The sequence below is a fragment of the Solanum dulcamara genome, chromosome 9 (assembly GCF_947179165.1).
Source record: "Solanum dulcamara chromosome 9, daSolDulc1.2, whole genome shotgun sequence".
NCBI classification, from domain to species: Eukaryota; Viridiplantae; Streptophyta; class Magnoliopsida; order Solanales; family Solanaceae; genus Solanum; species Solanum dulcamara.
Window position 1 is genome coordinate 9,414,257 of NC_077245.1, and position 72,089 is coordinate 9,486,345.

The 72,089-nt window shown below is 37.5% G+C and overlaps 5 protein-coding genes and 1 long non-coding RNA gene across 6 annotated transcripts in view; 1 reads left to right on the top strand and 5 right to left on the bottom strand.

Moving 5' to 3' along the window:
• Positions 1-2,131, bottom strand: part of LOC129904519 (MDIS1-interacting receptor like kinase 2-like) — a 2,344-nt gene extending 213 nt beyond the window's left edge. Inside the window, exons 1-2 of the mRNA XM_055980083.1 lie at positions 334-2,131; positions 1-229 (exon numbers count right to left, since the gene is read on the bottom strand). The exon at positions 1-229 is cut by the window's left edge and continues 213 nt beyond it. Coding sequence (XP_055836058.1) covers positions 1-229; positions 334-1,990 — 1,886 coding nt within the window. The 5' untranslated portion in view covers positions 1,991-2,131. The remainder of the gene's footprint in view (positions 230-333) is intronic.
• LOC129903507 (probable leucine-rich repeat receptor-like protein kinase At1g35710) lies at positions 2,073-3,835 on the bottom strand. The gene is made up of 2 exons (XM_055979069.1): positions 2,211-3,835; positions 2,073-2,091 (listed from the first exon to the last, which is right to left on the bottom strand). Exons 1-2 carry the CDS (start codon positions 3,593-3,595, stop codon positions 2,073-2,075), a joined length of 1,404 nt encoding a protein of 467 aa, XP_055835044.1. The 5' UTR covers positions 3,596-3,835.
• Positions 3,836-26,725: 22,890 nt separating this feature from the next.
• On the bottom strand, positions 26,726-27,103 carry LOC129903508 (uncharacterized). Its single transcript, XM_055979070.1, has one exon. It carries the CDS (start codon positions 27,101-27,103, stop codon positions 26,726-26,728), a length of 378 nt encoding a protein of 125 aa, XP_055835045.1.
• A 4,212-nt stretch (positions 27,104-31,315) lies between these two features.
• Positions 31,316-34,059, bottom strand: LOC129903358 (MDIS1-interacting receptor like kinase 2-like). Its single transcript, XM_055978895.1, has 2 exons — positions 31,887-34,059; positions 31,316-31,782 (listed from the first exon to the last, which is right to left on the bottom strand). The coding sequence occupies exons 1-2, from the start codon at positions 33,979-33,981 to the stop codon at positions 31,436-31,438; spliced, it is 2,442 nt and encodes an 813-aa protein (XP_055834870.1). The 5' UTR covers positions 33,982-34,059; the 3' UTR covers positions 31,316-31,435.
• Positions 34,060-34,121: 62 nt separating this feature from the next.
• Positions 34,122-35,168, bottom strand: LOC129903359 (probable leucine-rich repeat receptor-like protein kinase At1g35710). Its single transcript, XM_055978897.1, has one exon. The coding sequence runs from the start codon at positions 35,136-35,138 to the stop codon at positions 34,140-34,142; it is 999 nt and encodes a 332-aa protein (XP_055834872.1). The 5' UTR covers positions 35,139-35,168; the 3' UTR covers positions 34,122-34,139.
• Positions 35,169-66,759: 31,591 nt separating this feature from the next.
• Positions 66,760-68,853, top strand: LOC129904386 (uncharacterized). The gene is made up of 3 exons (XR_008770419.1): positions 66,760-66,932; positions 67,829-67,870; positions 68,709-68,853. It is a non-coding gene; the product is annotated as an uncharacterized LOC129904386 (long non-coding RNA).
• The last annotated feature ends 3,236 nt before the right edge of the window (positions 68,854-72,089 follow it).

Genomic DNA, 72,089 nt, shown 5'->3' on the forward strand with positions numbered 1-72,089 from the left:
CAAGAGCATGCTAGCTTGATGATAAAAACCAAAACCTCTTTTACTCTATCTTCAGGATATGGAAGACGTTCATCCAGCAAATCGCTAAGCTGCTCATGATCTATAATCGATGAATTTGCTAGCACAGTAATGTATTCCCCAAGATGCTTTCCTCTGATTATCTCCAATGATAATACTCCAAAGCTATACACATCACACATTTGCGTAACCTTCATAGTATATGCAAGCTCTGAACAATACAATTTCCAAAACAATATTAACAATTTAAATGTGTTAATGAGATAAACACAATGGAGTGTTTGGCTATAGTTCATGAAATATTTAAAAACTTACCAGGTGCAACATAGCCATATGTGCCTGCTAGCGTAGTGCAGTTGGATGAGTCTGGCTTGAGAAGCTTAGCTATGCCAAAATCTGAAACACGAGCTTCATACTCGGAGTCAAGCAAAACATTACTGCTTGATATGTCTCGATGAACAATTGGTGGTGAACAATCCTGGTGCATGTAAGATAAAGCAAAAGCAACACCTTTGATGATATTCACCCTTTTAAGCCAATCCAATTTCTTGGACTCAACTTCATTGCTCAAAATACTAGACAAACTCCCCCTCTCCACATACTCATAAACCAAGAATGAGTGATGTGCATTCGAACAATAGCCGTAGAGGTTCACAATGTTCCGGTGCTTGATCCCAGTCAATGCCCTTACTTCATTCATGAAGCTTTTGGGATGTGTATTCTCAAATGAAGAATGAAGTCTCTTCACAGCTATATTCCCTAATGATGGAAGGTTTACCTTGTAAGCGCTTCCGTGTCCTCCCTGCCCGATGCAAAATTTTGCATCAAACTCTTCTGTGGCGTTTAAGATGTCCCTGTACAATGCCTTTCCATCTAACATGGATATTGAAAGCCAACCATCATCCCTTCTTTCAACATCTCCAATTTTCCTTCTTTTATCACACATAAACGGAACACCAATGAAAACACAGAGTAGAACTAGTGCTCCCATAACAGGAAGTACAGTGATGAGGATGAGTTTACTTCCCTTCGCCAATGAGTGCTTCTTCACCACAGAAGATGGTCTTTTGCAGGGCTGAAATCCAGTTACATTGCCGCAAAGACCTTTATTACCTTCTAATGAAGCATTAATAAAAGCTTTATTATTAGGGATTGAACCCTCCAACTCATTGTATGACAATACGACATCCTGCAAACCAGTCAAACTTTCGAGTTCTTCCGGAATGCACCCAGATAGGCCATTGTGGGAAAGATTTAAGTTTACCAACACCTTCAAATTGGCTAACTGAGGGGGCATATCTCCAACCAGAAGATTATGGCTCAAATCAAGTACATTAAGCTGAGTTATCCTCCCTATCTCCATTGGAATATTTTGGCCAAATTTGTTATTGCTCAGGTTCAACTGAAACAAGTGCATGAAATCTCCTATAAACGTTGGGATCGACCCATTCAATCTGTTGTCTGACAGATCGAGGGACTCTAACTTTATCAGTGACCCAAGTTCCCGAGGCATATTGCCTGAAATATAGTTGTTTTGCACAAAAAGATTAACCAGAGAGGTTAATTTTCCAAATTCCTTTGGAATCTGCCCAATCAAATGATTAGATGAAAGATCTAGTCCTAGAAGCCCTTTGATGTTTCCAATTTCTTGTGGTATGCTGCCACCAATGTTATTTCTGGCTATCCGCAGATCAGTCAATTTTTTGCATTTCCCCCAGTTGCTGCTGAGTTCACCATGAAAATCATTGTCACTCAAATCAATGAACAGAAGCCCTGGATGGATGCCAAATGCATCAGATAAATTCCCACTAAAACTGTTGTTATCGAAGCGAACCCTTTTCAAACTCCAGCACTTGCTCAAGCTTCTTGGGATTGGCCCTGTAAGATTGTTACTATTGACTGTTAAGTTCTCAAGTTTCCCACCTTGGCAAAGCCGCTCGGGCAACTGGCCTGATAAGTCATTGCGAGACATTGACAGGGAAACCAAGTTATCCAAATATGCAAGTTCGTTTGGAATGGGACCAGAAAGTTGGTTAGAATAAAGGCGCAGAGTTTCAAGCTCCGTTAAATCGCCTAAAGTGGTTGGAATTGAACCACTAAGCTGATTATCGGATAGCTCCATCTCATTGAGGTTTTTCAAATTCCCCAACTCACTAGGAATGGGACCAAAAATTTGGTTAGAATGAAGGTACAGAATTTTGAGGCCAATTAAATCGCCTAAAGTGGTTGGAATTGAACCACTGAGCTGATTATGGGATAGCTCCATATCATTGAGGTTTTTCAAATTCCCCAACTCACTAGGAATGGGACCAGAAAGTTGGTTAGAATAAAGGTACATAGTTTTGAGCTCCGTTAAATCGCCTAAAGTGGTTGGAATTGAACCACTAAGCTGATTATCGGAAAGCATCATATCATTAAGGTTTTTCAAATTCCCCAACTCACTAGGAATGGGACCAGAAAGTTGGTTAGAATCAAGGTACAGAATTTTGAGGCCAGTTAAATCGCCTAAAGTGGTTGGAATTGAACCACTAAGCTGATTATCGGATAGCTCCATCTCATTGAGATTTTTCAAATTCCCCAACTCACTAGGAATGGGACCAGAAAGTTGGTTAGAATAAAGGTACATAGTTTTGAGGCCAATTAAATCGCCTAAAGTGGTTGGAATTGAACCACTAAGCTGATTATTGTTTAGCTCCATAACATTGAGGTTTTTCAAATTCCCCAACTCACTAGGAATGGGACCAGAAAGTTGGTTAGAATGAAGGTACAGAATTTTGAGGCCAGTTAAATCGCCTAAAGTGGTTGGAATTGAACCACTAAGCTGATTAAAGGATAGCTCCATATCATTGAGGTTTTTCAAATTCCCCAACTCACTAGGAATGGGACCAGAAAGTTGGTTAGAATAAAGGTAGAGAGTTTCAAGCTCCATTAAATCGCCTAAAGTGGTTGGAATTGAACCACTAAGCTGATTATCGGATAGCGCCATATCATTGAGGTTTTTCAAATTTCCCAACTCATTAGGAATGGGACCAGAAAGTTGGTTAGAATAAAGGTAGAGAATTTTGAGGCCAGGCAAACCAGAAAGATTATTACTCTGTAAAAATAAATTCTCAAGTGACTTCATTTTCCCTATTTCTGCAGGAATTGAACCAGAAAGTTTACTATGGGATAGTGAGCCGATTTGAGGTGGGATTTTGCCTGAAAACTTATTAGACGACAAGTCAAGATAGACAAGATTAGTGAGGTTTCCTATTGCAGGGGGGATGATACCAGAAAACTGGTTCATGCTAAGATCAACATATTGAAGAAACGGGAGAGATGAAAATGGAAAATCATAGAGTGTACCAACAACACTAGAATTCGTAATATTCAGCCTGTTTATCCGACCATTAAAGCACATAACTCCATACCAATCCCTGCATGAATCAGTACTTAGTGTCCATGAAGCCAATAAGGAATTATTTTGGTTTAGGAAAGTTGCTTTCCATTTGAGGAGAGCAGTTGCTTCCTCAGTGGAAGCAAAAGTAACAGTGAAGAGAGTGAAAAACTGAAGGAAATAAAATATTCTGGGAATCATCTTGAAGGATAAAAGATTTCAGTTGTTTGTTTTTGTTATTGATTACTTGTGCAGTTATAGTTTTATATTGCAGTGAATCACTACAAGTCTTGCTGAGTTTCACTACAAGTCTTGCTGAGTTTAATTCTCAGCTTGTAAAACACGGGTAGAATTAGAACGACTTGGAAGTCAATGAGTCACTGTTCGTGTAAGTATATACCAACGAATTAAAAGTCATTTCGTAATTGACGGGCTACAAGTCATTGCACAATTTACATTTCAAATAGTCTGGTCTTTAATTTTTATCTTTTAAGAATCGAACTTATGCTTAGTGGGCATAAATTCATGCAGTGAAAGTTCCACGAGAGTAATATTTGTTACGAGGATAAAAATTAAATACCAACACAAAATTTTAAGAACATAAGTGCCAATGACCCTGTCAATAGTGCTTGTAGCGTTTTAGCCAGTCATGTAGTACAGAATGTTGTAAATATGTTTAGAGGAATTTTCATAAATAGCTTTAGTTTGAACCATAATTATGAATAATAGCTATAGTTTGTATAATTACAATTTATAGCAATAGTTTTAAAGAGGAGGGAGACGAGCAAGAGCGAGAGAGATAGAGGAGAAAGCCAAATAGTCTGTATCTCAAATGCAACTTGTATCTCAAAATTAAAATTGAAATACACAGATACGCAATTTCCTCTCTCTCTCTTCCAAACTCGCACACAGATACACAAATACATATAATAGCTTTAAAACTAAATCATAGATACACATATACACATTACATCACCTCTAAAACAAATACATACACACAGTTTTGTATCAATTTTTTGTGATAAAAATTAAAGACCAATACAAAAATTTAAGAACATAAGTGCAAATGACCCTGTCAATAGTTGTATCATTTTTGCGGGCCATGTTGCACGGGATGTCGCAATTTTTGTTGAAATTTTCAAAAAATAGCTATAATTTGAACCATAATTATGAATAATAGTTATAATTTGCGTAATTACAATTCATAATAAAGTAGGTAGTAGCTTAAATAACACACGACTTGTGAGTCAATGGATGTAATTCTCAGCTTGTAAAATACGGGGTAGACTCGGAACGACTTGGAAGTCAATGAGTTACTGTTCATGTAAGTGTGGTACTTAGCCTTAAATTAAGATGAGGAAATATATCGGGAGATCTCCAAAAATATAATCAAAAGTCATTTTGTAATTGACGAGCTAATGGACATGCAATAGAAAGAAATTAAACAACTTGCCTTTCAAAAAAGCTTATTTTTAATTTGTCTTTTAATAATAAAACTTATGCTCAGTGGGCATAAGTTCTCAAGTCATGCAGTGGGATATTATGACGTAAAAAAATAAACTTATGCCTGCAAAAGTTGTTTGTCATGAAGAAAAAAATTGAAGTCCAACACAAACTTTTAAGAACATAAGTGTCAATGACCCTATCAATAGTTGTATCATTTTTCGGACCATGACTGCGGAATGTTGCAATTTTTGTTGGGATGGCCCAAGAAGAAGAAATGTCTCACAGTTTTTGTTCGGATGGCTGAAATTTGTAGCGCTTGGAAGTGAGAAGAAAAAGAGCAGCACAAAATGTGGCAAGTCTCGAGTATTACAAACTTCCAGCTATTATAGATATAAACTTACCAATGTTTACATCAAACCATAATTTGTATTATTAGATACAAATCATTAAACATAGATTAAGTGATAAAAGTATATGTGCAAACAAGTCATGCACCTATTGGTTTATTGTAAACACCAAATGTGAAAATATTTCACCAATAAGATTTATATGGGGAATTCTTCAATTGGCTAAGGCAGACAGTAAAAAGACAGAAGAAATTATAAATGTCCCCACTCCACGCGCAGCAAACCTGACATCTCTTGGCAGGAATATACATTAGTTAGCCCATACATAAGAAAATTGAAGCATGAAACTTTAGCAATAGCAACAGGTCCATCACACACTACCTTCGACTTCTCGTTACAGCCTCATTAACCAACCATAATGAGCAAACCCTACGAAAAACCAAATGCTTCTGAAGGAATATCTAGTCACCTTTCCCAACTTCCTCACCAAACCCACAGCCATTTAGCAAAAAGTACTTGTCCAATATGGTAATTAAGCACATACTATTGAAACCCCTATGAGAGGGCACAAATTCTTAGAGAGAGAGCACCTTAACATAGTAATTTATCCCCTACTTGCATCAATCACCAGAGTTCTAATACACAAGCACATTGGAACCCTAATAGACAAAGGGCATCATGCCCGCCTATAGTAATGAAAATACCGTAGCCGCTATCCCATAACCTCAACTAAAAGGTTGTGGCACTAAAACCACTAGGACCTCAAGAGATCAGGAGTTCCAATTCCCCCTCTAAATGCCATTGGAAAGTTCTACTGTGACTTCTATAAACTAATTGCAAATATGAAGATAATACGGAAGGTGGGAATACATGCATCCAACTACTAGAAGATGGAGTCGAAGAAGGTTAAGTTTGATAAATTAACATCTCACAGGAATCGATCAGATCTCCAAATCGATAATGTGCACACATTTCGCTGAAAAAATAACCACTGAAACATCGGATGGTGCATATCAGAGGAGACTGATAACAATATAAACACACAACTTGCTGGATCTTACTATGATAATATGGGAGTACTGTAACACCCCTCAAAAAATTTTCCTAAGGTTCGGACCTTTCTTATATTCGGGTAGGGTCGAACTCGAGTATTGTGGAGCATTTGCATGAGTAAGATGAGTCTTTGAGAAATTGAGCAGCGTTAGAGGTGATGTGGGTCATGAAGGACCCCTAGGACCAAATCAAATCCAAAAGATTCGTCGTGGCTAAGTTTGAGGAGGAGTTCGCATAAGGGGTTGACTTCTAACAATCCTATCTTTTGAAAGACGACAATCTCGGTAGCCCACGACCCATCAAACTAAAGATCATCGAGTCTTATTTCCAACGCCATCAAGAATGTAATTTTTAGAGTTCGGAGTCGAAAGATATGACGATCCTAAGATGAACTAGCACGACAGGGATTTTCAGGCCTGGGTTGCAATTGCTGGAAAACTAGGCTTCGCGCCACAGTGGCGCGATGTGCCACTATCGCGCCAGGAACACGCCTCAGTAGTTTGGCCCCTGGCGCGATGCGCCACTATCGCGCCAGGAACACGCCTCAGTAGTTTGGCCCCTGGCGCGGCGCGCCACTACGAGGTGTGCAGGGTTTTTCAAGCCAATTTCCAGAACCCAGAAAATATGTCCTTGGCGCTGTAAGGGCGCGACGCGCCACTATCTCGCCAAGAATGTGCCTCAGTAGTTTGGTCCTTGGCGCGGCGCGCCACTACGAGATGTGCAGGTTTTAGGCGTAATCAGCCTGGCGCTGCAATGGCGCGATGCGCCACTATCGCACCCAGGGCATTTTTAGCCTATTTTCAGAATTTTTAAGAAGGGGCAATTTGGGAATTCAACCAAATTATATATGTATCATCTTTGGGCATTTTGGGATCACAATTTGCAGCCCCACTCTCTCTCTAGAAAAGCCCTAGAAAACTCTTTCTTCTTCATCTTCTTCTTCTTCTCCATTTCCAACAAGAGATTGTTTCAAGAGCTTCAAGACTTCAAGCTTTCCATTCAAGACCCAACAACAAGGTTTCTTCAAGAGTATATTCTAAGGTATGTAAGGCTATGCAAAACATGGGTTGAGTCCAACCATGTGCCCTACTCTTGCTTTGAGGTTAGATGTCCATGAAAAATGGTGTTTCTAGGTATGGCTTATGTTTGAATGAGTTTTGTTCCTTATTTATTTGATGCTATATGTATTGATGTTGTTGAGCTAAGAATTTCCTAAAACCTTCATGTTAGTATGAGTTGATGAAGAGGACTTGTTAATATGTTTTTGTTGATCTCTTTAACCATGTGATTATGTTGCATAAGTCAATTTCCTTAAATGTGTTATTCTACTTGAATTGTTGAGCTAAAGTCATAGAGTTGTGATGAGTATTGAGGAGATGTCATAAATGCTTATCTAAATGAGGCTTGATCGAGTTGATTGGAGGATAGAATTGACGAGTGGACAAGGTCCTAAATAAGACTTGCCATTATGACTTAATTGAGTTGAGAATGAGGATAGAGTTGATGAGTGGGAAATGTTCCACATGAAACTAGCCGTGAGGGCTTGTTTGAGATGATTAGAGGGAGTCTTATGAGCATAGAGTCATGGGAGGAGTATCGAGCACCGAAGCGGGTAAGAGTATAGTCCATACTCGAACCCCAAAAACTACGACGTCAACGTAGGTAAGGATGGAACCGTTAAAGTCAGATGCTTCCCATGGGATCAAACCATTAAAGTCGGATGTTTCCCATTTATTTATCCTGACATGATAGGACTTGACTAATCGATGATATCCATGATTAGGGAGGCGTTCATGCCCTGGCAAGGTATGGACGGACGTGGCAACAACGTCTGATTGTTGTACTATCACTGGCTCATAGGTGATGGTTGTCGGATAAGAGAAACTCCCATTTAGGTCTTGATAGTGCTCCGAGTCAGTTGAGTTGAGTAGCTTATGAGTTAGTTCCGTCTAAACTATTCTTGTTAGACTTAGGACACTTGAGTGAGTTGTCATGTATGTAGGAGTTGAGATCCTGAGTTGATGTTGATGTTTTCTGATGTTTGTTTCATCCGGCTATTTTACATACTCGTACATTCCATGTACTGATGCCATTTGGCCTGCATTATTTAATGATGCAGAGACAGGTACTAGAGATCATCAATCGGTGCTCCGTTGAAGATCCACATACACTTCCATCCAGTTGGTGAGTCCTCCTAGTTTCCGGAGGATGTTGAGCTTTCGTGTATAGTTTTATTATCATTTCTTTTATTTTGATTGTCGGTAGCCATGGGCTTATCATTGGCACCTTCTAGATTTTGATAGAGGCTTCATAGACTAGAGTGTGGGAAGGTTGGACTGTTATTTTTTTGAGAAGCCTTATTATAACTATTTTGATGAGTTGATAGTAATTGGCCCTCGGCCACCATATTATGAATGAATGATTGTGTGACTGAATCAGGTGGTTCGCTTGAAGGCCAGAAGTAGATTTCGAGTGCCGGTCGCACCTAGGGTACCCCCGGGGCGTGACAAACATGGTATCAGAGCCCAGAGTTCAAGATTCTTAGGGAGTCTATGAAGCCGTGTCTAGTAAAGTCTTGCTTATGGGTGTGTTGTGCACCACACTTATAATCAGGAGGCTATAAGACATTAGAAATTATTTCACTTCTTTTATACTTTGGAATTCGTGCGATAGAGTTAAACTCTATAAAACTCCTTTTTAATTCGTGCGTTTGTACGTTACAGATGATGCCTCTTAAACGTACGGCTAGCCAGAGAAATGTTGACAACGCCGAGATGCCTCAATCAGAGATACGCCCAGTAAGGGCTAAAGGCCGACCTGCGAGATATGCGGAGGCACCTCAAGTGTCTGCTACTCCGCCTGCACCCACATCAGAGGCAGAATTTCGTGGGGCGATTGTAATGCTCATGCAATTAATGGCTGCTCGGAATGGTAACCAGAGTTCGCCCACTCTTAGCTCTAGTTCCCAAGAGCCATCTGCTGCCACTAGAATTAGAGACTTTCTGAGAATGAATCCGCCGGCATTCACGGATTCTAAGGTTGATGAAGATCCCCAAAATTTTATTGATGAGATGTGCAAAATTCTGAAAGCTATGCATGCTACGGAGATTGAGGGGGTTGAGTTGGTGTCTTATCAACTCAAGGATATGGCAAACATTTGGTATAATCAATGGAAACAAGGTAGAGGTGAGGATGTTGAACCTGCTATGTGGGATGAATTTGAAGGAGCTTTTCTTGACCACTTCTTTCCCCGAGAATTAAGGGAAGCAAAGGTGGAGGAGTTTGTAAATCTAAAACAAGAAGGCATGACTGTTAAGGAGTATGGCCTGAAGTTCATCCAGTTGTCCAGGTATGCTCCAAAAATGATCCCAGATATGAGGTCAAAAATGAGGAAGTTCGTCTCCGGGTTAGGGAGGCATGTGAAGAAGGAGTGCAAAGCGGCATTATTAATCTCCGATATGGATATTTCCAGATTAATAGCGTATGTTTAACAGGTGGAGGATGACAAGAGAAAGGACAGAGAGGAGCATATGAGCAAGAAGGCAAGATCAGCGGGCCATGAGGATGAACAAAGGCAAACCAAGGGCAACAAGTCCTTCTTCCAGAAGAGGCCTTCCAACTATGCCTCATCCACCGCCAGTGCACATATGCCGCAGAACAGGTATGATCGGCAGGGACAGAGTCGCCAGAATTTCAGACCCCAGGGTTTTCAATCCCAGGCCAGCATAAGTGATGGCTCGAGAGGGAAGCCACCCTGCAACAAGTGTGGTAGGATCCACTTGGGAGAATGCAGAGTGGGAAGGGTTGGTTGTTATAAATACAGCCAAATGGACCATTTTCAAAGGGAGTGTCCAACAGGAGGAAACAGAGCCCAGCATTCTACCACCGTACCACCGGCTAGAGGTAATCATAGGGGCACTACTTCTGGCACCATCGGAGGTACAAACCGTTTATATGCCATGGGTAGTCGCCAAGATCAAGAGAACTCTCCAAACGTCGTGACGGGTATGATTCGAGTCTCTTCTCTTGATTGTTACGTGTTGATGGATCCAGGTGCCACGCTATCTTTTGTGACTCCTTATGTGGCTAGTAAATTCAATAAAATTCCTGAATGTCTTCTTTAGCCTTTCAGTGTAGCTACTCCTGTCGGTGATTCTGTCCTAGCTGAAAGAGTCTATAGAGATAGCACTGTGTCAATTCATCACAGAGATACCTTGGCTGACTTGGTTGAGTTGGACATGGTTGATTTCTATGTGATCCTTGGCATGGACTGGCTTCATGTCTGTTATGCCTCTATTGATTGTAGAACTCGGATTGTTAAGTTCAAGTTCCCGAATGAGGCAGTCATAGAGTGGAAGGTGAGTCTTGTCGTGCCTAAGGGTAAGTTTATTTCTTATCTTAGGGCCAGAAAGCTAATCTTAAAAGGGTGTGTTTATCACATTGTCCGAGTGAAAGATGACAATATTGAGTCCCCACCCTTTGAGTCAGTTCCTATTGTCAACGAGTTTCTTGACATTTTTCCTGAAGATCTGCCTGTAGTCCCTCCGGATAGGGAGATCGACTTTGGGATTGATGTTTTTCCTGATACCCAGCCTATCTCAATCTCTCCATATAGAATGGCTCCAGCCGAGTTGAAGGAGTTGAAAGAACAGTTGAAAGACTTGTTGGATAAGGGATTCATTAGGCTGAGTGTCTCACCATGGGGTGCTTCGGTCCTATTTGTGCGAAAGAAAGATGGGTCCCTTAGAATGTGTATTAACTACAGGCATCTAAACAAGGTCACCGTAAAGAACAAGTACCCTCTCCCCAGAATAGATGACTTATTTGATCAACTTCAGGGTGCCACGTGTTTCTCAAAGATAGACCTGAGATATGGCTACCATCAGTTGAAGGTGAGGGAGTGTGATATTCTGAAGACCATTTTTCGGACTCATTATGGCCACTTTGAATTTTTGGTCATGTCCTTTGGGTTGAATTTAAACTATATCTGGATATGTTCGTGATTGTATTCATAGATGATATCTTGGTTTACTCTAAGAATGAGGAGGAGCACGCCCATCATCTTAGTGTCGTCTTGGAAACCTTGAAGGACCAGGTATTATATGCAAAGTTCTCCAAATGTGAATTTTGTCTTGCATCAGTGGCTTTCCTAGGCCATATTGTATCTGGAGATGGTATTCGAGTTGATGCTCAGAAAATCGAGGCAGTGCAGAATTGGCCTAGACCTACATCCTCGACAGAGATAAGAAGCTTCTTGGGTTTGGCCTGCTACTATCGAAGGTTTGTAGAGGGATTCTCATCCATATCATCACTATTGACTAAGCTAACCCAAAAGAAGGCTAAGTTCCAATGGTCCAATGCTTGTGAGGAGAGTTTCAAGAAACTAAAGGCCAAGCTAACCATTGCTCCTATCTTGACTTTGCCCGATGGAACAGGGGGCTTTGTGACCTACTGTGATGCATCCAGAATTGGTTTGGGTTGTGTGTTGATACAAAAGGAAAAGGTGATAGTCTATGCTTCAAGACAGCTTAAGATTCATGAGCGGAACTACCCAACTCATGACCTCGAGCTGGCAGCTGTGGTGTTTGCGATTAAAATTTAGCGCCACTATTTGTATGGAGTGCATGTTGATGTATTCACCGATCACAAGAGCTTACAATATGTATTCAGTCAGAAGGAACTCAACCTGAGGCAAATGAGATGGCTCGAGATACTCAAGGACTATGACATGAGCATCCTCTGCCATCTAGGTAAAGCTAATGTGGTTGCTGATGCTCTTAGCAGGTTGTCTATGGGTAGCACTACCCATGTAGAGGAGGGAAAGAGGGAATTAGCGAAGGAGGTACATGATTAGCCCAATTGGGAGTTCGTCTGGAAGAGAACAATGAAGGTGGAGTTACCGTTCAGGATGGGTCTACATCCTCACTTGTGGCAGAGGTAAAGGAGAATCAAGACCGAGATCCCGTCCTTCTCCAATTGAAGGGAGTTGTTCACAAACAAGAGGTAATGGTTTTTACCAAAGGGGGGGATGGTGTGTTGAGGTACCAAAATAGATTATGTGTACTTGATATCGATGATGTTCGAGAGAGGATTATGGCCGAAGCGCATAGTTCCAGGTACTCTATTCATCCAGGCTCCACAAAAATGTATCACGACTTGAGGGAAATCTATTGGTGGAGTGGGATGAAGAGGGATATTGCAGAATTTGTTTCTAAGTGCTCGAATTGCCAACAGGTGAAGGTTGAACATCAAAGGTCATGTGGTTTAACCCAAAACATAGAAATTTCGGAATGGAAGTGGGAGATGATCAACACGGACTTTATCACGAGTTTGCCAAAGTTCCAAAAGCAACACGATTCAATTTGGGTAATTGTGGATAGGATGACGAAATGAGCTCACTTCTTGGCGGTTAAGACTACTGACACCGCAGAGGATTATGCAAAGTTGTACATTCGAGAGATCGTCAGACTGCATGGGGTTCCCTTGTCTATCATCTCAGACAGAGGAGCTCAATTCACTTCCCAATTTTGGAAATCCTTTTAGAAGGGACTGGGTTCGAAGGTGAACTTGAGCACAGCCTTCCATCCCCAAACAGAGGGCCAGGCAGAGCGCACCATCCAGATATTGAAAGATATGTTGAGGGCATGTGTGCTTGACTTCAAGGGAAATTGGGATGATCACTTACCTCTCATAGAGTTTGCATATAAAAATAGCTATCATGCAAGCATCTAAATGGCTCCTTATGAAACTTTGTATGGGAGGAGGTGTAGATCGCCTATTGGGTGGTTTGAAGTTCGTGAAGTTGAGTTGATTGGGCCTGACTTTGTTCACCAAGCCATGAAGAAGGTGAGAGTTATTCAAGAGAGGCTAAAGACAGCCCAAAGCCACCAAAAATCTTACACTGATGTGAGGAGGAGAGACTTGGAGTTTGAGATGGGTGATTGGGTATACTTGAAAGTGTCACCCATGAAGGGCGTCATGAGGTTTGGAAAGAAGGGAAAGCTTAGTCCTAGATATATTGGTCCTTACCAGATTTTGAGGTGGATTGGAAGTGTTGCTTATGAGTTGGAGTTACCTTTAGAGCTATACTCTATTTATCCGGTGTTTCACGTTTCGATGTTGAAAAAGTGATTGGGCGATCCCTCGTTGGTAGTCCCCATTGATAGTATTGGAGTAAAGGATAGCTTATCCTATAAAGAGGTTCCGGTCCAAATCCTTGATCGTTAAATTCGCAAGTTGAGGAATAAAGAGATCGCCTCAGTTAAAGTCTTGTGGAGGAATCAATTTGTTGAGGAAGCCACGTGGGAAGCGAAGGAATCTATGAAATCTAAATTTCCACATCTATTCGTGCCTACCGACGAGAATGTTGAAGGTAATGTCAATTTCCTTGATTTGAATTTGTATGCGCATTATGAGTTTGATTGGTAATTGTTTGAGAAAATTGATTGGTTGAATGACTGAAATTTTGATTGTGATTTGCACCCCGAGTCCATTCTTGGTTGCTCGTCATTCGAGGACGAATGATCCCAATGGAGAGATAATGTAACACCCCTCAAAAATTTTCCCTAAGGTTCGGACCTTTCTTATATTCGGGTAGGGTCGAACTCGAGTATTGTGGAGCATTTGCATGAGTAAGATGAGTCTTTGAGAAATTGAGCAGCATTAGAGGTGATATGGGGTCATGAAGGACCCCTAGGACCAAATCAAATCCAAAAGATTCATCGTGGCTAAGTTTGAGGAGGAGTTCGCATAAGGGGTTGACTTCTAATAACCCTATCTTTTGAAAGACGACAATCTGGGTAGCCCACGACCCATCAAACTAAAGGTCGTCGAGTCTTCTTTCCAACACCACCAAGAATGTAATTTTTGGAGTTCGAAGTCGAAAGATATGACGATCCTAAGATGAACTAGCATGGCAGGGATTTTCAGGCCTGGGTTGCAATTGCTGGAAAACTGGGCTTGGCGCCGCAGTGGCGCGACGCGCCACTATCGCGCCAGGAACATGCCTCACTAGTTTGGCCCCTGGCGCAGCGCGCTACTACGAGGTGTGCAGGGTTTTTCAAGCCAATTTCCAGAACCCAGAAAATATGGCCTTGGCGTTGTAAGGGCGCGACGCGCCACTATCGCGCCAAGAATGTGCCTCAGTAGTTTGGTCCTTGGCGCGGCGCGCCACTACGAGATGTGCAGGTTTTAGGCGTAATCAGCCTGGCGCTGCAATGGCGCGATGCGCCACTATCGCGCCCAGGGCATTTTTAGCCTATTTTCAGAACTTTTAAGAAAGGGCAATTTGGGAATTCAACCAAATTATATATGTATCATCTTCTGGCATTTTGGGATCATAATTTGCAGCCCCACTCTCTCTCTAGAAAAGCCCTAGAAAACTCTTTCTTCTTCATCTTCTTCTTCTACTCCATCTCCAACAAGAGATTGTTTCAAGAGCTTCAAGACTTCAAGCTTTCCATTCAAGACCCAACAACAAGGTTTCTTCAAAAGTATATTCTAAGGTATGTAAGGTTATGCAAAATATGGGTTGAGTCCAACCATGTGCCCTACTCTTGCTTTGAGGTTAGATGTCCATGAAAAATGGAGTTTCTAGGTATGGTTTATGTTTGAATGAGTTTTGTTCCCCATTTATTTGATGCTATATGTGTTGATGTTGTTGAGCTAAGAAGTTCCTAAAACCTTCATGTTAGTATGAGTTGATGAAGAGGACTTGTTAATATGTTTTTGTTGATCTCTTTAACCATGTGATTATGTTGCATAAGTCAATTTCCTTAAATGTGTTATTCTACTTGAATTGTTGAGCTAAAGCCATAGAGTTGTGATGAGTATTGAGGAGATGTCATAAATGCTTATCTAAATAAGGCTTGATCAAGTTGATTGGAGGATAGAATTGACGAGTCGATAAGGTCCTAAATGAGACTTGCCATTATGACTTAATTGAGTTGAGAATGAGGATAGAGTTGATGAGTGGGAAATGTTCCACATGAAACTAGCCTTGAGGGATTGTTTGAGATGATTGGAGGGAGTCTTATGAGCATAGAGTCATGGGAGGAGTATCGAGCACCAAAGCGGGTAAGAGTATAGTCCATACTCGAACCCCAGAAACTATGACGTCAACGTAGGTAGGGATAGAACCATTAAAGTCAGATGCTTCCCATGGGATCAAACCGTTAAAGTCATATGTTTCCCATTTATTTGTCCTGACATGATAGGACTTGACAAATCGATGGTATCCATAATTAGGGAGGCGTTCATGCCCTGGCAAGCTATGGATGGACGTGGCAACAACGTCTGATTGTTGTACTATCACTGGCTCATAGGTGATGGTTGTCGGATAAGAGAAACTCCCATTTAGGTCTTGATAGTGCTCCGAGTCAGTTGAGTTGAGTGGCTTATGAGTTAGTCCCGTCTAAACTATTCTTGTTAGACTTAGGACACTTGAGTGAGTTGTCATGTATGTAGGAGTTGAGATCCTGAGTTGATGTTGATGTTTTCTGATGTTTGTTTCATCCGGCTATTTTACATACTCGTACATTCTATGTACTAATGCCATTTGGCCTGCATCGTTTCATGATGCAGAGATAGGTACTAGAGATCATCAACCGGTGCTCCGTTGAAGATGCACATACACTTCCAGCCAGTTGGTGAGTCCTCCTAATTTTCGGAGGATGTTGAGCTTTCGTATATAGTTTTATTGTCGTTTCCTTTATTTTGATTGTCGGTAGTCATGGGCTTGTCATTGCCACCTTCTAGATTTTTATAGAGGCTTCATAGACTAGAGTGTGGGAAGGTTGGACTGCTATTTTTTTGAGAAGCCTTGTTATAACTATTTTGATGAGTTGATAGTAATTGGCCCTCGGCCCTCATATTATGAATGAATGATTGTGTGACTGAATCAGGTGGTTCGCTTGGAGGCCAAAAGTGGATTTCGAGTGCCGATCGCGCCTAGGGTAACCCCCCCCCCGAGGTGTGACAAGTACACTACTCTCAAATACAAGGAGAAAACAACAATTAACACTTCTCTCTTGTAAAAGGAACAACTACTAAAGAGGACACTCAAAACTATAATATTTATATTGGTGTATAACTCTCTTTGTATTTTTTACTCTATTTTTCTGAATGAACAAATGAGGGAATGACACCGTCTATTTATAGAGGAAGGAAAAATGCGTAAAAGGGGAAATACGCATAAAAGGGCTGCTGGCTGGCAATAGCTTTTCAACAATTACTATTGGTTGCCTTTTCCTTTTCCTCCCTTTTTTGACTTTTCTTTGCTGACTTTTCTTTGCATTCTCCCACTTGAAGATTTAATTGGGAATCAATTAAGTCTTCACATAATCCTTTCTACCCAATTACTGCAATGTTACATTTCTGCTAGGCCAATAGAAGATCGACACCATTTAAACTTGTTACTGTTGATCGTCTTCGTAAATATATCTGTTAGGTTGTCATTAGTGTGAATTTTATGAATATCCGCACTGCCTTCTTCCACCTTCTCACGAACAAAGTGATACTGAACTCGTATGTGCTTTGTCCTTGAATGAAATGCCGGATTCTTTGCAAGATGCAAAGCGCTCTGATTGTCACAAAATAGAGCAACCTTCTCTTGTTTGTGCCCAAGCTCCTCCAATAATATCTGCATCCATATTGCCTCTTTGCTAACTTGTGTAGTTGTTATATATTCTGCTTCCGTCGTAGATATAGCCATGATAGATTGCTGTTTTGAAACTCAGCTTACAACTCTTCCAGTAATAGTAAAAACATAACTTGTGGTGAACTTGCTTTTATCAAGATCACCTGCATAATCTGAATCAACATAACCTTTAACAGTAAAGTTTGATCCTCCATAACACATTGCGACATCTGAGGTACACTTTATATATCTTAGGATCCTCTTAACAGTATTCCAATGCTCTCTACCAGGATTAGCCATGTATCAACTAACCATTCCCACTGCTTGTGCAATGTCAGGTCTTGTACATACCATGACGAATATTAAACTTCTCACTGCTAATGCATACCGTACTCGAGACATCTTCATCATCTTTGCTTCATTGCTAGGACTCATTCTTGAGGAAAACTTGAAATTAATAAGGAGTGGGGTAGAAATGACTTATAGTCTTGCATCTTGAAGCGTCACAAGATTTTCTTCAAGTAGTTCATTTGAGAAAGCCAAATCTTCCTATTATTTCTGTCTCGATGAATTTGCATCCCTAGAATCTTGTTTGCTGGTCCCAAGCCCTTCATTTGAAACTCCCTAGCCAACTGTGCCTTTAAATTTGTGAGACGATCTTTGTTGGGGCCTGCTACCAATATGTCATCAACATACAACAGAAAAATAATAAAATCGTCGTCACCAAATCTCTTATACTAAACATAAGAATCTGAACTATGTCTGTTGTATCCAAAACTTATAATGAAGGAATCAAATCTCTTATACTAACACCTCGGCGCCTGTTTGAGACCATATAGAGATTTGTTCAACCTGCAAACCAAGTTTTCTTTACCCTGTTCTTCAAAACCTTTTGGTTGGAGCATGTAAATTTCTTCTTCAAGTTCTCCATGAAGAAATGCAGTTTTGACATTTAACTGCTTCAAGTACAAGTCAAATGTAACACACATCGCTAGGACCACTCGAATTGTTGTGAGTCGAACCACCGGAGAAAATATCTTATTGAAGTCTATACCTTCTTTCTAAGCGAATTCTTTTACCACTTATCTTGCACGATACTTCTCCACTTGATCATTACCATTGCGTTTAATTTTGTAGACCCATTTGTTTCCAATGGCCTTCCTTCCTTGTGGTAATTGAACAAGATCCCATGTTTTATTTTTATGAAGAGCTTCAATTTCTTCTTGCATTGATGCCATCTATAGAGATGATTCTTGGCCTTTCTAGCCTCGTGAAAAGTTGAAGGCTCTCTATCTTTTGTTAATAGACAGTATGAATCATTGCTCTCCATAGAATAATTTGAGTGTCAAGCTGGTTCTCTTCTCTTCCTGGTTGACCGTCAAACTTGTGGATTTTCGATCTCAGCTTGCTCTTGTTCTTCGTGCTCTAGTGCTGCTTCAGAAGAAACTGGAACTTCATTTATTTCTTCAACTTCAACTGTAGTAGTCTCTGATTTTTCTTTTGAAGTGCTACCATCTTTTGCTTGTATCTTGTTTTTAATAAATACAACATCCTTGCTGATTACTACCTTGCGGGCATTGGGATCCCACAAGCGATATCTCTTGACTCTATCAGCATACCCTAAGAAAATGCATTCCCTGGATTTTGGATCCAACTTCGATTTTTCTTGGGTGTTGTACATAACATAAGCAGGACTTCCGAATATATGTAACCGAGAATAATCAGTTGATTTTCATGTCCACATCTCCATTGGCATTTTCAGATTAATCGCGGTTGATGGTGACCGATTGATCACATAAAAGGGGCTTCTGGCTGCTGGCTGGCAATAGCTTTTCAACAATTGCTGCCGGCTGCCTTTTCCTTTTCCTCCCTTTTTGACTTTTCTTTGCTGATTTTTCTTTGCACAACTTAGGTCCTGCATGCATCCAATTGAACAATTCAAGCAAACGATCAACACCAAAAAGCAGGATCAGTTTGATAGGCTATCAGCTAACAACAAGAAAAGATATACAGAGATCAGCGAGAACTTCACGAGTATAAGTCATGTGCTGTAACATAGTGCATCTATCATTAGCTTAATTATAGGTGCGCTATGTACTTGAAGAACACTTTCGAGACCATAAAGCAAATAAAGACACTGGAACAAAGTATTTACAGATAGGGAAATTCAATAATTATTTATCCTTTTTAAGATAAATAAAAAATTAAGTCAGCAAGATGTTTATGATGAAACAACTACTACCCATGAACTCATTGATTTGGTCTGATATTGAAATCTCTACTCGGTATAACAAATCTCGACCTGGAATCAACTTCAACTGCTACACTTAGACATGTGGATTCCTTTCATCTTTAAGATGATCACAGTTAACACCTCCTCAGAGCAGATTATGAAGTTAAGACAGAAAAACGAAATGACTGTCAGGCCAAAGGCATAAACCTAGTGTTAATTCAGTAATTCAGAAGTTTCTTATCCTTACCGATCATGACCATCCTGAACATTTGTATAGAAAATGTAATTTGTCACCAGCAACAAAAATACAACAGCAAAGCTAAAACAGCACCAACAGCTGCTGCATCTGCTTGCATTCAACCAACAAACAGTAGTATGTCACCAGCAACAAATTATAAGCAGCCAAGTTAAAACAGCATCTACAACTGCTGCATCTCCTTGCCATTCAGCGAAGAAATACTATTTTGTGAACGGCAACAATATTACAACCAACAGCAAATATAACAGCATCAACAGCTGCTGCATCGTCTAGTGATTCAGCCACATTGACTTTTCATGGACCCAACTATAGAAGGCCAAAAATTCCCATCATAAGTAAATTACAACAAGGAAAACCATCACAATATTCCATGCAAGTATACTTTGAATCAGAAAAACAATAAGAAACCAAATAAAGCCAGAAAGAAAATCCAATAAGCGTAATTATAAAACAACAGTAGAAATCTTAATATCACAACACCATTCCATAATACCAGAATGCAGAGGTAACATCAAAAGAAGTTCTGGTATGGATTAAGTACAACAAAAAGAAGCTAAACCTTATAAATAAGTCTGGCCAACCAGTTCTAGCAAGCAGAATACAGATGGAAGGATCAGTCACTTGGGAATGTCCTGATACGCAGCATCGACCAGAGCCAGATTACAACCGTGGCCTCCTCCCTTGCTCCTTAATCCTGCAAAATAAAACAATGCTTTTTCATCAAGTTAACACTACAACAAAACAACATATGACAGCCACAACTTACATCAGCATCAGAACGTGGCAAGGGGCTGCGAGAGCCAGCACATCTACCCCGCGGGGAGATACTCTTTGGAGTTGGAGACCGGTCATTGTGATTACGTCCATCCGGACTAGCATCCCTAGAAGGGGTTGTTCTACGTGGAGAAGGGCTCCTTCGAGGACTGAGGCTACGGCGAGCAGGGGAGGCACTTATATATAAAATGAATCATTAGACAAAGCTTATAAAAATAGTTCTCCATGGGGGAAGAGAGAGATGAGAAGTAAAATATTAATAAGAAAAGTTCTACCTTCCATGAGACCAACTGCGTCTATCCTCATCATATTTACCTCTACCACGACCTTTGTGGTAATCAGGGCTGCGGCGTCATACCTTCCCCTACTTCTACTTCTACTTCGGCTTCTCCTTCTAGAATCCCTGTCCCTATAATGATCTCGATGCCTAAGATAAAGAAACAAAAAAGGGTGAAGATAAGATTGTATGTACAACTCTTTAACCTCTCTTAGCTAAAAGCAAAATGTCAATCATTCAACTCAAGTACCACACAAAAGGGGAAACAAGACTATGTGGCTTCCACCTTGTTTTGGAGAGGAAATGGTTATAGCAGAAGAATATCAACGAAGGGAGGACAAGGGTTAAGAGAAAAGTCATTTAACACCAGTATCCATTCTAACACCAAAATATGCTTATCCACAAAAGCTCAAATATTTATGCCTTGATGAGATCACCATATTCCACACGCAGAAAATGCTTTGATGTTATAGCTTGTTCTGTACACAATTGCAAGCCAGAAAACTGATATTAGTATCCAGTCAGGCAGTGGGTGATGATGTTGGACATATAAAGGCACCTCCATCTAATCAAAATGAAACATGTTTGTGAACCTACTCGGTTATTTTGAAATGTCGGCAATCAAGATTGTTTTAATTAATTAAAAACAAATGGTTTCTTCCATTTAATCACTAATGGCAGGAAGCAAGTAAAATCACATCATTATTGATTATCATAAACATTAATGGCTCAAGTGAGGTAACAATGTTACTGATTTCCTGCTTCCCCTCTCTCAGCTTACCATATTGAGATGTTTGCTACATATTCCAGAGGAATTGAAAGCATGAAGACCAAATAACGTCATTATCAACTCAATCAATCAATTCAATAAGAGGAAAAAAAATTGGCCAAAAAAAGAAAGATTAACAAATCTGCCGATACATTAAGGGCAAGTTCCATTACAACAGCTGATGAAGAAAATTTACTTAGTAGGTTATTGGCCATAAAAACAAAATATTATTCACTTTATCTGAAATTTTTAAATTTGGAATTGTGTTTGGCCATACCTTTTACAAAGAATATTCGAATTTGAATGTACTTTTTCTTAATATGATTTATACCCCCAATTTCTAAAAACCTAGCAAAATCACTCAACTTGACTAATTAACCTAAAACAGACTTTGTCCTATCTGCTTCTTCCTCTTCCCAGGAATGAAGAATTTTCTAAAAAAAAAAATCAAATCTGGTCTAAAAGAGAAATATCCCACAATAGATAGTCAGATCCTATACACAAGCTACTACATACTATTACAAATATTTTCCCTTTATTAAGAATTTCTAATTGTGTTTGGTCATAGTTTTTGTAAATAATATTTGGATGTTCGAATGTACTTTTCGTAAAAAATCATGAAACGTGATTTTTACCCTCTATTTCCTAAAACCATCCAACTTGACTAATTTACCCAAATTTGTCATCCTTATTATTTTCTTCCTCTACCCAAACCACATTTGTTTACTCTAATCATTATTATTTTATGCAATATATAAAAGCCACATTCCTTAACTCTAAAGATTGTTATTTTTTCCCCAAACTAATCAACTCCCAAAGAGTGTCGAAGTTTTGTCCATGAAGTTGAGAATATTGGGTAATTGGGTAGCAGAGAGCATGCAACAGCTTGTCGAAGGGAAAAAATAAATGCTGTCGAAAGGGCTGATATAAATGAGTCGTTTCTTGTAAAAATAAAAATAAACTAAGTTAAAATTCGAAAAAGAAAAATATAGTGAAAGTGAAAACGGGATTTTGGATATTTTTCAAATACAATTTCAAGTTATATTTGGAATTTTCATGGCCAAACGCTAATTCTCAAATAAAGTGAAAATTTTCCAGGAAAAAAATGAATAATTCTCATGCCCAAACCGGTCCATAGAATTCAGAACAGAGTATCTGAAAATTCAAAAAAATATAAAAATTCAACTAGTAAGGCTTGTAAACTGAAAAACTCTGGAAACATAAGCTAAGCATCACCATTTCCCTCCCATTCCTTACTCCAGATCATCCACATTTCATTGAGGATGGAAACGACAGGGAATTTCAACAAAACCAGATCATCAGCATTTCTTACATGTTTTCTTTTATGAAAAGCACTTTGACATGTTTTGATTGCAAAGGGTCATGAGATCCAAAATAGCATCTCTAAAGCAGGTAGCACAATTTTCTACCAGTAAATACTGCAGCGTGATTTTAAGGATCGATCTAAGACCAATGTTATTAAAGTGCAAAAAAGCTCTAAGGTTCGTTGGGATTTTAAGTGCAAAGCGCAAATAAAGCGTGGACTTTAATGAAAAGGGCACAAATAATTATAAGCATGAATGACAAATATATAAACAAAGAAATTGGAAAAAAAATATATGATAAAGTGAAATTTCAATTGTTTAGTGAAGCGTACATTAAATGAGACAAAGCACTCAACATGTTTTGTGCCTTGATTCAACACTTAAGCGCACTTTAAGTGTGCTTTTGACAACACTGTGTAAGCCTCCATACTCTAGTTACAGAAGAAAAATTCTGATAACTCTTTTAGAGCCTGTTTGGATTGACTTATTTTTAGGTGTTTTTAAGCTAAAATTGTTTTTAAGTACTTTTGAAGTGTTTGGATAAAATTAAAAAGAGTTTTAAGCACTTTTTTTAAGGCCAAAATAATAAAAATAAGTCATAAGTTAAAAATCTTAACTTCTGATATAAGCCAAAAGCAACAAGTCAATCCAAACAGGCCCTTAATATCAAAATTTGTTAGAAATCAAAATTTCTAATCCTGAGCATAGGAAACGTTTGCCAACAGTATAATGTTATGAGAAATTGGGGGGAAACCCTAAATCTCCAAATGACAAACTATGTTTGATTCCATAAAGAGGGAAGGCTCACGAATGAGGAACTTGTATGTTCACTTCCATAAATGAGCCTTGTATGTTCACTTCCATAAGGTTGGAGTATTTTGACATTCTACTCCTAGTTGATTAGTACTTTCAGAAATTAAGTAAACCATAGATAAACCTTTCTTTACTTCAGTCCAATTTTGAAAAGTTTTGCGAAAAGGAAAAAAAAAGGCAGGCTATCCAACCATCTAGTTTAACTTCCAATAGTCTTATACTTAACAGATACAAAAAAAGGCTCTACTCTTTTTTTCCCTACCCCACAACCTCTCTGTCCACCCCAACTAAAGACGGTGTTAACTTGTTTTTTAAGAACCTTTTAAGATTGTTTCTATTCACCATTGTTATTAATCATGAAGCAAAGTAAAGGGTTATCACTTCAAGGAAGTCACGTGCTTCAAGAAAGTGTGCACTTCAAATAATGATGTGCAAAGTGATCAAAAGAAAAGTGATGTTTTTGAATCTTTTTTACAAGATAAGTACGTTTTTTTAAAAAACTTGGAGCTGGATTAATATTGGTGTATATTGGATGTTTCAATTAGCCTCTGGCAGAAATGCAAGGTAAGGCTGCGTACAACAGACCCTTGTGGTCGGGCCCTTCCCCGGACCCTGCGCATAGCGGGAGCTTAAGTGCACCGGGCTGCCCTTTTATTGGATGTTTCAATTAGTTATGGCCGCACAATATTTAATGATTTTTCAGAGGAATTTATAGCATCCATCTGCTAATGTGTAATGTGTTATCCCGTGACAAATCATCATTTTACTATTTGATCATTAGTATAATACAAAAGTCTCTCTCTATATATATACACACACGTTTTGTGCCTTGCTTCAACACTTAAGCGCACTTTAAGTGTGCTTCTGACAACACTGTCTAAGCCTCCATACTCTAGTTACAGAAGAAAAATTCTGATAACTCTTTTAGAGCCTGTTTGGATTGGCTTATTTTAGGTGTTTTTAAGCTAAAATTATTTTTTAAGTATTTTTGAAGTGTTTGGATAAAATTAAAAAGAGTTTTTAAGCACTTTTTTTAAGGCCAAAATAATAAAAATAAGTCATAAGTTAGAAATCTTAACTTATGATATAAGCCAAAAGCAACAAGTCAATCCAAACAGGCCTTAATATCAAAATTTCTAATCCTGAGCATAGAAAACGTTTGCCAACAGTATAATGTTATGAGAAATTGGGGGGAAACCCTAAATCTCCAAATGACAAACTACGTTTGATTCCATAAAGAGGGAAGGCTCACGAATGAGGAACTTGTATGTTCACTTCCATAAATGAGCCTTGTATGTTCACTTCCATAAGGTTGGAGTATTTTGACATTCTACTCCTAGTTGATTAGTACTTTCAGAAATTAAGTAAACCATAGATAAACCTTTCTTTATTTCAGTCCAATTTTGAAAAGTTTTGCGAAAAGGGTAAAAAAAAAAGGCAGGCTATCCAACCATCTAGTTTAACTTCCAATAGTCTTATACTTACCAGATACAAAAAAAGGGCTCGACTCTTTTGTTCCCCTACCCCACAACCTCTCCGTCCACCCCAACTAAACACACTGTTAATTTGTTTTTTGAGAACCTTTTAAGATTGTTTCTATTCACCATTGTTATTAATCGTGAAGCAAAGTAAAGGGTTATCACTTCAAGGAAGTCACGTGCTTCAAGAAAGTGTGCACTTCAAATAATGATGTGCAAAGTGATCAAAAGAAAAGCGATGTTTTTGAATTTTTTTTACAAGATAAGTACATTTTTTAAAAAAATTTGGAGCTGGATTAATATTGGTGTATATTGGATGTTTCAATTAGTTATGGCCGCACAATATTTAATGATTTTTCAGAGGAATTTATAGCATCCATCTGCTAATGTGTAATGTGTTGTCCCGTGACAAATCACCATTTTACTATTTGATCATTAGTATAATACAAAAGTCTCTATATATATATATACACACACGTATATATGTATTTTAATTATTTTATATAAACTTACATCTTACTTTTTGATCTCATTAGGAATATATTATTTAAATTTATTATTTGAAATATGTAAATAGTGATTATTTTGTAGCAAATATTGATAACATGAAGATAGTATTTGATAAATATGTAAGTATTTTAACTATTTTATAAAAAATTAAGTCATACTCTTTGATCTCTCACATAAGAATATTGATTTTATTATCCAAATTATGGAAACGATAATTACTCACAACTCTAAAAGTAGCCATTTTCTGTAATAATATTGCTTACAAACTACTACTAACAACATTTTTTTTTTATAAATGTACCTCGTGTGAATCATAAATAAAATATAGACACACTTTTTTATTTTTAGGAAAATAAACACGTAGAAAAGTATAAAAGCTAAAAAGATTTTGAGTCTTTTCCTTTACATTTTTTTTTAAAAAAAAATGTTTGACTTCTTTTAAATGTTTTACAAAAATAAAATTATGAGAGTTCCCAAATTCTACTCTAACAAAGCAAAAAAAAAGAGAGTTGAAATCCATTGCTTCCTTTACATTCTTATTGAGGAATTTTATTTGTAGCTTCACCTTTATTAATTATGCAAGACTCAAAATTAATGAAAAACATACAACTAAGTGTTAATCTAATTCATTTGTAGTTGAAGAACAAAAACATATTTTAAATATTTAAATTTATATATAATAATAAAGTTAGGAATAGAAAAAATGAGGTGACATCTCTACTTATTTATTTATTTATTTTCCTTAATTTGGGGATTTTTCTCTATTTCTCTCTCATTTATGTGTTATGCTAAAAAACCAAAAAAATCACTTCTTTAACATTATTACTTATATTAAATATGTAATGCTTAAGAGTCATTTTTAAAATGTAAATCTTAATGGTCTATATTTTTATTACTCTAAAAACCTTTTATTATAATAATCCCTAAAATAATTCATAATTATATTACAGTATTTGATATTTCATATTTTAATCCTATAAATAGAGATATTGTAAAAAGAAATGAATGATTGGCTTTTTAAATTATTATGCTTCCAAATATGCTTATTATATTCATGTTTTAGTTTGATTTGAAGAATAAGATGAAGGCTATTGAATTGTGATCAGTTTATGGAAATAGATATCGTGAACAACTCGAAAGATTATGCATTGGATTCGTATTTTCTTCTTCTATTTTCTAAAGATTTATAAAGTCGTAACAATAATATTGTAAACACATCTTCTATCTTATAATATTTTAAAAAATTATTTGTCAATGTATCAACAGTATTATTATAGTTTGCTTAAAGTTGTGGAAATATATTCAAAAGTCATTTCTTAATTGACGCTCTACTGGACATGCAATAGGAAGAAATAACATAATTTGTCCTTCAAATTAACAAACAGACTGGTCTTTAATTTTTACCGTTTAGCTATGTTACCTTGCAATATCTCTTGTTATGACCTTGCTGTTTACACATGGAACAAGTTTGTTTCACCCCTTGTTTAGAAATTTTTCCATACTTCTTTCTTGGTTCATCTTTGCCCTTTCTTCTATTTCTTGCAAGTCTGCCAAGCATTGGTTTAGGTTCCGGAGGTTCAATCCTTGGATTGTTAGTTTCAGGCCACATCTTCATATTTGAAATTGGTTGGATGAAATGACTATAAGCCTTTAAGAAGGTATCCTTCTTATACCAATGTTCCACAAGAGGTTCAGTCTCCTGTTCTATGTGGCACAAAGCAGCAATAGCATGTTGGCATGGAATGACTCTCAGTTGCCAAGTTCTACAACTACAAACTCTATCAGCCATGTTAACTGTATGCCTATACTCCCCTTCTCCAATCTCAAACCCAACATCAGCATTCTAAAGCACCTTGCATGTCCTAGACTTGTCCTTATTCTCCTCTAAGATAAGTCTAGCCATAGGTGCAATATCAGATATCCAGATGTTGGTAAACTTAATCATGTTCACAGATCTTGCCATTATCTTTCTTCTAATTTCCTCCAACATAGTTATTATAGATTTGTGTCTACATAATATGATCTATGAGTTAAAGGTCTCACACATGTTATTTTCAACTACATCACATTTGGAATGCTCTTGAAAGAATGCCCTAATCCATGACACCTTTGGATAATGCAATAAGTCAGCACAAATATCCTTACCAAGTTTGCTCATTTTATGAAGCTCATCCTTGAACTTCACTTCAAAACTTGACTTTGAACATCTCCAAAATTGTTTTCTCCTTTCCTCTCCTTTCCAGGTTTGATTCCAATTAGATCAAATGTGTCTAGCACACATTCTAACTTCAGCATTTGGTAGCAGTTCAGCAACTGCTGCATGAAAATCCTACAAAGAAAACAAATCCAATTCAATACTTAATAGATAATCTAATAGCTTTAGCAAATGTAATATGTAATTACCTTTTGCATATCTGCCATCACAGTAAGACCCTGTCCAGTACCCAACTGCAGGTCCTCTTTCAAGTAATTGATGAAGAAACTCCAACTATACTTAGTTTCCTTATCTATAACTGCTCAGGCTATAAGAAACATCTGATTAAACAAAATCCAATTCAATACTTAATAGATAATCTAATAGCTTTAGCAAATGTAATATGTAATTACCTTTTGCATATCTGCCATCACAGTAAGACCCTGTCCAGTACCCAACTGCAGGTCATCTTTCAAGTAATTGATGAAGAAACTTCAACTATACTTAGTTTCCTTATCTACAACTGCCCAGGCTATAAGAAACATTTAATTGTTTTCATTCTTGTCAACTATTACTAGAAGTTCACCTTTGCAAGCACCATTTAAGAAACATCCATCAAATCTTATTATTCTTCTACATCCTTCCTTCCACTCCCTTTTCAATGCCTCCAAGCACACATAAAAGTACACAAACAAATTCTTTCCTGGTGCAGTTTCTCCATCCATTCTTAAAAAAACAGAACTACCAGGATTGGTGTGTTTTATAACCTCAGCATAATCACATAATCTTGCAAATTCCATATTCCAGTCACCCATGGATATTCTAAGAATCATTAGCTTTGCCTTGTAACAGATGGTCCTACCCACATACAATCCTAACTTCTCCCTACATAATTCTTGTATTTCTCAAATCTTTATGCATGATTGTTTAGTTATTTTATCCCTGAATTTGTTTGCTAGGAATTTACTTGTACACATTTTGTTCTTATTTGATGGAGAACACTTACGTATAGGATGGTAGTTCTTGATCAAAAAGTTACCAGAATCTCTATCAGTTGCACCATAACACAACCATTTGCATTTTTCTTTGAATTTACATTTAGCCCTCACTCTATGAGTTTCATTAGGCCTTAACTTAATCTGATAATTATTTTCTACTGCATAATTTGCCAAAGCCTTTCTAAATTGTTTAGCATTTTCAAAAATCATTCCAAGTTCAAAAATAGAGACTTCACATTCAGCATCATACCTGATATTTTTACTCTTCCTTCTTCCTGGTTATTCAACACCCCTAACAGCTTCTACATCTACCACATCTGTGCTATTATCACTATCACAGTCTGAGCTATCAATATAATCTTCATCTCCTCCTAATCTGTCAACATATCTATCCTTCTTATTTCTTCCAATATCTTCAAAGCCTCTATCAATACCAGCTTCACCTATTGGTATTTCTTCAGGTACTTTCTTTTTTCTCTTAGGATTAGAATTTCTTTTGTTCCTCCTTTCAGATCTAAAAGATCTCAATTCTTCATCAACATCTGAACCATCTTCATCAGAAATGGCATTTATATCTGAGTCACTACTATGCAGATCTGACTCATTCACATTTGAAATATCCTCAGTCTCATTCACATCTGTAACAACCTCATTCTCCACATTTCCAACATCAACAGAGCCTGGCCACGGCAAAAGACCAGCTGGAGTTGGTTCCTCTAACTCATCAATTTCATGGACCACATAAACATGACAGTCATCACCATCTATTAAGTCTTTCACATAGTCTAACAATTGAATATCAGAAGTAACTTGGACAAATTCATTGTTAATTTCATTTTGACAATAAAAACCCTTCACATTTGTTTACCCAAGGTCTTCAGTGTATGGAAAAAACTCGATAAGGCTAAAATGATCTTTATCAGTGGCAACGACAAATACATCTACTTCTCCTCTGTAAGTAGGGTTAGGGTCTGCAATAACATGACCCCCATGATGAAAACATGTCAATATATAGTCGTCCATATTTCAAAAAGGAAATACCCAAAAATCCCCTTACTTTATCAGTGCAATTTCCAAAAAAAACCTAGTTACAAAATGCTAACAGAGAGTAGACACAACCAAACCAGAACATACACCTTCTTCTTCAAGGATGAAACATGCAAACACAAATTAATGTCACTTCAAGAAGCAGTTGATAGAAATGTCAAAACATCCAACAAAAATGCAATCTCCAACACTTGATTTCAACTTTTAAACCTGAAAATTGGCAACATAAAAAAAATAACAGTTAGTATTAACTAAGAATTGAATGAAAAACAAGAAAGATTGAACTTCCATACACTTACCTAGGTTTTGATCAGTGAAGAAGGAAGAGGGATTCTTTTAAACTGAAGAGACAATGGACACAGTGTGTTGAAGTTCAAGTTTTGGTCATTGAACGAAAATCAAGGAAAATTGAACTTTCATATACTTGCGTGGATTTTGATCGGTGAAGAAGGAAAAGGGGGTTTCTTTGAACTGAAGAGACAATGAACTGTGTTGAAGATCAAGTTTTGGTTATTTAATTTTAAAGTTATATGACATGTAAAGTTGATAGTATTGGCAGGATTTAATTGGTCAACTAATCTATGTGGAGGAAAGTGTAATACACGCTCTACACTCAAACGTCAGATTGATTAAAAAGTGTCAAAATGACACAATAGACCCTTACATTAGGTGTCTAAAATGAAATATCTTGGTTTAGATGTCTAAGTGAAATGTTGATGTCAAGTTTAAGGGGCAAGCGATAGGTTTGGCCAAGAAAATATTGTAATTTAAGGTTAGAGAAGAGTTTTGAAAAATGTTTTTCTTAGTTTTTGGAAAGAAGCCATTTTCTTCAAATTTGAGGAAAATAAGTTTATTTGAAAAATATTTTCCAAAATATTTAAATCAACCAAATATGAGAAAATTAAAAAATATTCTCATACCAAACACACTCTTAGTTTCAACTTTTGCTTATGAGATGGCCCGAGAAGAAGAAAAGTCTCAGTCTCTCACATACATCAGTCATTCTCATGAATGCTTTTATTTTGGGTGATTTTTAATTTTTGCCCATCAAATTAGTGGTGTTTAATTTTTGCCCTTGAGCACTTTAACATATAATGACCAAAATATCTTGACATTCAAAAAAAAATATCACAAGACAAAATATATATTTCGTCTTACAATATAATACAAGTTATGTCTTACAAGGCATAACAAGGTATGCCGCTTAATTCTAATGAACTTATGCTGGTATAACTTCAGTTCATAACACACATAACTTAGTTCCTATAAAATGTATCTATATTCATAAGTTCAGTTTCAAAATATTATGTTTCAAAATAATTGTGTTATTAATAGTATTTAGTAAAATATTGCGTTGCAATTTTAGGATATGTATTAACTAGTTCATTATAAAAATGATAATTTTGCCCCAAACTTAATTATGCATATGTTTGATAGTTTTAGAACTTATGGATTAAAGATATGTTTCATTTTATTTTTTAAAAGGTGAAATATGTTTTCCAAAAACAGTAAATTAAAAACAAGGAGCTGGAGTTGGTCTTTTAACAGATTTCAGAAAGAGTCATATTTCAGAAAAATTATGGCAGGACGAATTTATGGTTATTAACAACAGTGACTAGTATGGTATTTGCTTGGATCAATCATGGCCAAAAGGAAACTTTTAAGAGTCGCAAACCAAAAGACTAGTAAATCATTAAAACTAGAGTTCCTGCATATGTTCTATAGAACAATCGAAAGCAACAAAAAATGCAACAACTTGAATTCTTGATTTTTTCTGAAGGCCAAAGAAGCAGAAGAAATTTACTTCTCTAGTGAAATATCTCCAATATTTTACAACCACAATTTCTGTTTATTGAGATGTTAGTTTGATACATATCAGGGATTATGTAGCTCGCCTTACATGGGGATTTCTCTGACGAGTATGTGGACGTGCATCCATTGATGATAACTTATGAGATATGAAGTGCATTGTTGGCCTTGATTTTGGAGTTTCAAGCAAACAAGAGCATGCTAGCTTGATGATAAAAAACAAAACCTCTTTTACTCTATCTGCAGGATATGGAAGACGTTCATCCAGCAAATCGCTAAGCTGCTCATGATCTATAATCGATGAATTTGCTAGCACAGTAATGTATTCCCCAAGATGCTTTCCTTTGATTATCTCCAATGATAATACTCCAAAGCTATACACATCACACATTTGCGTAACCTTCATAGTATATGCAAGCTCTGAACAATACAATTTCCAAAACAATATTAACAATTTAAATGTGTTAATGAGATAAACACAATGGAGTGTTTGGCTATAGTTCATGAAATATTTAAAAACTTACCAGGTGCAACATAGCCATATGTGCCTGCTAGCGTAGTGCAGTTGGATGAGTCTGGCTTGAGAAGCTTAGCTATGCCAAAATCTGAAACACGAGCTTCATACTCGGAGTCAAGCAAAACATTACTGCTTGATATGTCTCGATGAACAATTGGTGGTGAACAATCCTGGTGCATGTAAGATAAAGCAAAAGCAACACCTTTGATGATATTCACCCTTTTAAGCCAATCCAATTTCTTGGACTCAACTTCATTGCTCAAAATACTAGACAAACTCCCCCTCTCCACATACTCATAAACCAAGAATGAGTGATGTGCATTCGAACAATAGCCGTAGAGGTTCACAATGTTCCGGTGCTTGATCCCAGTCAATGCCCTTACTTCATTCATGAAGCTTTTGGGATGTGTATTCTCAAATGAAGAATGAAGTCTCTTCACAGCTATATTCCCTAATGATGGAAGGTTTACCTTGTAAGCGCTTCCGTGTCCTCCCTGCCCGATGCAAAATTTTGCATCAAACTCTTCTGTGGCGTTTAAGATGTCCCTGTACAATGCCTTTCCATCTAACATGGATATTGAAAGCCAACCATCATCCCTTCTTTCAACATCTCCAACTTTCCTTCTTTTATCACACATAAACAGAACACCAATGAAAACACAGAGTAGAACTAGTGCTCCCATAACAGGAAGTACAGTGATGAGGATGAGTTTGCGTCCCTTCGCCAATGAGTGCTTCTTCACCACAGAAGATGGCCTTTTGCAGGGCTGAAGTCCAGTTACATTGCCGCAAAGACCTTTATTACCTTCCAATGAAGCATTCATAAAAGCTTTATTATTAGGGATTGAACCCTCCAACTCATTGTATGACAATACGACATCCTGCAAACCAGTCAAACTTTCGAGTTCTTCCGGAATGCGCCCAGATAGGCCATTGTGGGAAAGATTTAAGTTTACCAACACCTTCAAATTGGCTAACTGAGGGGGCATATCTCCAACCAGAAGATTATGGCTCAAATCAAGTACATTAAGCTGAGTTATCCTCCCTATCTCCATTGGAATTCTCTGGCCAAACTTGTTGTTGCTCAGGTTCAACTGAAACAAGTGCATGAAATCTCCTATAAACGTTGGGATCGACCCATTCAATCTGTTGTCTGACAGATCGAGGGACTCTAACTTTATCAGTGACCCAAGTTCCCGAGGTATATTGCCTGAAATATAGTTGTTTTGCACAAAAAGATTAACCAGAGAGGTTAATTTTCCAAATTCCTTTGGAATCTGCCCAATCAAATGATTCGATGAAAGATCTAGTCCTAGAAGCCCTTTGATGTTTCCAATTTCTGGTGGTATGCTGCCACCAATGTTGTTTCTGGCTATCCGCAGATCAGTCAAATTTTTGCATTTCCCCCAGTTGCTGCTGAGTTCACCATGAAAATCATTGTCACTCAAATCAATGAACACAAGCTCTGGATGGATGCCAAAAGCATCAGATAAATTCCCACTAAAACTGTTGTTATCGAAGCGAACCCTTTTCAAACTCGAACACTTGCTCAAGCTTCTTGGGATTGGCCCTGTAAGATTGTTACTATTGACTGTTAAGTTCACAAGTTTCCCACCTTGGCAAAGCCGCTCTGGCAACTGGCCTGAAAAGTCATTGTAAGACATTGACAGGAAAACCAAGTGATCCAAATATGCAAGTTCGTTTGGAATGGGACCAGAAAGTTGGTTAGAATTAAGTTGTAGAGTTTCAAGCTCCGTTAAATCGCCTAAAGTGGTTGGAATTGAACCACTAAGCTGATTATGGGATAGCGACATATCATTGAGGTTTTTCAAATTCCCCAACTCACTAGGAATGGGACCAGAAAGTTGGTTAGAATAAAGGTACATAATTTTGAGGCGAGTTAAATCGCCTAAAGTGGTTGGAATTGAACCACTAAGCTGATTATGGGATAGCTCCATATCATTGAGGTTTTTCAAATTCCCCAACTCACTAGGAATGGGACCAGAAAGTTGGTTAGACTGAAGGTACAGAATTTTGAGGCCAATTAAATCGCCTAAAGTGGTTGGAATTGAACCACTAAGGTGATTATGGGATAGCTCCATATCATTGAGGTTTTTCAAATTCCCCAACTCACTAGGAATGGGACCAGAAAGTTGGTTAGAATGAAGGTACAGAATTTTGAGGCCAATTAAATCGCCTAAAATGGTTGGAATTGAACCACTAAGGTGATTATGGGATAGCTCCATATCATTGAGGTTTTTCAAATTCCCCAACTCACTAGGAATGGGACCAGAACGTTGTTAGAATGAAGGTACATAATTTCAAGCTCTGTTAAATCGCCTAAAGTGGTTGGAATTGAACCACTAAGCTGATTATGGGATAACTTCATATCATTGAGGTTTTTCAAATTCCCCAACTCACTAGGAATGGGACCAGAAAGTTGGTTAGACTGAAGGTACAGAATTTTGAGGCCAATTAAATCGCCTAAAGTGGTTGGAATTGAACCACTAAGCTGATTATGGGATAGCTCCATATCATTGAGGTTTTTCAAATTCCCCAACTCACTAGGAATGGGACCAGAAAGTTGGTTAGAATGAAGGTACAGAATTTTGAGGCCAATTAAATCGCCTAAAGTGGTTGGAATTGAACCACTGAGCTGATTATGGGATAGCTTCATATCATTGAGATTTTTCAAATTCCCCAACTCAGTAGGAATGGGACCAGAAAGTTGGTTAGAATGAAGGTACAGAAGTTTTAGTCCAGGCAAATCAGAAAGATTATTACTCTGTAAAAATAAATTCTCAAGTGACTTTATTTTCCCTATTTCTGCAGGAATTGAACCAGAAAGTTTACTATGGGATAGTGAGACGATTTGAGGTGGGATTTTGCCTGAAAACTTATTAGACGACAAGTCAAGATAGACAAGATTAGTGAGGTTTCCTATTGCAGGGGGGATGATACCAGAAAACTGGTTCATGCTAAGATCAACATATTGAAGAAACGGGAGAGATGAAAATGGAAAATCATAGAGTGTACCAACAACACTATTATTCAGCCTGTTTATCCGACCATTAAAGCACATAACTCCATACCAATCCCTGCATGAATCAGTACTTAGTGTCCATGAAGCCAATAAGGAATTATTTTGGTTTAGGAAAGTTGCTTTCCATTTGAGGAGAGCAGTTGCTTCCTCAGTGGAAGCAAAAGTAACAGTGAAGAGAGTGAAAAACTGAAGGAAATAAAATATTCTGGGAATCATCTTGAAGGATAAAAGATTTCAGTTGTTTGTTTTTGTTATTGACTACTTGTGCAGTTATAGTTTTATATTGCAGTGAATCACTACAAGTCTTGCTGAGTTTAATTCTCAGCTTGTAAAACACGGGTAGAATTAGAACGACTTGGAAGTCAATGAGTCACTGTTCGTGTGAGTATATACCAACGAATTAAAAGTCATTTGGTAATTGACGGGCTACAAGTCATTGCACAATTTACATTTCAAATAGTCTGGTCTTTAATTTTTATCTTTTAAGAATCGAACTTATGCTTAGTGGGCATAAATTCATGCAGTGAAAGTTCCACGAGAGTAATATTTGTTACAAGGATAAAAATTAAATACCAACACAAAATTTTAAGAACATAAGTGCCAATGACCCTGTCAATAGTGCTTGTAGCGTTTTAGCCAGTCATGTAGTACAGAATGTTGTAAATATGTTTAGAGGAATTTTCATAAATAGCTTTAGTTTGAACCATAATTATGAATAATAGCTATAGTTTGTATAATTACAATTTATAGCAATAGTTTTAGAGAGGAGAGAGACGAGCAAGAGCGAGAGAGATAGAGGAGAAAGCCAAATAGTCTGTATCTCAAATGCAACTTGTATCTCAAAATTAAAATTGAAATACACAGATACGCAATTTCCTCTCTCTCTCTTCCAAACTCGCACATAGATACACAAATACATATAATAGCTTTAAAACTAAATCATAGATACACATATACACATTACATCACCTCTAAAACAAATACATACACACAGTTTTGTATCAATTTTTTGTGATAAAAATTAAAGACCAATACAAAAATTTAAGAACATAAGTGCAAATGACCCTGTCAATAGTTGTATCATTTTTGCGGGCCATGTTGCACGGGATGTCGCAATTTTTGTTGAAATTTTCAAAAAATAGCTATAATTTGAACCATAATTATGAATAATAGTTATAATTTGCGTAATTACAATTCATAATAAAGTAGGTAGTAGCTTAAATAACACACGACTTGTGAGTCAATGGATGTAATTCTCAGCTTGTAAAATACGGGGTAGACTCGGAACGACTTGGAAGTCAATGAGTTACTGTTCATGTAAGTGTGGTACTTAGCCTTAAATTAAGATGAGGAAATATATCGGGAGATCTCCAAAAATATAATCAAAAGTCATTTTGTAATTGACGAGCTAATGGACATGCAATAGAAAGAAATTAAACAACTTGCCTTTCAAAAAAGCTTATTTTTAATTTGTCTTTTAATAATAAAACTTATGCTCAGTGGGCATAAGTTCTCAAGTCATGCAGTGGGATATTATGACGTAAAAAAATAAACTTATGCCTGCAAAAGTTGTTTGTCATGAAGAAAAAAATTGAAGTCCAACACAAACTTTTAAGAACATAAGTGTCAATGACCCTATCAATAGTTGTATCATTTTTCGGACCATGACTGCGGAATGTTGCAATTTTTGTTGGGATGGCCCAAGAAGAAGAAATGTCTCACAGTTTTTGTTCGGATGGCTGAAATTTGTAGCGCTTGGAAGTGAGAAGAAAAAGAGCAGCACAAAATGTGGCAAGTCTCGAGTATTACAAACTTCCAGCTATTATAGATATAAACTTACCAATGTTTACATCAAACCATAATTTGTATTATTAGATACAAATCATTAAACATAGATTAAGTGATAAAAGTATATGTGCAAACAAGTCATGCACCTATTGGTTTATTGTAAACACCAAATGTGAAAATATTTCACCAATAAGATTTATATGGGAAATTCTTCAATTGGCTAAGGCAGACAGTAAAAAGACAGAAGAAATTATAAATGTCCCCACTCCACGCGCAGCAAACCTGACATCTCTTGGCAGGAATATACATTAGTTAGCCCATACATAAGAAAATTGAAGCATGAAACTTTAGCAATAGCAACAGGTCCATCACACACTACCTTCGACTTCTCATTACAGCCTCATTAACCAACCATAATGAGCAAACCCTACAAAAACCAAATGCTTCTGAACGAATATCTAGTCACCTTTCCCAACTTCCTCACCAAACCCACAGCCATTTAGCAAAAAGTACTTGTCCAATATGGTAATTAAGCACATACTATTGAAACCCCTATGAGAGGGCACAAATTCTTAGAGAGAGAGCACCTTAACATAGTAATTTATCCCCTACTTGCATCAATCACCAGAGTTCTAATACACAAGCACATTGGAACCCTAATAGACAAAGGGCATCATGCCCGCCTATAGTAATGAAAATACCATAGCCGCTATCCCATAACCTCAACTAAAATGTTGTGGCACTAAAACCACTAGGACCTCAAGAGATCAGGAGTTCCAATTCCCCCTCTAAATGCCATTGGAAAGTTCTACTGTGACTTCTATAAACTAATTGCAAATATGAAGATAATACGGAAGGTGGGAATACATGCATCCAACTACTAGAAGATGGAGTCGAAGAAGGTTAAGTTTGATAAATTAACATCTCACAGGAATCGATCAGATCTCCAAATCGATAATGTGCACACATTTCGCTGAAAAAATAACCACTGAAACATCGGATGGTGCATATCAGAGGAGACTGATAACAATATAAACACACAACTTGCTGGATCTTACTATGATAATATGGGAGTACTGTAACACCCCTCAAAAATTTTTCCTGAGGTTCGGACCTTTTTTATATTCGGGTAGGGTCGAACTCGAGTATTGTGGAGCATTTGCATGAGTAAGATGAGTCTTTGAGAAATTGAGCAGCGTTAGATGTGATGTGGGGTCATGAAGCACCCCTAGGACCAAATCAAATCCAAAAGATTCATCGTGGCTAAGTTTGAGGAGGAGTTCGCATAAGGGGTTGACTTTTAACAACCCTATCTTTTGAAAGACGACAATCTGGGTAGCCCACGACCCATCAAACTAAAGATCGTCGAGTCTTATTTCCAACGCCATCAAGAATGTAATTTTTGGAGTTCGGAGTCGAAAGATATGACGATCCTAAGATGAACTAGCACGGCAGGGATTTTCAGGCCTGGGTTGCAATTGCTGGAAAACTGGGCTTCGCGTCGCAGTGGCGCGATGCGCCACTATCGCGCCAGGAACACGCCTCAGTAGTTTGGCCCCTGGCGCGATGCGCCACTATCGCGCCAGGAACACGCCTCAGAAGTTTGGCCCCTGGCGCGGCGCGCCACTACGAGGTGTGCAGGGTTTTTCAAGCCAATTTCCAGAACCCAGAAAATATGTCCTTGGCGCTGTAAGGGCGCGACGCGCCACTATCTCGCCAAGAATGTGCCTCAGTAGTTTGGTCCTTGGCGCGGCGCGCCACTACGAGATGTGCGGGTTTTAGGCGTAATCAGCCTGGCGCTGCAATGGCGCGATACGCCATTATCGCACCCAGGGCATTTTTAGCCTATTTTCAGAATGGAATTCAACCAAATTATATATGTATCATCTTTGGGCATTTTGGGATCACAATTTGCAGCCCCACTCTCTCTCTAGAAAAGCCCTAGAAAACTCTTTCTTCTTCATCTTCTTCTTCTTCTTCTCTATTTCCAACAAGAGATTGTTTCAAGAGCTTCAAGACTTCAAGCTTTCCATTCAAGACCCAACAACAAGGTTTCTTCAAAAGTATATTCTAAGGTATGTAAGGTTATGCAAAACATGGGTTGAGTCCAACCATGTGCCCTACTCTTGCTTTGAGGTTAGATGTCCATGAAAAATGGAGTTTCTAGGTATGGTTTATGTTTGAATGAGTTTTGTTCCCTATTTATTTGATGCTATATGTGTTGATGTTGTTGAGCTAAGAAGTTCCTAAAACCTTCATGTTAGTATGAGTTGATGAAGAGGACTTGTTAATATGTTTTTGTTGATCTCTTTAACCATGTGATTATGTTGCATAAGTCAATTTCCTTAAATGTGTTATTCTACTTGAATTGTTGAGCTAAAGTCATAGAGTTGTGATGAGTATTGAGGAGATGTCATAAATGCTTATCTAAATGAGGCTTGATCGAGTTGATTGGAGGATAGAATTGACGAGTGGACAAGGACCTAAATGAGACTTGCCATTATGACTTAATTGAGTTGAGAATGAGGATAGAGTTGATGAGTGGGAAATGTTCTACATGAAACTAGCCGTGAGGGCTTGTTTGAGATGATTGGAGGGAGTCTTATGAGCATAGATTCATGGAAGGAGTATCGAGCACCGAAGCGGGTAAGAGTATAGTCCATACTCGAACCCCAAAAACTACGATGTCAACGTAGGTAGGGATGGAACCGTTAAAGTTAGATGCTTCCCATGGGATCAAACCGTTAAAGTCGGATGTTTCCCATTTATTTATCCTGACATGATAGGACTTGACTAATCGATGATATCCATGATTAGGGAGGCGTTCATGCCCTGGCAAGGTATGGACGGACGTGGCAACAACGTCTGATTGTTGTACTATCACTGCTCATAGGTGATGGTTGTCGGATAAGAAAAACTCCCATTTAGGTCTTGATAGTGCTCCGAGTCAGTTGAGTTGAGTGGCTTATGAGTTAGTCCCGTCTAAACTATTCTTGTTAGACTTAGGACACTTGAGTGAGTTGTCATGTATGTAGGAGTTGAGATCCTGAGTTGATGTTGATGTTTTCTGATGTTTGTTTCATCCGGCTATTTTACATACTCGTACATTCCATGTACTGATGCCATTTGGCCTGCATCGTTTCATGATGCAGAGATAGGTACTAGAGATCATCAACCGGTGCTCCGTTGAAGATCCACATACACTTCCATCCAGTTGGTGAGTCCTCCTAATTTCCGGAGGATGTTGAGCTTTCGTGTATAATTTTATTGTCGTTTCCTTTATTTTGATTGTCGGTAGTCATGGGCTTGTCATTGCCACCTTCTAGATTTTGATAGAGGCTTCATAGACTAGAGTGTGGGAAGGTTGGACTGCTATATTTTTGAGAAGCCTTGTTATAACTATTTTGTTGAGTTGATAGTAATTGGCCCTCGGCCCTCATATTATGAATGAATGATTGTGTGACTGAATCAGGTGGTTCGCTTGGAGGCCAGAAGTGGATTTCGAGTGCCGATCGCGCCTAAGATACCCCCCCGTGGCGTGACAAACATGGTATCAGAGCCCAGAGTTCAAGAGTCCTAGGGAGTCTATGAAGCCGTGTCTAGTAAAGTCTTGCTTATGGGTATGTTGTGCACCACACTTATAATCAAGAGGCTATAAGACATTAGGAATTGTTTCACTTCTTTTATACTTTGGAATTCGTGCGATAGAGTTAAACTCTATAAAACTCCTTTTTAATTCGTGCGTTTGTACGTTACAGATGATGCCTCTTAAACGTATGGCTAGCTAGAGAAATGTTGACAACGCCGAGATGCCTCAATCAGAGGTACGCCCAGCAAGGGCTAGAGGCTGACCTACGAGATATGCGGAGGCACCTCAAGTGTCTGCTACTCCGCCTGCACCCACATCAGAGGCAGAATTTCGTGGGGCGATTGCAATGCTCACGCAATTAATGGCTGCTCGGAATGGTAACCAGAGTTCACCCACTCTTAGCTCTAGTTCCCAAGAGCCATCTGCTGCCACTAGAATTAGAGACTTTCTGAGAATGAATCCGCCGGCATTCACGGGTTCTAAGGTTGATGAAGACCCCCAAAATTTTATTAATGAGATGTGGAAAATTCTGAAAGCTATGCATGCTACGGAGATTGAGGGGGTTGAGTTGGTGTCTTATCAACTCAAGGATGTGGCAAACATTTGGTATAATCAATGGAAACAAGGTAGAGGTGAGGATGTTGAACCTGCTATGTGGGATGAATTTGAAGGAGCTTTTCTTGACCACTTCTTTCCCCGAGAATTAAGGGAAGCGAAGGTGGAGGAGTATGTAAATCTAAAACAAGAAGGCATGATTGTTAAGGAGTATGGCCTGAAGTTCATCCAGTTGTCCAGGTATGCTCCAAAAATGATCCCAGATATGAGGTCAAAAATGAGGAAGTTCGTCTCCGGGTTAGGGAGGCATGTGAAGAAGGAGTGCAAAGCGGCATTATTAATCTCCGATATGGATATTTCCAGATTAATGGCGTATGCTCAACAGGTAGAGTCGCCAGAATTTCAGACCCCAGGGTTCTCAATCCCAGGCCAGCATAAGTCAAGGCTCGAGAGGGAAGCCACCCTGCAACAAGTGTGGTAGGATCCACTTGGGAGAATGCAGAGCGGGAAGGGTTGGTTGTTATAAATACAGCCAAATGGACCATTTTCAGAGAGAGTGTCCAACAAGGGGAAACAGAGCCCAGCATTCTACCACCGTACCACCGGCTAGAGGTAATCAGAGGGGCACTACTTCTGGCACCATCGGAGGTACAAACCATTTATATGCCATGGGTAGTCACCAAGATCAAGAGAACTCTCCAAACGTCGTGACGGGTATGATTCGAGTCTCTTCTCTTGATTGTTACGTGTTGATGGATCCAGGTGCCACGCTATCTTTTGTGACTCCTTATGTGGCTAGTAAATTCAATAAAATTCCTGAATGTCTTCTTGAGCCTTTCAGTGTAGCTACTCCTGTCGGTGATTCTGTCCTAGCTGAAAGAGTCTATAGAGATAGCACTGTGTCAATTCATCACAGGGATACCTTGGCTGACTTGATTGAGTTGGACATGGTTGATTTCGATGTGATCCTTGGCATGGACTGGCTTCATGTCTGTTATGCCTCTATTGATTGTAGAACTCGGATTGTTAAGTTCAAGTTCCCGAATGAGGCAGTCATAGAGTGGAAGGGGAGTCCTGTCGTGCCTAAGGGTAAGTTTATTTCTTACCTTAAAGCTAGAAAGCTAATCTTAAAAGGGTGTGTTTATCACATTGTCCGAGTGAAAGATGACAATATTGAGTCCCCACCCTTTGAGTCAGTTCCTATTGTCAACGAGTTTCCTGACATTTTTCCTGAAGATCTGCCTGTAGTCCCTCCGGATAGGGAGATCAACTTTGGGATTGATGTTTTTCCTGATACCCAGCCAATCTCAATCCCTCCATATAGAATGGCTCCGGCCGAGTTGAAGGAGTTGAAAGAACAGTTGAAAGACTTGTTGGATAAGGGATTCATTAGGCTGAGTGTCTCACCATGGGGTGCTTCGGTCCTATTTGTGCGAAAGAAGGATGGGTCCCTTAGAATGTGTATTGACTACAGGCAGCTAAACAAGGTCACCGTAAAGAACAAGTACCCTCTCCCCAGAATAGATGACTTATTTGATCAACTTTAGGGTGCCACGTGTTTCTCAAAGATAGACCTGAGATATGGCTACCATCAGTTGAAGGTGAGGGAGTGTGATATTCTGAAGACCGTTTTTCGGACTCGTTATGGCCACTTTGAATTTTTGGTCATGTCCTTTGGGTTGATTAATGCCCCCGTAGCTTTTATGGATCTCATAAACCGGATATTTAAACCATATATGGATATGTTCGTGATTGTATTCATAGATGATATCTTGGTTTACTCCAAGAATGAGGAGGAGCACGCCCATCATCTTAGTGTCGTCTTGCAAACCTTGAAGGACCAGGTATTATATGCAAAGTTCTCCAAATGTGAATTTTGTCTTGCATCAGTGGCTTTCCTAGGCCACATTGTATCTGGAGATGGTATTCGGGTTGATGCTCAGAAAATCGAGGCAGTGCAGAATTGGCCTAGACCCACATCCTCGACGGAGATAAGAAGCTTCTTGGGTTTAGCCGGCTACTATCGAAGGTTTGCAGAGGGATTCTCATCCATATCATCACCATTGACTAAGCTAACCCAAAAGAAGGCTAAGTTCCAATGGTCCGATGCTTGTGAGGAGAGTTTCCAGAAACTAAAGGCCAAGCTAACCACTGCTCCTGTCTTGACTTTGCCCGATGGAACAAAGGGCTTTGTGACCTACTGTGATGCATCCAGAATTGGTTTGGGTTGTGTGTTGATGCAAAAGGCAAAGGTGATAGTCTATGCTTCAAGACAGCTTAAGATTCATGAGCGGAACTACCCAACTCATGACCTCGAGCTGGCAGCTGTGGTGTTTGCGATTAAAATTTAGCGCCACTATTTGTATGGAGTGCATGTTGATGTATTCACCGATCACAAGAGCTTATAATATTTATTCAGTCAGAAGGAACTCAACCTGAGGCAAAGGAGATGGCTCGAGATACTCAAGGACTATAACATGAGCATCCTCTGCCATCCAGGTAAAGTTAATGTGGTTGCTGATGCTCTTAGCAGGTTGTCTATGGGTAGCACTACCCATGTAGAGGAGGGAAAGAGGGAATTAGCGAAGGAAGTACATAGATTAGCCCAATTGGGAGTTCGTCTGGAAGAGAACAATGAAGGTGGAGTTACCGTTCAGGATGGGTCTACATCCTCACTTGTGGCAAAGGTAAAGGAGAATCAAGACCGAGATCCCGTCCTTCTCTAATTGAAGGGAGTTGTTCACAAACAAGAGGTAATGGTTTTTACCAAAGGGGGGGATGGTGTGTTGAGGTACCAAAATAGATTGTGTGTGCTTGATGTCGATGATGTTAGAGAGAGGATTATGGTCGAAGCGCATAGTTCCAGGTACTCTATTCATCCAGGATCCACAAAAATGTATCACGACTTGAGGGAAATCTATTAGTGGAGTGGGATGAAGAGGGATATTGCGGAATTTGTTTCCAAGTGCTCGAATTGCCAACAGGTGAAGGTTGAACATCAAAGGTCATGTGGTTTAACCCAAAACATAGAAATTTCGGAATAGAAGTGGGAGATGATCAACATGGACTTTATCACGGGTTTGCCAAAGTTCCAAAAGCAACACGATTCGATTTGGGTAATTGTGGATAGGATGACGAAATGAGCTCACTTTTTGGCGGTTAAGACTACTGACACCGCAGAGGATTATGCAAAGTTGTACATTCGAGAGATCGTCAGACTGCATGGGGTTCCCTTGTCTATCATCTCAGACAGAGGAGGTCAATTCACTTCCCAATTTTGGAAATCCTTTCAGAAGGGACTGGGTTCGAAGGTGAACTTGAGCACAGCCTTCCATCCCCAAACAGAGGGCCAGGCAGAGCGCACCATCCAGATATTGAAAGATATATTGAGGGCATGTGTGCTTGACTTCAAGGGAAATTGGGATGATCACTTACCTCTCATAGAGTTTGCATATAACAATAGCTATCATGCAAGCATCCAAATGGCTCCTTATGAAGCTTTGTATGGGAGGAGGTGTAGATCGCCTATTGGGTGGTTTGAAGTTGGTGAAGTTGAGTTGATTGGGCCTGACTTTGTTCACCAAGCCATGAAGAAGGTGAGAGTTATTCAAGAGAGGCTAAAGACAGCCCAAAGCCACCAAAAATCTTACACTGATGTGAGGAGGAGAGACTTGGAGTTTGAGGTAGGTGATTGGATATACTTGAAAGTGTCACACATGAAGGGCGTCATGAGGTTTGGAAAGAAGGGAAAGCTTAGTCCTCGATATATTAGTCCTTACCAGATTTTGAGGTGGATTGGGAGTGTTGCTTATGAGTTGGAGTTACCTTTAGAGTTATACTCTATTTATCCGGTGTTTCACGTTTCGATGTTGAAAAAGTGCTTGGGCGATCCCTCGTTGGTAGTCCCCATTGATAGTATTGGAGTAAAGGATAGCTTATCCTATGAAGAGGTTCCGGTCCAAATCCTTGATCGTTAAATTCACAAGTTGAGGAATAAAGAGATCGCCTCAGTTAAAGTCTTGTGGAGGAATCAATTTGTTGAGGAAGCCACGTGGGAAGCGAAGGAATCTATGAAATCTAAATATCCACATCTATTCGGGCCTACCGACGAGAATATTGAAGGTAATGTCCATTTTCTTGATGTGAATTTGTATGCGCATTATGAGTTTGATTGGTAATTGTTTGAGAAAATTGATTGGTTGAATGACTGAAATTTTGATTGTGATTTGCACCCCGAGTCCATTCTTGGTTGCTCGTCATTCGAGGACGAACGATCCCAAGGGAGAGATAATGTAACACCCCTCAAAAATTTTCCCTAAGGTTCGGACCTTTCTTATATTCGGGTAGGGTCGAACTCGAGTATTGTGGAGCATTTGCATGAGTAAGATGAGTCTTTGAGAAATTGAGCAGCGTTAGAGGTGATGTGGGGTCATGAAGGACCCCTAGGACCAAATCAAATCCAAAAGATTCGTCGTGGCTAAGTTTGAGGAGGAGTTCGCATAAGGGGTTGACTTCTAATAACCCTATCTTTTGAAAGACGACAATCTGGGTAGCCCACGACCCATCAAACTAAAGGTCGTCGAGTCTTCTTTCCAATACCACCAAGAATGTAATTTTTGGAGTTCGAAGTCGAAAGATATGACGATCCTAAGATGAACTAGCATGGCAAGGATTTTCAGGCCTGGGTTGCAATTGCTGGAAAACTGGGCTTGGCGCCACAGTGGCGCGACGCGCCACAGTGGCGCGACGCGCCACTATTGCGCCAGGAACACGCCTCAGTAGTTTGGCCCCTGGCGCAGCGCGCTACTACGAGGTGTGCAGGGTTTTTCAAGCCAATTTCCAGAACCCAGAAAATATGGCCTTGGCGTTGTAAGGGCACGACGCGCCACTATCGCGCCAAGAATGTGCCTCAGTAGTTTGGTCCTTGGTGCGGCGCACCACTACGAGATGTGTAGGTTTTAGGCGTAATCAGCCTGGCGCTGCAATGGCGCGATGCGCCACTATTGCGCCCAGGGCATTTTTAGCCTATTTTCAAAACTTTTAAGAAGGGGCAATTTGGGAATTCAACCAAATTATATACGTATCATCTTTGGGCATTTTGGGATCACAATTTGCAGCCCCACTCTCTCTCTCTAGAAAAGCCCTAGAAAACTCTCTCTTCTTCATCTTCTTCTTCTTCTCCATCTCCAACAAGAGATTATTTCAAGAGCTTCAAGACTTCAAGCTTTCCATTCAAGACCCAACAACAAGGTTTCTTCAAGAGTATATTCTAAGGTATGTAAGGCTATGCAAAACATGGGTTGAGTCCAACCATGTGCCCTACTCTTGCTTTGAGGTTAGATGTCCATGAAAAATGGAGTTTCTAGGTATGGTTTATGTTTGAATGAGTTTTGTTCCCTATTTATTTGATGTTATATGTGTTGATGTTGTTGAGCTAAGAAGTTCCTAAAACCTTCATGTTAGTATGAGTTGATGAAGAGGACTTGTTAATATGTTTTTGTTGATCTCTTTAACCATGTGATTATGTTGCATAAGTCAATTTTCTTAAATGTGTTATTCTACTTGAATTGTTGAGCTAAAGCCATAGAGTTGTGATGAGTATTGAGGAGATGTCATAAATGCTTATCTAAATGAGGCTTGATCAAGTTGATTGGAGGATAGAATTGACGAGTGGACAAGGACCTAAATGAGACTTGCCATTATGACTTAATTGAGTTGAGAATGAGGATAGAGTTGATGAGTGGGAAATGTTCCACATGAAACTAGCCGTGAGGGCTTGTTTGAGATGATTGGAGGGAGTCTTATGAGCATAGAGTCATGGGAGGAGTATCGAGCACCGAAGCGGGTAAGAGTATAGTCCATACTCGAACCCCAAAAACTACGACGTCAACGTAGGTAGGGATGGAACCGTTAAAGTCAGATGCTTCCCATGGGATCAAACCGTTAAAGTCGGATGTTTCCCATTTATTTATCCTGACATGATAGGACTTGACTAATCGATGATATCCATGATTAGGGAGGCGTTCATGCCTGGCAAGGTATGGACGGACGTGGCAACAACGTCTGATTGTTGTACTATCACTGCTCATAGGTGATGGTTGTCGGATAAGAGAAACTCCCATTTAGGTCTTGATAGTGCTCCGAGTCAGTTGAGTTGAGTGGCTTATGAGTTAGTCCCGTCTAAACTATTCTTGTTAGACTTAGGACACTTGAGTGAGTTGTCATGTATGTAGGAGTTGAGATCCTGAGTTGATGTTGATGTTTTCTGATGTTTGTTTCATCCGGCTATTTTACATACTCGTACATTCCATGTACTGATGCCATTTGGCCTGCATCGTTTCATGATGCAGAGATAGGTACTAGAGATCATCAACCGGTGCTCCGTTGAAGATCCACATACACTTCCAGCCAGTTGGTGAGTCCTCCTAATTTCCGGAGGATGTTGAGCTTTCGTGTATAATTTTATTGTCGTTTCCTTTATTTTGATTGTCGGTAGTCATGGGCTTGTCATTGCCACCTTCTAGATTTTGATAGAGGCTTCATAGACTAGAGTGTGGGAAGGTTGGACTGCTATATTTTTGAGAAGCCTTGTTATAACTATTTTGATGAGTTGATAGTAATTGGCCCTCGGCCCTCATATTATGAATGAATGATTGTGTGACTGAATCAGGTGGTTCGCTTGGAGGACAAAAGTGGATTTCGAGTGCCGATCGCGCCTAAGGTACCCCCCGGGGCGTGACAAGTACACTACTCTCAAATACAAGGAGAAAACAACAATTAACACTTCTCTCTTGTAAAAGGAACAACTACTAAAGAGGACACTCAAAACTACAATATTTATATTGGTGTATAACTCTCTTTGTATTTTTACTCTCATTTTCTGAATGAATCAAATGAGGGAACGACACCGTCTATTTATAGAGGAAGGAAAAATGCGTAAAAGGGGAAATACGCGTAAAAGGGCTGCTGGCTGGCAATAACTTTTCAACAATTACTGTTGGTTGCCTTTTCCTTTTCCTCCCTTTTTTGACTTTTCTTTGCTGACTTTTCATTGCATTCTCCCACTTGAAGATTTAATTGGGAATCAATTAAGTCTTCACATAATCCTTTCTACCCAATTACTGCAATGTTACGTTTCTACTAGGCCAATAGAAGATCGACATCATTTAAACTTGTTACTGTTGATCGTCTTCGTAAATATATCTGCTAGGTTGTCATTAGTGTGAATTTTATGAATATCCCCACTGCCTTCTTCCACCTTCTCACGAACAAAGTGATATTGAACTCGTATGTGCTTTGTCCTTGAATGAAATGCCGGATTCTTTGCAAGATGCAAAGCGCTCTGATTGTCACAAAATAGAGCAACCTTCTCTTGTTTGTGCCTGAGCTCCTCCAATAATATCTGTATCCATATTGCCTCTTTGCTAACTTGTGTAGTTGCTATATATTCTACTTCCTTCGTAGATATAGCCATGATAGATTGCAGTTTTGAAACTTAGCTTACAGCTCCTCCAGTAATAGTAAAAACATAACTTGTGGTGAACTTGCTTTTATCAAGATCACCTGCATAATCTGAATCAACATAACCTTTAACAGTAAAGTTTGATCCTCCATAACACATTGCGACATCTGAGGTACCCTTTATATATCTTAGGATCCTCTTAACAGTATTTCAATGCTCTCTACCAGGATTAGCCATGTATCGACTAACCATTCCCACTGCTTGTGCAATGTCAGGTCTTGTACATACCATGACGAATATTAAACTTCTCACTGCTAATGCATACCATGACATTGCTTATGCAATGTCAGGTCTTGTACATACCATGACGAATATTAAACTTCTCACTGCTAATGCATACCGTACTCGAGACATCTTCATCATCTTTGCTTCATTGCTAGGACTCATTCTTGAGGAAAACTTGAAATTAATAGGGAGTGGGGTAGAAATGACTTATAGTCTTGCATCTTGAAGCGTCACAAGATTTTCTTCAAGTAGTTCATTTGAGAAAGCCAAATCTTCCTATTATTTCTGTCTCGGTGAATTTGTATCCCTAGAATCTTGTTTGTTGGTCCCAAGCCCTTCATTTGAAACTCCCTAGCCAACTGTGCCTTTAAATTTGTGAGACGATCTTTGTTGGGGCCTGCTACCAATATGTCATCAACATACAACAGCAAAATAATAAAATCGTCGTCACCAAATCTCTTATACTAAACATAAGAATCTGAACTATGTCTGTTGTATCCAAAACTTATAATGAAGGAATCAAATCTCTTATACCAACACCTCGGCGCCTGTTTGAGACCATATAGAGATTTTTTCAACCTGCAAACCAAGTTTTCTTTACCCTGTTCTTCAAAACCTTTTGGTTGGAGCATGTAAATTTCTTCTTCAAGTTCTCCATGAAGAAATGCAGTTTTGACATTTAACTGCTTCAAGTACAAGTCAAATGTAACACACATCGCTAGGACCACTCGAATTGTTGTGAGTCGAACCACCGGAGAAAATATCTTATTGAAGTCTATACCTTCTTTCTAAGCGAATTCTTTTACCACTTATCTTGCACGATACTTCTCCACTTGATCATTACCATTGCGTTTAATTTTGTAGACCCATTTGTTTCCAATGGCCTTCCTTCCTTGTGGTAATTGAACAAGATCCCATGTTTTATTTTTATGAAGAGCTTCAATTTCTTCTTGCATTGATGCCATCTATAGAGATGATTCTTGGCCTTTCTAGCCTCGTGAAAAGTTGAAGGCTCTCTATCTTTTGTTAATAGACAGTATGAATCATTGCTCTCCATAGAATAATTTGAGTGTCAAGCTGGTTCTCTTCTCTTCCTGGTTGACCGTCAAACTTGTGGATTTTCGATCTCAGCTTGCTCTTGTTCTTCGTGCTCTAGTGCTGCTTCAGAAGAAACTGGAACTTCATTTATTTCTTCAACTTCAACTGTAGTAGTCTCTGATTTTTCTTTTGAAGTGCTACCATCTTTTGCTTGTATCTTGTTTTTAATAAATACAACATCCTTGCTGATTACCACCTTGCGGGCATTGGGATCCCACAAGCGATATCTCTTGACTCTATCAGCATACCCTAAGAAAATGCATTCCCTGGATTTTGGATCCAACTTCGATTTTTCTTGGGTGTTGTACATAACATAAGCAGGACTTCCGAATATATGTAACCGAGAATAATCAGTTGATTTTCATGTCCACATCTCCATTGGCATTTTCAGATTAATCGCGGTTGATGGTGACCGATTGATCACATAAAAGGGGCTTCTGGCTGCTGGCTGGCAATAGCTTTTCAACAATTGCTGCCGGCTGCCTTTTCCTTTTCCTCCCTTTTTGACTTTTCTTTGCTGATTTTTCTTTGCACAACTTAGGTCCTGCATGCATCCAATTGAACAATTCAAGCAAACGATCAACACCAAAAAGCAGGATCAGTTTGATAGGCTATCAGCTAACAACAAGAAAAGATATACAGAGATCAGCGAGAACTTCACGAGTATAAGTCATGTGCTGTAACATAGTGCATCTATCATTAGCTTAATTATAGGTGCGCTATGTACTTGAAGAACACTTTCGAGACCATAAAGCAAATAAAGACACTGGAACAAAGTATTTACAGATAGGGAAATTCAATAATTATTTATCCTTTTTAAGATAAATAAAAAATTAAGTCAGCAAGATGTTTATGATGAAACAACTACTACCCATGAACTCATTGATTTGGTCTGATATTGAAATCTCTACTCGGTATAACAAATCTCGACCTGGAATCAACTTCAACTGCTACACTTAGACATGTGGATTCCTTTCATCTTTAAGATGATCACAGTTAACACCTCCTCAGAGCAGATTATGAAGTTAAGACAGAAAAACGAAATGACTGTCAGGCCAAAGGCATAAACCTAGTGTTAATTCAGTAATTCAGAAGTTTCTTATCCTTACCGATCATGACCATCCTGAACATTTGTATAGAAAATGTAATTTGTCACCAGCAACAAAAATACAACAGCAAAGCTAAAACAGCACCAACAGCTGCTGCATCTGCTTGCATTCAACCAACAAACAGTAGTATGTCACCAGCAACAAATTATAAGCAGCCAAGTTAAAACAGCATCTACAACTGCTGCATCTCCTTGCCATTCAGCGAAGAAATACTATTTTGTGAACGGCAACAATATTACAACCAACAGCAAATATAACAGCATCAACAGCTGCTGCATCGTCTAGTGATTCAGCCACATTGACTTTTCATGGACCCAACTATAGAAGGCCAAAAATTCCCATCATAAGTAAATTACAACAAGGAAAACCATCACAATATTCCATGCAAGTATACTTTGAATCAGAAAAACAATAAGAAACCAAATAAAGCCAGAAAGAAAATCCAATAAGCGTAATTATAAAACAACAGTAGAAATCTTAATATCACAACACCATTCCATAATACCAGAATGCAGAGGTAACATCAAAAGAAGTTCTGGTATGGATTAAGTACAACAAAAAGAAGCTAAACCTTATAAATAAGTCTGGCCAACCAGTTCTAGCAAGCAGAATACAGATGGAAGGATCAGTCACTTGGGAATGTCCTGATACGCAGCATCGACCAGAGCCAGATTACAACCGTGGCCTCCTCCCTTGCTCCTTAATCCTGCAAAATAAAACAATGCTTTTTCATCAAGTTAACACTACAACAAAACAACATATGACAGCCACAACTTACATCAGCATCAGAACGTGGCAAGGGGCTGCGAGAGCCAGCACATCTACCCCGCGGGGAGATACTCTTTGGAGTTGGAGACCGGTCATTGTGATTACGTCCATCCGGACTAGCATCCCTAGAAGGGGTTGTTCTACGTGGAGAAGGGCTCCTTCGAGGACTGAGGCTACGGCGAGCAGGGGAGGCACTTATATATAAAATGAATCATTAGACAAAGCTTATAAAAATAGTTCTCCATGGGGGAAGAGAGAGATGAGAAGTAAAATATTAATAAGAAAAGTTCTACCTTCCATGAGACCAACTGCGTCTATCCTCATCATATTTACCTCTACCACGACCTTTGTGGTAATCAGGGCTGCGGCGTCATACCTTCCCCTACTTCTACTTCTACTTCGGCTTCTCCTTCTAGAATCCCTGTCCCTATAATGATCTCGATGCCTAAGATAAAGAAACAAAAAAGGGTGAAGATAAGATTGTATGTACAACTCTTTAACCTCTCTTAGCTAAAAGCAAAATGTCAATCATTCAACTCAAGTACCACACAAAAGGGGAAACAAGACTATGTGGCTTCCACCTTGTTTTGGAGAGGAAATGGTTATAGCAGAAGAATATCAACGAAGGGAGGACAAGGGTTAAGAGAAAAGTCATTTAACACCAGTATCCATTCTAACACCAAAATATGCTTATCCACAAAAGCTCAAATATTTATGCCTTGATGAGATCACCATATTCCACACGCAGAAAATGCTTTGATGTTATAGCTTGTTCTGTACACAATTGCAAGCCAGAAAACTGATATTAGTATCCAGTCAGGCAGTGGGTGATGATGTTGGACATATAAAGGCACCTCCATCTAATCAAAATGAAACATGTTTGTGAACCTACTCGGTTATTTTGAAATGTCGGCAATCAAGATTGTTTTAATTAATTAAAAACAAATGGTTTCTTCCATTTAATCACTAATGGCAGGAAGCAAGTAAAATCACATCATTATTGATTATCATAAACATTAATGGCTCAAGTGAGGTAACAATGTTACTGATTTCCTGCTTCCCCTCTCTCAGCTTACCATATTGAGATGTTTGCTACATATTCCAGAGGAATTGAAAGCATGAAGACCAAATAACGTCATTATCAACTCAATCAATCAATTCAATAAGAGGAAAAAAAATTGGCCAAAAAAAGAAAGATTAACAAATCTGCCGATACATTAAGGGCAAGTTCCATTACAACAGCTGATGAAGAAAGTTTACTTAGTAGGTTATTGGCCATAAAAACAAAATATTATTCACTTTATCTGAAATTTTTAAATTTGGAATTGTGTTTGGCCATACCTTTTACAAAGAATATTCGAATTTGAATGTACTTTTTCTTAATATGATTTATACTCCCAATTTCTAAAAACCTAGCAAAATCACTCAACTTGACTAATTAACCTAAAACAGACTTTGTCCTATCTGCTTCTTCCTCTTCCCAGGAATGAAGAATTTTCTAAAAAAAAAAATCAAATCTGGTCTAAAAGAGAAATATCCCACAATAGATAGTCAGATCCTATACACAAGCTACTACATACTATTACAAATATTTTCCCTTTATTAAGAATTTCTAATTGTGTTTGGTCATAGTTTTTGTAAATAATATTTGGATGTTCGAATGTACTTTTCGTAAAAAATCATGAAACGTGATTTTTACCCTCTATTTCCTAAAACCATCCAACTTGACTAATTTACCCAAATTTGTCATCCTTATTATTTTCTTCCTCTACCCAAACCACATTTGTTTACTCTAATCATTATTATTTTATGCAATATATAAAAGCCACATTCCTTAACTCTAAAGATTGTTATTTTTTCCCCAAACTAATCAACTCCCAAAGAGTGTCGAAGTTTTGTCCATGAAGTTGAGAATATTGGGTAATTGGGTAGCAGAGAGCATGCAACAGCTTGTCGAAGGGAAAAAATAAATGCTGTCGAAAGGGCTGATATAAATGAGTCGTTTCTTGTAAAAATAAAAATAAACTAAGTTAAAATTCGAAAAAGAAAAATATAGTGAAAGTGAAAACGGGATTTTGGATATTTTTCAAATACAATTTCAAGTTATATTTGGAATTTTCATGGCCAAACGCTAATTCTCAAATAAAGTGAAAATTTTCCAGGAAAAAAATGAATAATTCTCATGCCCAAACCGGTCCATAGAATTCAGAACAGAGTATCTGAAAATTCAAAAAAATATAAAAATTCAACTAGTAAGGCTTGTAAACTGAAAAACTCTGGAAACATAAGCTAAGCATCACCATTTCCCTCCCATTCCTTACTCCAGATCATCCACATTTCATTGAGGATGGAAACGACAGGGAATTTCAACAAAACCAGATCATCAGCATTTCTTACATGTTTTCTTTTATGAAAAGCACTTTGACATGTTTTGATTGCAAAGGGTCATGAGATCCAAAATAGCATCTCTAAAGCAGGTAGCACAATTTTCTACCAGTAAATACTGCAGCGTGATTTTAAGGATCGATCTAAGACCAATGTTATTAAAGTGCAAAAAAGCTCTAAGGTTCGTTGGGATTTTAAGTGCAAAGCGCAAATAAAGCGTGGACTTTAATGAAAAGGGCACAAATAATTATAAGCATGAATGACAAATATATAAACAAAGAAATTGGAAAAAAAATATATGATAAAGTGAAATTTCAATTGTTTAGTGAAGCGTACATTAAATGAGACAAAGCACTCAACATGTTTTGTGCCTTGATTCAACACTTAAGCGCACTTTAAGTGTGCTTTTGACAACACTGTGTAAGCCTCCATACTCTAGTTACAGAAGAAAAATTCTGATAACTCTTTTAGAGCCTGTTTGGATTGACTTATTTTTAGGTGTTTTTAAGCTAAAATTGTTTTTAAGTACTTTTGAAGTGTTTGGATAAAATTAAAAAGAGTTTTTAAGCACTTTTTTTAAGGCCAAAATAATAAAAATAAGTCATAAGTTAAAAATCTTAACTTCTGATATAAGCCAAAAGCAACAAGTCAATCCAAACAGGCCCTTAATATCAAAATTTGTTAGAAATCAAAATTTCTAATCCTGAGCATAGGAAACGTTTGCCAACAGTATAATGTTATGAGAAATTGGGGGGAAACCCTAAATCTCCAAATGACAAACTATGTTTGATTCCATAAAGAGGGAAGGCTCACGAATGAGGAACTTGTATGTTCACTTCCATAAATGAGCCTTGTATGTTCACTTCCATAAGGTTGGAGTATTTTGACATTCTACTCCTAGTTGATTAGTACTTTCAGAAATTAAGTAAACCATAGATAAACCTTTCTTTACTTCAGTCCAATTTTGAAAAGTTTTGCGAAAAGGAAAAAAAAAGGCAGGCTATCCAACCATCTAGTTTAACTTCCAATAGTCTTATACTTAACAGATACAAAAAAAGGCTCTACTCTTTTTTTCCCTACCCCACAACCTCTCTGTCCACCCCAACTAAAGACGGTGTTAACTTGTTTTTTAAGAACCTTTTAAGATTGTTTCTATTCACCATTGTTATTAATCATGAAGCAAAGTAAAGGGTTATCACTTCAAGGAAGTCACGTGCTTCAAGAAAGTGTGCACTTCAAATAATGATGTGCAAAGTGATCAAAAGAAAAGTGATGTTTTTGAATCTTTTTTACAAGATAAGTACGTTTTTTTAAAAAACTTGGAGCTGGATTAATATTGGTGTATATTGGATGTTTCAATTAGCCTCTGGCAGAAATGCAAGGTAAGGCTGCGTACAACAGACCCTTGTGGTCGGGCCCTTCCCCGGACCCTGCGCATAGCGGGAGCTTAAGTGCACCGGGCTGCCCTTTTATTGGATGTTTCAATTAGTTATGGCCGCACAATATTTAATGATTTTTCAGAGGAATTTATAGCATCCATCTGCTAATGTGTAATGTGTTATCCCGTGACAAATCATCATTTTACTATTTGATCATTAGTATAATACAAAAGTCTCTCTCTATATATATACACACACGTATATATGTATTTTAATTATTTTATATAAACTTACATCTTACTTTTTGATCTCATTTAGGAATATATTATTTAAATTTATTATTTGAAATATGTAAATAGTGATTATTTTATAGCAAATATTGATAACATGAAAATAGCATTTTGATAAATATGTAAGTATTTTAACTATTTTATAAAAATTTACGTCATACTCTTTGATCTCTCACATAAGAATATTAATTTTATTATCCAAATTATGGAAACGATAATTATTCACAACTCTAAAAGTAGCCATTTTCTTTAATAATATTGCTTACAAACTACTACTAACAACATTTTTTTTATAAATGTACCTTGTGTGAATCATAAATAAAATATAGATATACTTTTTTATTTTTAGGAAAATAAACATGTAGAAAAGCATAAAAGCTAAAAAGATTTTGAGTCTTTTCTTTTACATTTTTTTTAAAAAAAATGTTTGACTTCTTTTAAATGTTTTACAAAAATAAAATTATGACAGTTCCCAAATTCTACTCTAACAAAGCAAAAAAAAAGAGAGTTGAAATTCATTGCTTCCTTTACATTCTTATTGAGGAATTTTATTTGTAGCTTCACCTCTATTAATTATGCAAGACTCAAAATTAATGAAAAACATACAACTAAGTGTTAATCTAATTCATTTGTAGTTGAAGAACAAAAACATATTTTAAATATTTAAATTTATATATAATAATAAAGTTAGGAATAGAAAAAGTGAGGTGACATCTCTACTTATTTATTTATTTATTTTCCTTACTTTTGGGGATTTTTCTCTATTTCTCTCTCATTTATGTGTTATGCTAAAAAACCAAAAAATTCACTTCTTTAACATTATTACTCATATTAAATATGTAATGCTTAAGAGTCATTTTTAAAATGTAAATCTTAATGGTCTATATTTTTATTACTCTAAAAATCTTTTATTATAATAATCCCTAAAATAATTCATAATTATATTACATTATTTGATATTTCATATTTTAATCCTATATATAGAGATATTGTAAAAAGAAATGAATGATTGGCCTTTTAAATTATTATGCTTCCAAAAATGCTTATTATATTCATGTTTTAGTTTGATTTGAAGAATAAGATAAAGGTTATTGAATTGTGATCGATTTATGGAAATAGATATCGTGAACAACTCGAAAGATTATGTATTGGATTCGTATTTTCTTCTTTTATTTTTTAAAGATTTATAAAGTCGTAACAATAATATTGTAAACACATCTTTTATCTATATAATATTTTAAAAAATTTATTAGTCAATGTATCAACAGTATTATTCCATTTTGCTTAAAGTTGTGGAAATATATTCAAAAGTCATTTCTTATTTGACGCTCTACTGGACATGCAATAGGAAGAAATAACATAATTTGTCCTTCAAATTATCAAACAGACTGGTCTTTAATTTTTACCGTTTAGCTATGCTTAGTGGGCATAAATTATTAAGATCCAAGTCATATTGGGCTCTGCTCCACTACTTCTTAATGCATATCTAAATGACTCACACATGGATTTATAAACATGGATGGTTGAGATTGTTATTCTCTATTTTATTTGTATCATTTTATTTAAAGTAAAATTGAGCCAATTTGCAAGTTTACTTTATTAGTTGGAAACAAACACCCGCCCCTTCTTTTTTACTTTACCCATCAAAATCAAACAAAAAGCTGTCATGTTTGCTTTTTCTCTTTACATTTAAATATTAGTATTTGTTTACAAGGATACTATTTAATAGAACTTAAGTTAGTTAAATTTCTCACATCTAAAAAATTAGTAAGGTTACAAATTGATAAAATGAAATATGCAATATTAATTCAAAGTAGTAGAGTAACAAGTTGTTGGTACAAGGGAAGGGATAAGTCGGGATCTCATCATTTTAGTATAAATAGTGAAATTAAATAGTTTCGAATTTAGCTAATACCTAACACTAAATATAAGATAAAGTTTATCTCAAATTTTATTCTAAAATTATTATTCTTATCCTAGTACCAAATGACAGAGAATTCTCAGCTTATTTCATAAACTTCTTGAAACAATCTATCAAATCATCAATCACAAAAACAGAAACAAAATTCAAAAGTTTAAGTTAGTGTATCAAACCATTTTAACCACAATTACAAAAACAAACTCCAACTAGTTAGACAAATTGAAATAGATCAAAGTCCATCCTTTCTCTGAAACAATTAAAGTTCTTCATTCCTTGAATTCTATGACGTCAAAAATAAATAATTTTAATATGACAATAAATTAATTCATGATAAAAATTAGAAAAAAAGACATTACTAAAATTCACCTGATCATGAGGAAGAGAGCAAGAATTTTATAAATGTTGAATAGTATGAAAATACAAAGGTTCATGTACACACAAAAATAAGATTATTGGAAAAAAATTGCTTGGCAACTTACTTTTACATTTGGGTAAAACTAGGATATGCCATCAAAAGAGAAGATAATTCTGATTATTAGGGTAACACTGTAAATAGTGTTTCCATTAAATATTGAATCCTACCAACAAACAAATGAGTAGAAAAAAAATTGTATAATTATTGAACTTCTTCTACTATTGAATGAATTTCAAAAATCATAACATTATCAAGTCCAGTAGTATCATAAATTTGTGTTCATTCACCTTCGTGAGTAGAGCTCGACTTCTTTCGTCGAGCTTTAATTTCTTATTCTTTGAATCCAACTCAAGACAACCTTTCACATCAACTTTGGATCTTCTTTTATGTCTTCCACATCATTTTTTTAAATGTTATTAGCCTTTGCATTTTCGTCCGCCTCTTCAAAATGTACTCAAACTTCATGCAAGAACAAGATATTGTATCGCCTACCTTTTCCATCTTAACAATAGGCTCATGTCCGTGCCTACTAATCATGTACATAACAAATGGTTTTTGTTCATTTATCTATTTCTGATTTTTATACTGCCTCCGTCCCTTCTAACTTGTTCACTATACTAAAAATAAATTTTCAGTTTTACTTATTCAATTTTAAAAGTCTAGAGATAAGTTAGCACTTAGGGTGTGTTTGGTATGAACGAAAATGTTTTCCATGAAAAATGTTTTCCTAGAAAATATTTTCTTAGAAAACAAATTGGTTTCTAACTTATTTTCTCATGTTTGGTTGGTGAGTGACAAATATTTTCAGGAAAATATTTTATATTGTTTGGTTAGTGAATGAAAATAGTTTTTAGAAAATATCTTTTATTTTTCACTAAAGACTAGAAATTATTTTTAGGAAAATAGTTTTTGACATGAAAATCAACCCTAGTAACTGACTCAGAATCCAATTCCGACCTTTGATTTGGGAATCAACTCGACTTTCAACCCAAGATTTGACTTCCAAATTTAGATTCGATCCCGACTTTCGAACCGAAATTCGACCACACCCGACTCCAGCCCTAACTTTCAAATAATTTGATTTTAAAAGAAAATAATTTTTTAATTTTTTTGGGAGTGGGGTGGGGGGTGGGGATGGCACGAGGTCGGGGATAGGGATGGGTTAAAAAATAAAATTTTCAAAACTTTAAATATTTTTCAAAAACAAATTTTAAATTTTTTTTTTGTTGTGTGTATGGGGGGTTAGGGTAGCGGGTGGGGTGTGGTAAAAAAATAAAATTTTCAAAATTTTTCAAAAATAAATTTTGAGAGGATTGGTGGGGTGGAGTCCTGGTAATGGGGTCTGGATAAGGGGTGGCGCAAAAACATAAATTTTTTAAAATTTGAAATATTTTTCAAATATAAATTTTTAATTTTTTGTGGGGCTGGGGGTGAGGGGTGGGGGGCTGGGTAGGGGGAGTGGGAGGGGGAAGGGTGGGGTAAAAAAACTGAAAATTTTAAATTTTGAAATATTTTTAAAAAAGTAAAGTTTTAAAAAAAATTGGAGGCAGGGAGATTGGGGTAGGAATGGGTAAAAATAATGAAATTTTCAAATTGTGAAATATTTTTCAAAAATAAATTTTTAATTTTTTTGTAAAAAAAAATTTGGGGGGGGGGGAGGGCGGTCATGGGAGGGATGGGTAAGAAGAAAATAGGCCAAATCCATCGCTGGCCCCTTAAACTTGGCATCAACTTTCACTTAGACACCTAAACCAAGATATGTTCGTTTTAGACACCTAATGTAAGGGTCTATTGTGTCATTTTGACATTTTTTAATCAATCTGAGCCTCGCGTATTTTGCACTTACTAGAGGCGCGTAGAAGCTATTTTTTCAACTGATGTGGCATCAAACTTGGGCTATAACGGTCATATCCCTCTTATCTATATATTTATGCCTCTTCTACTTCATTTTTGCCCTATTTCTTAGATTGTTTCTCTGATTTAGGGCAAAATGAGTTCTCTCTTGTTCTTTGTTTTTCTCTCTTCTTCTTTGTTTTTTTCTCTTTCGTGCCACTCTTCTCCTACATTTTCATGTCGATATTGTAAATATGGTAATGAAGCACTATTAAAGACTTCTTGGACCCAACTAAATCTAGGTCGTAGATTTTTTACTTGTAAACTTTCAAAGGTAAAGTAATTCTTTATGTTGATAGTTTTACTCATATATTGCAACTTTTATTCAATGTGAATCTTAAAGCTCCATTTATTTCCTGTAAGTACAACAAAAGAGGAATAAGTATTTTCTGTTAATTGTGGACTTCTAATTTTTTTTCTGATTGATTTTGTAGAAAATGGGTGGCTGTGATTTTTTTTATTGGTATGAAGATCGATACCCTCCTCAAGCAAATAAGGTGATCTGGAGTTTTTTGAAGAAAGTCAAGACTTTTGATGAAAAAATAAATCGAGCAAGAAATATATTTATTGTTGGTGTGATCGCTACTGGGTTGGTAGTGTTTGAAATATGGAGATTGAAGCATAATTGTTAAAATGTGTTGTGTTTTTGCTATAAAGTAACATAATGTTTTATTCAAGAATCTGGTGTAAAGTTGTTTATATTTTGCAGTATTATTTTGATGTTATTGTTGCTGTAAAGTTGCTGTAAAGTTAATGTAAGGGTCTGATGTTGTTGTTGCTGTGAAGAAATAATCTTCATGTTGTTGTTGCTGTAAATTTCTAAGTAGGCCATATTTGTATGTATTTTGATGTTATTGTTGTATACAATGCACAATTCACATCTTGTTGAAGTGAATACATATTTCACTTATTAAAAGTTTAAAATCCTACAATGTAACTGAAAAACAGTGGACTGGTTAATACCAAAACCAAAAATAGAGACTTCACAAATTTAATGTCAAAAACATTTAATAATATCACAGTGTAACTACAAAAACATAATCCACAATGAACTCAAAGTTAGCATTATGCTAAATACCATGATCAGTGGACTGGTTTAACAAGGTTACACAATCCTCAAAACTGATTACATTACACTAACAGTTGTTAAGCAATCCGCAATTAGTATTCAAAACTTCAAGCTGCCGTTACTTCTTTTTGTTTGCCATTTTCTGCAATTGGTTGGTAGTGACAGCATCTCTATTTTTCCATCTCAAGCCTCTAGGCTTAAAACCTAGGTCTATGTCTGTTGAACTTGCATCCTTAAAATTTGAACCTGTTGGCAAAATCCTTTGACTTGAAGTCCCTAGTTGTTTTTACAGAAAAAGAGAAACCAAAATTAGTAAGTATGTTGCACTACTGAAGATTAGTATGTAACCAAAGGACAAAACAACATACATTGAGTATTTGGGTTCCACTTGCACTTGTGAATATGCCAAATTCAACATTACTTGATCCACCATATGATGGCTTCTTTGTCCCCCCTCTTGCAGAGTCTTCTCCGGTTGCTGCAGCTCCTCTCTTTTGTCCAATAGTCTTTTTTCTCCTCTGAGGTAGTTGATTTGTTATTTCTCTTGTAAAAGGAATACTTGTATCCATATATGATGGTGGTTGTCTTGAGCTTGTATCATTCACCCTCTTAACTCTACTTGTATCAGCACAAACTATTATTGAAGAAGCATGCTTGCTTGATGTAGTTGATGCAGGTTGGCTGAAGTTGTTGGTTCAAGTTGACTGAAGTTTTTTGGTTAAGGTTGGCTACTTCCTTGTGAGCTTTGACCAGTAAATTATGAATTATGGGTAGCTATTTTTGAACTTTGAGCAGCAACCTGAATATTTAACCACAAAATATATGTTCATTAAAAATTCAACAAGTGATTAAAAAAGACACAAACAAGTATAAATTATGTTACCTTGCAATATCTCTTGTTATGACCTTACTGTTTACACATGGAACAAGTTTGTTTCACCTCTTGTTTAGAAATTTTTCCATACTTCTTTCTTGGTTCATCTTTGCCCTTTCTTCTATTTTTTGCAAGTCTGCCAGGCATTGGTTTAGGTTCCGGGGGTTCAATCCTTGGATTGTTAGTTTCAGGCCACATCTTCATATTTGGAATTGGTTGGATGAAATGACTATAAGCCTTTAAGAAGGTATCCTTCTTATACCAATGCTCCACAAGAGGTTCAGGCTCCTGTTCTATGTGGCACAAAGCAGCAATAGCATGTTGGCATGGAATGCCTCTCAGTTGCCAAGTTCTACAACTACAAACTCTATCAGCCAAGTTAATTGTATGCATGTACTCCCCTTCTCCAATCTTAAACCCAACTTCACCATTCTAAAGCACCTTGTATGTCCTAGACTTGTCCTTATTCTCCTCTAAGATAAGTCTAGCCATAGGTGCAATATCAGATATTCAGGTGTTGGCAAACTTAATCATATCCACAGTTCTTGTCAGTATCTTTCTCCTAATTTTCTCCAACATGGTTATTATAGATTTGTGTCTACATGATATGATCCATGAGTTAAAGGTCTCACACATGTTATTTTCAACTACATCACATTTGGAATGCTCTTGAAAGAATTTCCTAACCCATGACACCTTTGGATAATGCAATAAGTCAGCACAAATATCCTTACCAAGTTTGCTCATTTTATGAAGCTCATCCTTGAACTTCACTTCAAAACTTGACTTTGAACAACTCCAAAATTGTTTTCTCCTTTCCTCTCCTTTCCAGGCTTGATTCCAATTAGACCAAATGTGTCTAGCACACATTCTAACTTCAGCATTTGGTAGCAGTTCAGCAACTGCTGCATGAAAACCCTACAAAGAAAACAAAATGCAATTCAATACTTAATAGATAATCTAATAGCTTTAGCAAATGTAATGTCACGCCCCGAGAGGGTACCCTAGGCGTGGCCGGCACTCAGAAACCATTTCTGGCCTCTGAGAGAACCACTTGGTCTTATCACTTATTCGTTCATCAACGGAAGACTTAATAAGAATACTTATATGGGCTCTCCATTAACAACATCTCATGAAAGAAGAAGTTTTTAGAAGAAGTAGTTTCAAAGGAGAACTACTCCAATTACATCATTAAACTCTGTCTATGAAGCCTCTAATACTCTTAGATGGTGCCAATGACATGTCCATGGCTACCTCAAAAGAAACATCACACTCAAAAATAATAAAAGGATAAGGAGTTCCTTCGAATACAAGAAGGACTCACCAAATAGCCGAAAAGAAATGATCTTCAACGATGCGCCTGTTGAGGATCTCTAACACCTGTATCTGCATCATAAAACGATGCAGGTCGAATAACGTCAGTACGTGGAATGTACGAGTATGTAAAATGACAGGAAGGTAAGGACAGATATCAAGATACTCCTCTCAATAAAACTCAGCTCAGAACTCAACATCATCTCAATATCAATATGTAATGCAAGTTTAAAATATAATAATAAAAATAATAGTAATAAGAATTGCTTACTCAGTTGGGAGTTTTTCTAACCGACAACCATCACTTATGAGCTAGCGATGATACAACGAAGCGATGTCGTTGCCACATCCATCTAATACCTTGCCAGGGTAAAGGACATCACCATCTTGGATCCATTCATCAAAGTCCTCTTTTTGGGACTTAAGAGGCATAGCCTCCATCCTACGCTGGCTACATAGTTCTGGGGTTTGAGTCAATTAAACTCTTACCCAACTCGGTGCTCAATACTACTCCTAAAATATGTGCTCATATTAAACTCATCATCTAGTCTCATTGGACTTTAATTTAAATCATCAAACTCATCTCATTTCATGTTCATCAATCATTATACTTCCAAAAATATCATTTACATCTCATCAAAACATCTTACTCAAAATATCATTTGCTCAAATTCATTCAAACTCAACTCTTTTGCTTTTTCAAAACTCAATAAAATACATATATAGTATTAATTCATATAACTTTCTTTTTATCAATGAAAATAATAAAAAGCCAACATCTTTACTCAAAACATGTATAAAAATATTCATGAACATCAAATCAATTAGGATTCATGGGAAAGTAGCCATGAACAATAATTCCAATAATATGAGAGATAACAATAATAATAATATTAATGCATAAATATATCCAACTCAATAGAAGAAGAATTATTTTATTTAGAATTCAAAATTTGGATAAAATTCAACTATAATTCAATTATAATGAATTTAAATATTGGGCGCATGGACGAACTCAATCCAATGCTATGAAAGCCTTACATACCTTAAATCCGAAGGTTTACTCCGAATTGGAACACTCTTGGATCCGTAGTCTTTTCTTCTCGCCGGAGCATTTTGTGTACTACCCGGAGTATAAGAATCACCGGAGTAGTATTTTTATACTACTAAAACTAAAACTATATTTGAGAAGAAGTATATAGAGAGAAGAAATGCTTAAGAAAGCTTGATGAATAAAATGAGGAAATAAGGTGGGTATTTATAGGTGGAAAAGAGGGACCTAACAATAAATAAAATAATTATAAAGAAAAATCTGAAAATTTAATAGAATATATTGATGTCATGGATGATGCTAAATGGAGGACAATTTATGTCATGCATGATGTCAAATGTACCTAGATCTTTCCATGGTAGGTAAGATGAGTTCTTTTTAACAGAATACTCTTTTTCAGAGCTGCGTTTGAATAAGATACATTCCTTATTAGGATTTGGTGTCTTCATAAGAATTGTAGATATGGAAGTCTAGTTTCATATCGTTCAAGAATAAACTAATTTGGAGCAACCTACAGTGAGATATGAATTTTCTTCTATAAATACTCAATTCTGTTACAGTACTATATCTTGCAAAGATTAATTTATTTGACCTACTTATAATCCGAATCTTAAGATATGTTCTTCATGAAAGTTGTAGGTAAGGATGTTTTGGTTACCCAGAAATTTGAATCACCTAATTTGGACCAACCGATGAAAAGTTATGCCCAAAATACAGAGGCTGTATTATTTTCGTCGATAATTGAAATACCGACATACAACATTTTAGGGGTTGTTAAATGTAATATGTAATTACCTTTTGCATATCTGCCATCACAGTAAGACCCTGTCCAGTACCCAACTGCAGGTCATCTTTCAAGTAATTGATGAAGAAACTTCAACTATACTTAGTTTCCTTATCTACAACTGCCCAGGCTATAAGAAACATTTGATTGTTTTCATTCTTGTCAACTATTACTAGAAGTTCACCTTTGCAAGCACCATTTAAGAAACATCCATCAAATCCTATTATTCTTCTACATCCTTCCTTCCACTCCCTTTTCAATGCCTCCAAGCACACATAAAAGTACACAAACAAATTCTTTCCTGGTGCAGTTTCTCCATCCATTCTTAAAAAAACAGAACTACCAGGATTGGTGTGTTTTATAACCTCAGCATAATCACATAATCTTGCAAATTCCATATTCCAGTCACCCATGGATATTCTAAGAATCATTAGCTTTGCCTTGTAACAGATGGTCCTACCCACATACAATCCTAACTTCTCCCTACATAATTCTTGTATTTCTCAAATCTTTATGCATGATTGTTTAGTTATTTTATCCTTGAATTTATTTGCTAGGAATTTACTTGTACACATTTTGTTCTTATTTGATGGAGAATACTTAAGTATAGGATGGTAGTTATTGATCAAAAAGTTACCAAAATTTCTATCAGTTGCACCATAACACAACCATTTGCATTTTTCTTTGAATTTACATTTAGCCCTCACTCTATGAGTTTCATTAGGCCTTAACTTAATCTAATAATTATTTTCTACTGCATAATTTGCCAAAGCCTTTCTAAATTGTTTAGCATTTTCAAAAATTATTCCAAGTTCTAAAATAGAGACTTCATATTCAGCATCATACCTGACATTTTTACTCTTCCTTCTTTCTGGTTGATCAACACCCCTAACAGCTTCTACTATCACATTTGTGCTATTATCACTATCACAGTCTGAGCTATTAATATAATCTTCATCTCCTCCTAATCTGCCAACATATTTATCCTTCTTATTTCTTCCAATATCTTCAAAGCCTCTATCAATACCAGCTTCACCTACTGGTTTTTCTTCAGGTACTTTCTTTTTTCTTTTAGGATTAGGATTTCTTTTATTCCTCCTTTCAGATCTAAAAGATCTCAATTCTTCATCAACATCTGAACCATCTTCATCTGAAATAACATTTATATCTGAGTCACTACTATGCAGATCAGACTCATTCACATCTGAAATATCCTCAGTCTTATTCATATTTGTAACAGCCTCATTCTCCATATTTCGAACATCAACAGAGCTTGGCCACGGCAAAAGACCAGCTGGAGTTGGCAATTCCTCAAACTCATTAATTTCATGGACCACATAAACATGAAAGTCATCACCATCTATTAAGTCTTTCACATAGTCTAACAACTGAATATCTGTTACATTCCGTATTTTTGCATTTTGGATTATTCGTAAGCTAACGATTATAAATTCAAGGACTTTTAATTTTGAATTTTTAAAAGGACATGATTTGTTGTAAATGCCAAGTTAAAGTCACGTTTCGGGTAAGCTGACTTCGGGAATCCATAACCTCTTTATAATTTGAGAATTTGGGAAAACTCTCAACATGAAAGTTGTAGATAATTGAAATATATTTCCAACCATAGGTCGTGGGACGAAATGTGATATCGGAGTAATAAGATATAGACGTTTTAAGTCTGACAGGCCAAACTAAATAGTGAATTTGGCCCAACCCAATTCTAATTCGGGTCAGGCCCAATACCCACGAAATTAATCCAATTTCTATGTCTTCCTTCATAGTTTAGACTAAGAAAATATCCAGAAAATTTCTAGAGAGAGAGAGAGGAGAAGTTCTTGAGAGAAAAACCAAATCCGACCAAAATTCGAGTCCCAAAATCCGAAGCTCATGAAGAGAAAATTGTTGTACGTCGCGTTGGCTTCAATTTGAGCTAGAAATCAGCCAATAAGGAGAAGATTTTATGTGGTGCTGCAAATTTAAGGTAATATTAAAATCTCCTTTTCATTGTTAACAAGTTTAGTTAGAGTTTTAACGGATTAGAACGGAGAAAATAGTGTTATAAACTAGTTTGGTGAATTGTTGAGATTTATGGGTTAAAGGGTTGTTTTAGGTAGATTAAATGGATGGAATTATCTTAGTGATGATTTATAATAATGGTTGATATTGTTTTGATGTTGTTGATGAGTTGTTGTTCTTGAATTTGGAGGAAAAAGGTGTATGAAGATTGTGAATGTTCAAACCCGTTTTTGGAATTGAGTAGCTGGTAGTAATTCTGGAATATCTCATTGTGTAGACCTTCGATTTTAGATATTAAACATGTTTTGGAAAGCTAATACACGTACCTACAACTATTATGTTTATGTCTTAGTCTATATCTGCTGTTATTATGTCGAAAACGAAGCATGAATCATAAGACAAATTCTGTCCAGATTCTGGATTGAAAAATCCTTCATGTATAGCTGTTTGTATTTTGATGATATATCTTTGTAGAAAATGAATTTTGAGTTGATTTCTTTTGAGTTGGAAACTTAAGACAGAGATCTAAATGTTTCATGAAGGTCATAAAGTCCATTTTTGCCGTTTTCATTTTCAAAATTTAGATACAACGTGAGGTACTTGACTTTCCGAATTTACTACTTTGGTAACATGAGTCGGGTGGAAATATTCTAGGCTTATTGTCAATAATAAATCTTATTTTGTGTCAATATTTTGGATTGTTGATGTTGATTGATGATTATATGGCTGGTTTTGAAAGTGGGAAAAGTGAGCGGTATAGGAGAGGTGCTGTCCAATTTTTTTTAGAAATAACCTACTAACGATAGACTACGTTTTATTCTTGTCCATAGCTTAACCATAGTGCTTAACGTTTTAATATAGGTTGAGACAATATTGGACAACATATACGTATAAACGCTAAAGGTATGTAAAGTTAACATTTTCTTCCTTTGGCATGATCCATATGAAACGAACGAATGACGTATGCTTAAATTCCAAAGAAACTCTTATTCGTAGATATACTCGAATGGCTACCGTTCTTGATTTTCAAAAATTTATATTGTTATGTCTTGACTCATGTGTATGATTCCAGCCATCCTAGTTGGTATAACTCATGTTGTGATATAATTCATATTTTAGTATAATCCATAATTGGTGTGATTCATAATGACTATTGTCTTGGTTTTCAAATGATGGACTGTTTTGCTTATTCTATTAAGTCTCCGATAATGATCAAATTTCACAAGGTTGCTAATGATACCTTATTCGTGCATATTATTATGGTATTATTCACCGAGTCCTACGATAGGCCGGGTATGTTATCATGTATGGATTCCACTACATTATTCACCGAGTCCCTTACTAGAGGGCCGGGTACGTGATATGATAATATGATATTATGATGATATGATGATATGATTATGGCACCGAGTCCTATAATGGTCCGGGTACGGTATTAGTGTACACTACTCTATTCACTGAGTTCCTTGCTAGAGGGCCGGGTATGGTATATATATACATATGACGATATATTGATATAATTGTGACACCGAGTCCCATAACGGCCCAAGTACAATATATGATGATGATATGCATGTCTTCATTTTATAAGACACAGGTACAGTGATTTATTGATTATGATACTTGACTCCTGAATCTTTATTTCAGATGTGATCTCCTTTACGATATTTTATGCTTTATATACTCGGTACATATTTCGTACTGACCCCCTTCTTCGGGGGGCTGCATTTCGTGCCCGCAGGTACAGATACTCATTTTGGAGAGCCGCCACCTTAGGATTCTACTCAACGGGTTGAAGTGCTCCATTGTCTCGGAGCCTAAACTTTTGGTACTATTCCTTATAATGTATATATTTGTGTATCTAGGGGTACGACGGGGCTCTGTCCCGTCATATGCTATTGTTAATCCTCTTAGAGGTCTGTAGACACATGAGTGGGTTGTATGTAGATGTTGTCTGGTGTACTAGTATGGCTTATGTTTTTGGACATTTACATTTGGAGTGAAAGCCTTGTCGGCTTACGTATTATGTTATCTTATTTTTGACAATTAAGACTCCCCAAGAAATAGCTGATTTTGGTATATATATAAGTGACCATTTGATACAATGTGCTACCTATATAAATTCTATATCGTGTTTAATTATCGATTGACAATAGATAATATGTGTGTATACGAGTGTCCAATTCGGACACTAGTCACGGCCTACGGGGCTAGGTCGTGACAAAAGTGGTATCAGAGCAGTTCATCCTCGGAGTGTCTACAGACCGTGTCTAGTAGAGTCTTGTTTATCGGTGTGTTGTGCACCACATCTATAAACAGGGGGCTACAGGACATTTAGGATGTTATCATTTCTTTTACTTTAAATCGTGCGATAGAGCTGTATTATCAGGATAATTTCTCCCTAACATACTATTATATTTACAGCGATGCCTCCAAGAAAAAAGACAGCTGCCCAAAAGGGAAAATCAGTAGCAGAAGAGACTAGCCGGACCCCGAGGATTACTAGGGCCCATGCCCAGTCTATGCCTGAGGTTGTGCTCCAGTCGGCGAGCTCTACTACGCCGCCATATGAGAAAAGAACAGTAGCAACTACAACTATGGATCGGGGGGTTGCTTCACCGCCAGCTCCAGAGGCTCCAGTACCTGAGCCTCCAGCTCCTCAGCCAGGGGCAGAGGATAGGGCTATGAGAGATGCAGTTCAGTTGCTGACCAGAATAGCGACAGGGCAGGCTCGCAGGCATGGGTTAGGGGTTGACTATGCTGATAGACATGATAGTTTAAGGGCTCGTGATTTCTTGACTTGTAATCCCCCAGAGTTCTATGGGTCAAGGCCCGGGGATGACCCACAGGAGTTTATCCGACAGGTGCAGCGTACGTTGAGGATAATTAAGGCTTCTGAGATAGAGTCTGTTGAGTTAGCTTCCTATCGGCTGCGTGATGTAGCTGTTAACTGGTATGAGTCATGAGAGTTATCTAGGGGCGAGGGTGCTCCTCCAGCGGTGTGGGGTAAATTTGTGGAGGCCTTCCTTGGCCACTTTCTACCTCTAGAGATGAGACAAGCCAGAGTAGACAGGTTTTTACAATTGAGGCAGAATGGCAGGAGCATCAGAGATTATAGCCTTGAGTTTGACTCGTTGGCGAGGCATGCGCCAGCTATTGTAGCTGACATGGATGATAGAGTGCATCGGTATGTGATGGGGCTGGATCGTTATTTGATTGATAGCTGTATGGCAATGGCTTCTCAGCCAAGTAGGGATATTGCTCGGGTACAGGCATATGCACAGGGGGTAGAAGATCGGCACAGAGGGCGTCAGCCCGATAGAGATCATGATAGAGGCCAGCGTAAAAGAGCTAGATTGGCTAGTTATTCTGGGGAATTTCAAGGCGGGCAGCCTCAGCAGTACAGTAGGTATCCTTCTCAGCCAGCCCGGAGTGCACCCCCACAATTCAAAGGTAGTAGATTCGATAACACAGGGTATTCAGGATTCGGTCAGAGCTCCAGGGTTTCAAGTTCACAGATAAATAGGGGTTCGCGTCAGTCGAGACCACCTTTGCCTCGGTGTCCTTGTTGTAGTAGGTCACATTTTGGAGAATGTCGTTTTTCTACAGGTGCATGCTTTACTTGCGGCCGTCAAGGCCATATTATGAGAGAGTGTCCATTTAGGGGTAATTTAAGTGGTGCAGCTCAGCCTACTGGGTCAGTTGTTGGCTCATCTTCTTCTGTAGCTATGCGCCCTGTGGGGCAGGGTATTCAGATAACAGCAGGCCGTGGTAGAGGCCGTGGTGGATCTTTCAGTTCTAGCGGTCCTTCGAACCGCATATATGCCTTGGCTAGTAGATAGGACCAGGAAGCATCGCCAAATGTGGTTACAGGTATATTATCGATTTTCTCGCAGGATATATATGCATTGATAGATCCAGGTTCCTCCTTATCATATATATCTCCCTTTGTTGCTAGTAGAATCGGAATAAAATTTGAATCAATAGAACCATTTGAGGTAGCTACATCGGTAGGAGATTCTGTTATAGCCAACCAAGTATATAGAGATTGTTCGGTGATTATATATAGTCGACACACCAAGGCAGATTTGGTAGAGTTAGCTATGACAGAATTTGATGTTATTATAGGCATGGATTGGCTAGCTTCTTGTTATGCTAATGTTGATTGTAGAGAAAAAGTAGTTCGATTCAAATTCCCAGGAGAACCAGTCATAGAATGGATGGGCAATACAACATCACCGAGGGGTAAGTTTATTTCATACCTCAAGGCAAGGAAATGGTTAGAAAGGGTTATATTTATCATCTGGTTCATGTCCATAACTTGGAAGCAGAGGAATCGACTCTTTAGTCAGTTCCGATAGTTAATGAATTTACAGATGTATTCCCAGATGAACTTCCAGGTCTTCCTCTTGAGCGGGAGATAGAGTTCAATATAGATATATTGCTAGATACCTAGCCTATATCTATTCCTCCCTACAGAATGGCACCCGCAGAACTGAAGGAGTTGAAGGAGCAACTGCGAGACCTATTAGAAAAAGGCTTCATTAGGCCCAGTATATCACCTTGGGGAGCACCGGTATTATTCGTGAGAAAGAAAGATGGGTCACTACGAATGTGTATTGATTATAGGTAGTTGAACAAGGTGACAATAAAGAATAGATATCCTCTCCCCAGGATTGATGATTTATTTGATCAATTGCAGGGTGCTAAGTGTTTTTCAAAAATAGACTTGCAGTCAGGCTATCACTAGGTACGGGTAAAGGAGGCAGATATTCCAAAGACTGCGTTTAGGACCCGATACGAGCATTATGAGTTTCAGGTGATGTCTTTTGGGCTGACCAATGCCCCAGCAGTGTTTATGGATCTTATGAACCGAGTGTTCAAGCCATTCCTAGACTTGTTCGTGATTGTATTTATTGATGATATTCTGGTCTACTCACGATCGGAAGAGGAGCACGTAGATCATTTGAGGAAGGTACTTGGGGTGCTCCAACACCAGAAGTTGTATGCTAAGTTTTCTAAATGTGAATTCTGGTTGACTTCAGTAGCATTCTTGGGGCACATTATTGGAGCTGATGGTATTCGAGTAGATACACAAAAAATCAAGGCCGTAAAGACTTGG

Bases quoted from the DNA above. Each gene is read 5' to 3' on its own strand.
- LOC129903507 (XM_055979069.1), bottom strand. From the start codon at position 3,595: ATGATTCCCAGAATATTTTATTTCCTTCAGTTTTTCACTCTCTTCACT.
- LOC129903508 (XM_055979070.1), bottom strand. From the start codon at position 27,103: ATGGCTGATAGAGTTTGTAGTTGTAGAACTTGGCAACTGAGAGTCATT.
- LOC129903358 (XM_055978895.1), bottom strand. From the start codon at position 33,981: ATGGAGCTATCCCATAATCACCTTAGTGGTTCAATTCCAACCACTTTA. The intron at 31,783-31,886 runs GTAAGTTTTTAA...TGTATTGTTCAG, and splicing joins ATATGGCTATGTTGCACCTG to AGCTTGCATATACTATGAAG.
- LOC129903359 (XM_055978897.1), bottom strand. From the start codon at position 35,138: ATGATTCCCAGAATATTTTATTTCCTTCAGTTTTTCACTCTCTTCACT.